This window comes from Pinus tabuliformis, chromosome 3_2 (assembly GCF_031772625.1).
Source record: "Pinus tabuliformis cultivar Carrire ecotype Pingquan chromosome 3_2, CPIR1, whole genome shotgun sequence".
NCBI lineage: Eukaryota > Viridiplantae > Streptophyta > Pinopsida > Pinales > Pinaceae > Pinus > Pinus tabuliformis.
Window position 1 is genome coordinate 494226954 of NC_142302.1, and position 72089 is coordinate 494299042.

The following is a 72089-nucleotide window of genomic DNA, read 5'->3' on the forward strand; positions in this document are numbered from 1 at the left end:
TCTGCGATTTTCTGGACCTCGGTCTTTCATGAAGTCCACAACTCCCCCTACTCTTACTGTGAGTTCATTGACCTATTTTTCTATCCAGTCTCTTGTCTCCTGATGAGAACTCCTCCTGCTAGGTTATCCTATGACATGCAGAAAATATTGCAGCTTTCAAAGAACTACAAAATAGGTGACTGATACCTTTACCAGAATCACACTGTCATTAGGATATATGGCTGTGAGCTCTGTCCCTATAGGCTGCCAAGATATGTACCAATAAGACTGTTTGCCTTGGAGTATTACAGGCAACCCATCAATTCAGATTGAACTCATTTTCATAGTGCCAAGAAAAAGGATCACCTGAAATTCAAAGACCAACTAGGCCCCTTTGTCATGAACAAGAAAGAAGGTTGGAAAGATGTTGATCAAATATTGGGGGAGAAATTCAAGTTGAAAAGGAGTTTTTGGTGGGTCCCTTATGACCCAGATGGCTTTATCAATGCCATAAAAATAAAATATAGGCTGTCAGCCTATGAACATTGCAAAATCCCACAAATTGAACAATTTGGCAACCAAGATGAGTGGGTGGCAGGGACAGCAGTTGAAGAATTCACCCAAGAAGAAATAATGGAGCAAAATGTCAAAGTTTTGGAAAAGTTTCTTGACTTGGATTCTTTTGAGCAGGTAACATTCAAACTGCCACAACAAGTTGGAGAAGGCCCATCAACTGTTGCAGTTTCACAAGCTGCCCAAGAAAGATCTACACTAGAAATAGGTACAACAGAAGGTAAGGAGGTAATGGATGCAGAGCAGGAAACAGTGACAGAACAACCTACCACCTCAAAGGAGCAGAGTCAAGGGCAGGCCCCTCCATAGCAAACTGAAGCACTACAGGTGCCAGCTTTACAGACTCCTCTTAATGAGGAAAGAGGTAAAAAGCGGGATATGGAAGAGACCACACCTCCAAGTGGGTCAATACAGCAACCAGAAGCCAAAAGACAGAAAGTTGATCCTCAAGCCGAGGAAGAAATTACTGAAAAATTCATAGAGAGCCCGAGGAGGGGAAGAGAAACTAGCTAGCAAACACCTACTAGCTCATTCCAGCAAGAGCAATAAAGGCAGAATGGTATGGAGGTCTCTTCCTCAAGGCAGCAAAGCAAGCAACCACCTAGCATTAAAGGAACTTTCATGGAAATCAAGGCTCAAAATGAGTTTTTAAGAGTACAGCTGTGTGATAAATTCCTCAAGACAACACCCTCCAAACAACAGAGATTAATGGCAGCTTATGACTTTAAGGAAGAAAATATGATTCTGAGTCATTTCAAACCTAAGATACCACAGCCACAAACAACTGCATACTATATAAAGACCAACTTAGAGGTCCTCTCCAAGGACACACACCCCATGGACCAAATCGAGCTACACAAGCAAACAGGTGAAATGGTCTATGCCACTCTAGCAGACAAGGCCATGCTGACTCATCAACTGAAGGAATCATTGAAAAATGCAAAACACTCAATTGGATTTGGAGAGAATGTCTTCCTTGGCCAAAGATAACAGAATAAAGACATTGGAGGAAATCATTGTAGAACTAGGGCATGACCCTAAGAAAGATGCCAAAGGCATCCAGGCCCTTATAAAGAAAAAAGAGGAAGATATTGCTGCACTGAGAAAGCAATAAAGGCTACCTGCAACTATGCACCCTCAAACTGTAGAACTTGTACAAGAAAAGGAAGGAGAAGATACCATGGATCTGCTAATGAAGATGAACCAAAGAATAATTCAGATGGAGGAAGAATTGGAGAGAGCATTGCAAGGAAAGCAGGGAGAGTCGACCTCCCAGCCACCTCAAACAGCTCCAACTGTTGCCACTATTCCTCCCACACAAGCAGCAACAACCCCTCCTGTTATCCCAACATCCACAACAACTACATCAACTACAAATGCTACAGCAGTAGCAACAACAACAACACCAGAATCTAGCATGAGTATGGAAGAAATGATGAAAGCCGTCAAAGAGCTATAAGTTCAGGTGACAGAGGTGAAAGAGGCCAAAGAAAAGTTAGCCAAACTGGAGGCAAGCTATGACAAGTCAAAGATGACAGTGGCTGAGAAACAAAGGGAGATAAAAGCCTTAGACAACAAAATAAAGACCTTAGAGAAGGAGCTTACTTTAGACAAAACTCTAGCTGAAATCAAGAAGATTTTGTGGGCCAAAATTGGCCAATCAATTACTAACCAATGGCAATCGATTCAGACCATACATGAACAAATAGAATTGATAGGCCTAGCTCAATTTGAGACTCAAAGGGCTAGAGCATCATTGGGAAATATTCCTGAGCAAGCCAATAGAATGATTCACTTCCTGAACACTCATACCAAAGAGGAGTTGGAAGCATTAGATATCAGTAACAGGACAGATACTATTTTGACAGTAAAAAAGGTGATGACCCTGAGAAATTTTGTACAAACTCTAGAAAGAAAGTGCCAGGAAATGCAAGTAGAAATAAATGACTTCAAGCTAAAAATTGCAGCATTGTAGTGCAGAGGGTTGCCCAGCCTATTGGCCAGTAGTGGCAGACTGTTGACCCATGAACAGTATACTACCAAGATGAATAACTATGTTTCAAATCAGATTACAGCATCCTCAAGTACCTCAGAAGAAACTGGGCCTCCCTCTGGACATAATCTTTATGACAAGTTAGAAAATCTATTCTATATTGAACATGAGATAAACCATCTTTTTGAGGTCCAGCCCAACTTTTATAGATACACTGAAGCCGATGAAACACTCATAAAGATACAAAGACATCAGCTGCCTACAGAGGATTGGTGGCAGGCAATGTTGGAAATTCTACCCAGGTAATTTGATTTCTATTCCTTTTTTTGGTCAGCTACAGATCAGCAACTCTAAATGCATGGGCCATCGGTTAAAGCATGAAAACAACAGACAGAAGAAGTCAAATTGTGACTATAGCTCTTTAATCAAAGACCAAGTATGGATGACAAGGCCAGGACAACAAAGAGGTGACGCAGCAAAACAACAAGACAGCAAACATAGGAACCATAGGTTAAAGACGCAGCTCTAACCATCTCATTCAATCTAGAAAGTCAAATATCTTTGACAAATTGGACAGCTAGCACACCAACAATTATTGCAGCATTTATTTATCTCATTTACTTATTTTGAAGAGTTGGTGAAGAAAGTTATTGCATGAAGACTTATCTACAAGATATTTTGTATATAATTTTTGTATAAATACCTCCCCATAGAATGTATTTGGGGTTGGTGATTTTCTCCTTGGGCTGCGCTGTAAATTTTGAGACTGTTTTAATACAAAAGTTGTTGAAGTTCACTGTTGATGATCGTCTGGATGTGGATTTGATGTTTTGGTACTTGCTACAGGATTCCTGTGTCATTCTATGGATCAATAAGTTATTCTAAATTGTGTTTTATGTCTTCTGTGTTTGAAAATTTCATATATGTTCCATAATCTTGGTAACAGAGAAAAAGAATAGCCCAAGATTTGTTTAAATGCACCCTGTGTTCAATCTCTGCTATTAATTATGTTTTCTTCAGAATTAGTCATAAATATGAATTCTTAGTTGCTCATTTTTGCATTGATTCTTTCACTTTGAATATTACCTAGGAATTATTTATTGCTCCTTGATAATATTCATGCACTTTCCCTCTGCCAGCATAATGAAAGATTATTGATTGCCTTTCATTCCCTAACTTCATTCCATCAACTTCAGATTTGAAAATTGTTCCAAAACTGCCTATCTTGCTCTGTAGCATTACCATTTACCCAAGAAACACTTCCAGTAGTACACCATCATTGACCCCATTGCCCAATGGAATAGACTATATTGGACTTGCATCTCAGCTCTGTCTGAAATCACCATCCAACAAATTTGAAACAAAACCTCGTGCATCATAACTAGCCTAAAATACTTCAAAACAAATCTAAATTACAAAGAGAGATCCCTCTCTAGTTGCAGGTAGGCTAGAACCTGCAGCTAAAAGATTGTTTAGTGGTTACCTCAGCCGTATTCCCTTCAGGAGGCAGGGAACAACCTGAGTGATAACAAGTTGTTTCCGAAAGGGCTAGTAGTGTAGGGTTTTTTTGGTTGGCGCAACTAACTATGCACCTAGGTCAGGACCCCCTAAGCCAACACCTTCAAAAGAGTAGGGTCAAAGGACACCGATGTTAGTGCAATTGGAGATGTAGTTGAGCAAGTGTCTATGAGTTTTCCAATTTGCAAAGACACCAAGCTGATTGTAGACAAAGACATCAAGCTGAAATGACAGGATATCAATGATGAATTCACAAGAACATTTGAGGAATATTTTGAAGACCGCAGGGTCTATGTGAACATTCACAAGTCTGGCTTGTACTGGATTGCATGCAGGTATTCTGCATTTCCTTGTGTGGACATGATACATTGGATTGTCTTGCAAATTGATCTCGAGACAAGGGTTTTAAGAAGTGTCATCGAGACAAAGATTGCTACCTTCAGGGCATAGGACTATCGTTAGATGTACCACTTACCGAATCCATTGATCACAATGGATACACCCTTTAGCATACCCAACAGTAATGCAAACTCCATGGATATCTTGAAGAGCTGAGTGAAGGAGCCAGCCAAGCTCAGGATGACACCCAAACAGATTTACAAGACGAAGATACTGCAGAAGGAATATCAGTACTTGGTCATCTTTGGGTCATCGCGTTGGACCCACTAGATAGTGAAGACAAAGCATGGAACTGGTTCGACATGTTGGCTCATAGGCTGAAGGAATAGGTAATAGGAGCTCGACAGCCGTCCAAATTTCAGCAAGAAGAAATGTACATGTCCGCATACATCTTGGATGCAATATGTCCTCGGAAGAAGTTCTTGGGCTTGAAGTGGCCATGTACATCAGCAGAAACCACTATGAACACTTATTGCAAACTGTTTTCTGAATGAAGCTTCCGCAAAGTTACCACACAGTTGTTAGACCATTTTTTCACCTTGGTGTACAAGATGATATTTGAGTAGGATCCACCTTCCATGTCGAAGGCAGAAATGGAGGCACTGATCAACATAGTAGATTGGTATGCCTCCACTTTTGGCACCTTCATATGGATGTACAACGTGGGGAAGCCTCTGCATGTTTTGCCTAAGTTTTCCATGGACAATCTCATCATGAAAGAAGTGTCGTACAACATCTCAGCAGGACTGTCAGCCAGACTACATCGAACAAGAAGGCACCCTGGCCCACTCTTCTGTTGTGGATCGGGTTGTATGAAATATGGAATCTCAAGCATGTGGATTCCGAGATAGAAGAGCTCAAAAGATTTACTTTTGGCACCAGAAGCTTCAATCCATATGAACCACATTTCTTTGTGAAGGATCACTGTGTGAGAGTGCAATTTCCTTGGATTCATGAGGCATGTCATTAGGCTGAGGAAGACCCATGGAGAAATTGTCACATCTTCTCTAGACCCAATGAACCAGTCAGCATCATTGTGGAATGGTTATCGAAGCAACATGAAGAAGAATCTAGGAGAGAACCAGCAGCAACAACTACAGACTGTAACATACCTACGAGTGACAAAGGAAAGAGAAAGATTGTTGAGAGCATAGAGGCAGGACAAAGATGCAATTTCAGAGTAGACCCACTTTTGGAGAAAGAATGTTTTGAAATAGAGGCAAAGATGCGACAATGTGACAAGAGGAATGCACAAAGGTAGAGAGATAAAAAAAAGGATGGAGGAAACAGTGAAGGAGTTGGAAGAGTTGAAGGAGCAACTCCAGAAAGAACGGGAGCTACGAAGATAGAAGGAAGCGCAACAAGGACATACACAGCAGGGGACATAAAATGTATAGATTGATGAAACTATGCCCATATAGGTAGTAGACTCATCCGAGCAGCTGGCACAAAGAAGATAGGGTGAGCAGTCGCAGGAGCAGGACTTTGCTCGAGAGATTGAATGAGTAATTGAGTAGATGGAGCAACTAGAGTTAGAAAAAGACATAGAACTCATGCCTTACCACTAAGAGGTTGACCCATCAGCTTCACTAGATCCCGAAGCAGAACAAGTCCTGAGTGACCAAGAGGATACTAAGATCCTTGGAGACAATCCGGAACAAGAGATGCATAACATATCATTCGATGAGTCACAACATAGAGTTGTGCAATCATGCAAAATGTTTACTCCGGATGTCCATACATATCCTGCATAGTTTGAGGAATGAGTAATCATATCTGATGTGTGAAAGAATCCAACAGCATTGGCTGATGCTACCAGAGCATATTCCGAAGCCCCTAGCTCGAGTGTTTGCTTTTTGATAGCAAAGAATGAGCGAATAGCTAAGGAATTACAGATGGCCAAGCAGGGAGGAGAATAGGTTACAACATCCACCAAAGCAGAGTTGAAGAAGGCAATATTGGATGAAGTATCATCCCTTGAGATAATCATGTGGATGTTTTGTTCCAGATTTGGTACCATGCATAAGGTAGTTGTCCATCTCAACGATTGGCAAAAGCATTGTGCTAGGAGAGTTGTATCTTGTCAAACTTGCATACTATTTTCGATTGCATGCAAACATGGACAATGAGATACAAGGGAACCCCATTACACTTGCCCAAGATGATGAAGCCCATGGCAGTTGAGTTGAAGGTACGCATCCGAAGTTAGATCCGAAACTATGAGGAACTCTCGTAGCTCATCACTAGTTTGTAGGCTTCCCATGCATGGGTGTTTAGAAGCATGGATGTTTTTGTGCGTGCACATGTGGTCCCATCTATTCAGACACTCACCAAGGAAAAGACAAAGAATCAAGTCTGACGGGATCTGGACTTGTAATTTGATGAGTTGATGTGCATAGCCACCAGCTCAGACTTGGTGATCAGTGCACACACTATGCATCAGTTTGTCACTAGTCCAACTACACTCAAGACAATGATGCACATGTTATCAAACGAGTTGGATAGAGGAGCCAAATTAGTGTACCCGGATGCAACAGAGGCAAGAGTTCATTTCTAGAAAGATGTCACCACAGAGTACACAAACACCATCATGGACTACCAAGCTTGGCATCAGTTCACCAGCATTGACTAGCGTGAGGATGTGGAAGAGTTGGTCTTCCTACAGTTGTTCGAGTCTTAGTGATGTCTTGCATGGCTTTCTCAAGCCTATTTTATCTCACATGGGTACATGTGTGGAATGTATGTAACATCTTGTAAAGTGGAATTCCAAGTGTCGATAGTTGAATGTAACAGTCATAGAGTAGTTGAAGAGTCATGAGGGTAGGTGAACAATCACAAAGGGGAATGTTAAGGGTCACCCCACCCTTTTCTATTTACAGTACCTCATAACTCATTGTAGAGGCTTTTGGTCAACCAAGCTTCCGATAGGAGTATCTTAGAGAAATCCTGGAGATTATTGTAATGAGCCTTGGCTTCTCCACAGTGCAGAGCTAGTACATCTCTTTGGAGGAGTAGGCAAAAATGACTATAATGTTCCATTATCGAGACTAGTGGTTGGTCATGGTTGTACTGTATGATTGGAACTTTCACTTCTTAATATAACAAATCCAACACGTTTCATGCATACGTTTTTATTGTATTTTAGTTAAATTGTTTACTCTAGCAATATATCTATCTATTTGCTTACGCATGTATTTATAGATTCATTTTGTATATGTATGTATGAATCATACTGAAGTGTGTTGTTGGCTTAACCATCACTTTGGATTGTTATTTCACCTTCCTTCCATCTTGTGATGCATCTTTACTTGTGTGTTCCCTTCCAAGTTGTGTGTTTACACAGGTTTCCAAGGGGCGCATCATTCCACCTTCCATGTGTTAGAACCATTCATGCAACTTCCTTGGCTTGATGTGCATGTCACACCCTTGCTACCAACAAGGATATCTTGCTTACCTCTTCCCACAACTGCGGTCAAGGCGATACCATACGACCCATTGTTGGGACTCCTACACCAAACGGTCTGAGGGCTAGTTGGGACTTCTTACTGGGGAGATCCCCTGACATGTTGGTAGGTCCAACACCGTCAACACATATATTAAAGGAACATTAATATCTTTAAGTCACAAAGCATATATTTTCTCAATAATTCTATTGAAAATAAATTTGAAAAAAATGATGTTGAAGTTACAATTAGAAGTCACATGGTATAAAAAGTTAATTTGGAAGTAGAGAATGAAGTGATCTTAATTCTAAAATATGGAGGATATATCTTGATGATGATGACTTATTACAATTTTTATGGAGGATTTGCGTGCCACTCAATGATGAAATTCAATTTTTCATCTTAAGAGAAGTTAACATAGTAGTTTATATGGTGAATCCAATAGTAAAGAAGATGATTGAAGATCTGAAAGCATTATTCTTTTGGAATGGAATGAAGAGGGGTATAGTTATTTATGTAGCTAGACATCTTGAGCATTAATTATTGAAAGCTAGCATTGACATCCAACAAGATTTTTGCAACCACCTACAATATTAGAATCAAAATGGAGATGATTTCGATGGATTTTTATACTAGGATGAAAAGGCCAGAACTGCCCAGAACCAGGGCCTAGATTCATGAATATTGTGCTTATCCCCAATATTAATAAAAACAAAAAAACCCTGAGTCAAAGGGTAAATATCCAGGTCATCAGTCAAGAGAGGTTTCTATGTACCAAAAATACACTTTTGGAGATTGGTCAATCGCAACCAAAACCCATTAAATCTATAGACCAAAACCTGATATGAAAAAAAAATCCACAACTGAAGGAAACCTCTTTCAAAGCAACATCAAGGGTTGGAGCTTCTTGGATAACCAAAAGAATAGATCCAAATTTCAGCATGGCATTGTATGAAACCATGGCTTGAGCTTCAATTTCTTCAATAGATATTGATTTCTTCTCCAAACCACTAAATTTCACCATAGATTTGTGATCTACAAAATCCTTATTCATCTCTCATCTCCTTTCCTCCTTTGAATTTTTTTAGGAACCCACTAATTCAAACTAAACTTTCATTTTCAATACTCCATAATAAGAAATTTGTAAGTGAATTTCAATATTATTATTTTTTTGTGGGCTGAACACCCACAAGGGTTTTGAACCACTAACCTTTTCGCATGGAGTGCATTAACATAGCACATATTCTTCATCAACCCAAATCCCTGTGGGAAGTTGCACTAATTATTATTATTATTAATTATAAAAAGAATTAATATATGGGTTAAACATATATACATGTAACAATATTCTTAACCATGGAGGTTCACCCCACTTTATCATGGATATTCTTAACCTATAAATATGATTTCTTACAATACCATGGGTCAATCTCATTGCTTTTAAATACCACGTGGCCAAAATCCATAACTTTTTTAGTTAATCAATTTAATTAAAAGGGTAGACAAGGCATAACTATTTTTAAAATAAATCTCAATCTTTGATGTGTGACTATTGTTAAGAAAATTTTAGAATAGTTTGTGGAGGTTAAATCCTTACCATCCACTTAATAATTATTGATAATTAAAGTAAAATTCTGAAAACTCTATTCTAAAATAAACGTGTCTATCAATGTATTTTTATTTTTTATTTTAAAAATTAAAATATATTTCATTATAAAAAGTTACAATTTTAATATAGGAAAATTTTAAAATACATTTGATACTTTAATATATAATTTTTAAAATTAAATGATAATCAATTTTATATATTGTAAGAAACGAAGAGGACATGAAAGTCAAGGAGTTGAATTTAGAACACAACACCATTAATGAAATATTTGTTTATTTACTGACATATTTTAATACTCTAGGCATGAAGTAGAAATGAAAGTCAATGAGTTGAATTTAGTGCATAACTAAATAATTAATAGAGAAAAATATGACAATAAATAAAAGTGAAAAATATAATAGGAAAAATGAAAAAACTTGGCATATAAAAAAATAAAACAAATTTATTGAGTTTATTTTAGGTGCTTGAGGTGGTTGGGAGGAATGATTGGAATTTTCGTTGCCCAAGTTTAATTCTTGTTTTCAAACAACATAATGGACTTTGATGTAATGGATTTTTTTTTTGTTTTCCTTTGGAAAAATATCAACATGGTGTTATATTTGAATCATAATGAAAATGGTATATATTAGAGAATTATTGATAAAGAACTTAGATATGCCATAACATTATATTAAAGTATAATATTTGACTTTTATAATACAAATCACATGTATCTCTTATTGATAATGATTATATTCTCATAGAGATAGTCATGGTGCTTTTGTATAACATGCTATACACTTTTATTAGAGGATGCATGCAAAGTCATTTCAAAAGTATAGAGATGAATATCTTAGAGACATTAACATATTGATATAGTAATATATGTATGGGTCCAATTTGAACTCAATATAAGTTCTTAGTGTGGGACTTTAAATTACAATAAATAGTCTAGTGTTTGAAAATCTACAACTATCTTTTAAGAACACAGAAAAGAAACAAAGAGACATAGGAAATCGCATGTTCAATCATCCAATTGAAAATAAAATTACCCATTAATCTCTTACAATAATATATAGATTATAATATCTAGTCTATGTATATGTTCTCATTTATGACTAAATATCAAACTCCTACCTCTCTACCTTACTCCTACACTTTGATGAGTGTTCTCCAATTATCTTGGCTAACCCCTACAACTTATATCTTTAATTATCTATACATGTTTATTGGGACACTCTACTCTTGTCCATTCCCACTAGTTACCATGTTGTTCTTCCATGATGGTTATGGAAATTACTCCTCTTCTTTTTTGTTTTGTATTCTCATTAATTTATTTTATTTTATTATACCTCCATTCACAACTATACACTCGTCTATATCGATGGTGTATCATATTTTATCAATTCTCTCTTCATTAATAAGCATTTATCATTAGTATAAGTTCCATTAATAATCACTTTGCCGACCATCGTATTTTCAATGTTCCTCTCATCAACATACCTCATGTAAAAAATTAATCTATTGGTGACCTTCATTTCAATGATCTTCTCACAATCACTTTACCATCCATGAATATTTTTCCAACAATCTCTTACTTGCCCATTCCTTTTTTTATGATTTATTTTTCATTAACCAACCTATAAAATGTTCCTTTTCAATGAACTTCACAATGACAACCTCTTTTTGAGTGATCCTATTGGCGGTCACCTAATTCCCCTTCGTTGATGAATCTTACTATATAATTCTTCTACATTAATTTATCCTTGCTAAAATAATATTAAAGCACACACTCATATAGACACTTCATCCTTAACACCTTCTTCTTCAACTTTTCCTATGCTTCTCCAAATTTTGAAATTCAATTTGATAAATCCAAGTATTTTCTCTACCAAATATTCCCTCCACTAGAATAATAATTTCTTATACTCTCCATTCCTTACTTCATCACCTTACACTTTGGAAATTCCCTAAGACTACTTTCATAGCATCCACATTTCCTGATTTATCCTTGCTTTTCCATCTCCATATTTAGCAATATTTCCCTTATATAATATGTTTTATTATCTATAGTTTATATAGCCCATTCATCTAGTGATTCAATCTTGTTTGCATCATTTCCAAACCTCCTCTTTACTTTACGAGTACCTATTTTTTTCACATCTCATTTTTTGTACTTACATTTCAAATAATGTTCCTTCCTCAAATGTACTAGAACTTAATATCCAACCTAAAACAACATATATATTTGATGCACATAAACTATCTCCTTGTATTTAAGAATATTTTCCTTCAACCTTTTACGAACATGTTTATTAACATGTTTTATTTGTAAGCATAATCACTTCTTCTCATCTCAATCAAAAAATGGAATAGATATTACCACTTTGAGATTCAATGCATAAGAAATTTTCAACTAAAGAAAAATGGTTGATTTGTTCTCTGAGTTGTTATATGTAAAGTATTCTTGCGCTAATGTCTTATTCCATTCATTTTCCTTACATTTAAGTAAAGACGTCATGATGTTTCTTAAACTTTCATTTACCACTTATGTTTTTTATAAATTCATTGTAGATTCAAACTGTTAATTGTAATTTACTAAAACAATAGACTTGAATCTACTCTAATCATCAGCAGAAATAATTTAAACGATTGTGAAATCATGAAGCATACAAGAGAAAGAATTTGATCCACACATTACACAATGATTCCTAGTGAAATCCACAACTAAAAACCCCTGCTATCTATATATTACATTAGTTAGGAAATATGAGAATATTACAATGCTTTGCTCAAGCCCGAGCAACCTCTGCACTATCTATATATGTCTCACAACTTCCTAGACAAGCCTAGGCCAATACTTAACCAAATTTTGGCTTGCCTAGAGCCCTATTTCCTTGCATTGTTTCCTTGGGAATAAGCCCCTATTAATTAGGGAAATTCCTCTGAATATGAATTTTGCAATCCTCATAGACCTTCCTTTGACTACATGCACCACCTGTACAATTCAAATGATTATACAACTGATAATGCACTGCCCTTGAACTCCAATATCAACTGCGTAACTCTCAGATTTGACATCCATGAGTTATTTATGAGTGAATCGTTAGTTAATTGGTTGAACACATGAAGAAGCACCCCACTGTCTGGCCTCCTACTAGTTCCTCGATCGGTTGGAACTATTTAAATTGACTTTAACTTAGTTAAGCTGAATTAATTGATTACAACTCAAAATTAAACTCAACTAGGGCTCATATAAAGTGGGATACACTCTGCATGACTCAATTTAGACCTACAACTAGAGTTAACTAAGACAACTAAGTCAAATTAACTTAGTTAACTTGTACAAGTTGTCTTGTGATGTGGAATTACAATTTTATTCCTAATTTAATTCAAGGACAAAATTAAATAAGGATTTTCTTGTTGCATTTTCAACACTCCCTCTCAACAAGAATTGGATTATCAAATACCCCAATCCTGCTTGTATAGAACTCAAATTTTCCTCTTGATAGTACTTTAGTCGAGATGTTTGCATCTTGTTCCTCTGTAGGAATGCACTCCAGCCACATGATTCTCCTCTACACACAATGATCAGGAGCTCAAAATTTGTCAAATATTCAATGTGTCAAAATTTTGATAAGCTTAGCTTAGATCAAAGAGCTTGTCATTATGAATCCAATGGTGTGAATGGCACTCAAATCTGAGCTCGTATGCATAAGTTGGAGCAAGTCAAAGTTCATGTTTGACTTGTCTACATGGCAAGATTGGATGACGTTGCAAAACCCTTCAACGAATGGGAAAGCGCCAAGTGGTAGGTTTCCATTGGCCCCTACATATCGCATATCAGAGGAGTTAAGAATCGACCCCTGGTTCAAGCATGGTTGTGATGCGACTTATCACATATCGCAATTGTAGAAAGTCTTGAATTACAATATCATCGGATCTCCACCGATGTGAAATATGATAGGATATACCAGATGTGATGTGACTTTATATTCTATTTTATAAATCTGGAGGTTCTGCTGCTATCGCAGTGTATGTACTTTTATATCTGCCAAGAGAAAGTACCAATTGTGATAGGACTGCCAGATGCGATATGTTATATGTTGTGTTTCATACTCCCTGCATATTCGTGTATCGCAGTGTGCATGTTGTTTGGGCTAGGGGTTATCCATTGATTGTGATAATCAATAAGTCACAAAAACGATATGTTTTAGAGTTGTAGTTTATGACTCGTCGGGTCTGCCACATTGCCATATCACATGTCACAATGCCTTAATTCATGTGTATAAGAATCATCCCTGGGAAAGCTGATTGCGATATCCAATAGAGTTGCAGAACCATAGCATTTTCCACTGGACCACCACTCTGAATGTTGCCAGTTTTAACCCCATACAGAAATTACATGCATACAAATTCTAAAACACATAAAATAAACTATGTGAGAGCATAACACATAAAACACATATACATAGGGATTTTCCCCTAGATCCCATAACCAGGACTACCAACTTGATTTTTTTTATTATGTTCCTTTCAATTTTACAATACATATATATGCATGGCGAAGCATCCAATACTGTTACACAGTAATTTGTCACTGTCTCCCTGTCAGTTACCCTACTGTGTCAAGAATTCACAATAATCAAGTTCATGCCTTCTGAACTGGCCCAAAACCCACTTTTCCATAGTTTTCCTCATCAGCGTGTCTGTTTCTAAAATATCCGCGCTGACCGGCGGCTCTTAGTGTATTCAGTGCGCTGCCAGCGCGGAAGCACATCACTTTTCCGCGCTGGTCGCATTTTATGAGCCAGCGCGTCTCTCTTTTGTATTGGGTCGCGCTGACATGACTTTCCCAGTTATTGAGGCGCGACGTCAGCGCGTCAGTTACCTTATAATCCGCGCTGATCCTGTTTGGGCGAATTTGTTCCAACAGCCAGCCTTATAGATCACTCCAGGTTTGGTTGTTGGCTTTGTGAGTATCAACTCCCTTCTATGGCATGTCTGTTCGACCCTTTGCAACCACTTCCCTCAAGGATAAGCTCATCCTTCCACCCTTTTAGGAGGCTCCTTCTCCTATATAAACTTCCACCATTACCATGAGCAGCTAGTTTGGAATAGCTTGGATTGTGTAGAGCTTATAGTGCTCAGATTGCTGCTACTATAGGTATTTGGTGTGCTAAGTGTGGAAGTGATTGATAGCTTAGGGAAGGTTGTTTTGTGTTGCTTGTGTGAGAGAGAGTTTCTTGTCTTGGGAGAATCATTTCCAAAGGTGAATGCTTGAGACGCTTGCTGACTGGCCCCTCCTGAGAAGGATACCGACGTCAGAACATTTGGTTGTACTCTTCTCTATTTTGATTAATAATAGATGATTGCTATTATTGTTCCATTCTCATTTGCCTATGCAATGGTTAAATGTGAATTACATCTTTTCTGACTGATGTATGGTTGCTTTTACTAGATTTCACGCTTGTGTTTGTTTCCTCTTCGTGTGTACAGGTGTCAATTCGCGGGGATCGCGGAGGACTGTGACCAGCCAAAGCGAAGGAGCGAAGGCAGCATCCCTTCATCAAACGACAGCGCTGGAATCCAAGTAGGTGCTCTTTACCTCTTGTTTAATTGTAATTAGGAACATGCATAGCAGCATTGTTTGATTGTTGCTAGACCCTTGCTTGGCTAGTAGGGATCGCCTCTATCCGTAGAGGGGATTTACCTCTCCAACAATTTGGCGACTCCGCTGGGGATCAGCCATTTTGTCTCTTGAGTCCACTTTTTGTGTTTGAATTTGATTTTTCTCTCTTTTCGAGTTTTGGGGATTGTTTTCTCTGCTTATAAACTTTCTGGGTGCACCTGGGAAGTGTCTTAATTGTCAAAAGGTTCTTACATTTGGTTTGGGAAGTTTTGCTTTGGCTTCATTGGTTTTTTACCCTCAGCGCGCTTTACTTCAAAACAGACGCGCTGACGTCGCGCCCCTTTTCCTGTGTTGTCCTTGTCATCGCGCCTGTACAATCAATAGTCGCGCTGACCTCGTTTTTAGAGACAGCGCGCTTTATCCGTGTGCTTCCGCGCTGACGGCGCGCACCTGCTTCTTTGTCCTCCCTGTCATCGCGTCTGTGTGATTTATAGTCGCGCTGACCTCGTTTTTCTGAGACAGCGCGCTTTATCCGTGTATTTCCGCGCTGACGTCGCAAAGTTGCTACGGGACCCCTCCCGTCAGCGCCGAGTTGCTGAAGGCCACCCGCGCTGATCCTGTAAAACTTGATTTTGTCCAGATCAGCCTCCTGAACTTGTTGCTTTAGCTTTCCCCTCTTCTCTCCACTTGGTTTGTGACTTGTTTTTCATTATCTGAACTCTAAGCTGCTTGCTTGCGAAGTCTTGTTCCGCAGGGTTTCGTTTTTGCTCATTTTTCGGGTTTGCATATACCTTCCTTTTCACTTTCGCTGCTTGGATTGTTTTTCCGCCACCACTTTTACAACTGCTGGATTGTGTTGGATCTCTATTCGACTGGTTGAGAATCTTATCCTCCGGCTGTTTGCTTCTCTCCATTGATTTCCCACTCTAGCCCTAGGGCATCTAGTGGCTGTGTGTGTGTCAAGCCTTCCGTAGGGATTTTGTTTTCTTGTTTGACCAGCCAACTTCAGATTTGTTGTTGCACTTGTTCAGTGATTGTTGAAGTGTTTTTGGTTATGTTTCCGAGTGGTTTTCGCTTCCCCCTTGCTTGAATCCTTGCTTGCCGTGCCGAGCTTAGATCACATAGCTCGTGCGGAATTTGGTTTTCCTTTCGATTTGGAAATCTTGGTTGGGTGTTTTGGGAACTTTGTGTGCTTTCACTAAGTGATTGGCTTGGTGTTCTCGTTCCTCCAAATTCATTTAGATGCTTTGTGTCACTGAAAGAAAGTCAAACTAGTAGCTTTGCTTTTAAGAATTAAGAAGGGAAAGAATGTTTCATTGATTTGCATTTTCAAGAGAAAAGTTTCCTTTCCTTGCTTTTAGCTGCATTAGGTTGTTTGATTGTTTGTATTCGTTTTGTTTGGTTGAAAATTCTTTACCTTCTCATAGCTAGAATTCATCGAACAAAATGGAATTCTTTGGCATATAGTTTGCATCTAGGTAATTGTGAGAGAACATACGATAGGACCTCAAATCGAAACTTAATTTCAAGATCAACTATAAAATGAACCGAATGAATCTAAAAACGCATTGGAACTAAACGCAAACATCTAGAGGTCTAGGTTAGAGACGTGTTCCGGCGTCTTTAAACATAGTCACTGTTGTTTCACATTATGGTTGGGTGATTCCTCCTTCTGTGACTCGATAGTGGTCTAACACGGACTGCGCTCCCACGTACCGTCGCGTATATAGGGAGACCCCACTAGGCTTTTATCCTTTATCCATAGGAAGCCAAGTCTGCCGCCTTGTGAACCGTAACGCACCGAACACATCATTCGGGAAGATTGACTGCAGTACGGAAAGTCCTTGGCTCTCATACGATTGCTGGGGTGTATAAGCAGTTTTACGGGTTGCTTGGTAAACCTTCTACCTAGAGTCTCCAGAGCAGTCACTTTTGATCCTTTTCAGACTCCCTAAATGAAAAGGTGCCTGTGAGCGTCTTGTCACTTCGTGCTCATTAAACATTCGAAGGAGACTGGAGTCATCTTTTCGTCCTTTTCTCGACTCTCGAAACATGAAAAGGTCAAGTTTGGTTCTTGTGTCTTAAAATTAATTCGGCCACCATAACATCACCCGATTAGATCTTGTGTGCGATAGTTTTGAGTAGGATTTTTATCGTTAGTTTCCTTTAGGTTTTCTAAGGGGTCTGGTCATCCTGGCTGACCCATCAACTCCTGGTCCAAGTGATCAAGGTTCTCCATCTTCTGTTGCTCCAGAGGTATCAGTTGTAAGCGATACTCTTCCCATTGTTCCGAGTATCCAGCCTATCAACGTATGTGCCCCAGGTGACAAGGATTACATAGAAGATTGGAAACCCATCTGGGAGCCTGATTATACCCCTCGTACTCCTCTCGGTATGTCGTCTCGAATGTCTACTTCCCCCATGGATGAGACAGCTTCCAGCACCGGTGAGATGCCCGTAGTGACAGACATTGAGACTCCGATCCCGGCTTCCTCTCCACTCCCTCCACGATATTCATCAGTGAGGGACAGGATAGCCGCTAGAACTACTTCAACGACTATATGGGATCCTAGTCTTATCGCCACCACCGGGCCCTTTGTTTCGCGACCTCTTAGTACACCTCTTACTTCCGGGCTTGACACGCCTGTTACCTCAGTTCCCACTAGACCCACCGTTTGTGTAGCACATTCGACTCCGGTCGTCAGTGCTGTACCGGCGTCCTCATCTGCTAACCCTGAAGCTGGCCCCTTTTCTGGTGGCATTCCAGGAGCAGGGCCATATGATGCTCATGGGCAACCCATTACGGACCCAGATTACGAAGGTCCCCTCTTTTATTATGATGAGAACGGTGAGTACCTCGAGAGCATTTCGGTCCTTCCTCATCGTCCTTTCGAAGAGAACCAGGAACCATTGGATATCACATATGATCCTGCTACTCACATTTTTCATGGGGCCCGAGATCCTTCCGGACAACCCCAAGGACCACCCAATCAAGGCCAGCCACTCTATGTGCAAACCCCTCAGGGGCAACCACTTTATGGCCCGCCTTACCCAGGACAATCTGGGGGCCCACAGGGACAACCCTACCAGGGACAACCCTCGGGCATTGGAGGTCCGTCGTATTCATATCAAGGTCAACCTACTGGCTATCCAGGGCAACCTGGTACCCAGCAGGGTTACCCAACTGGACAACCCGGGCAGCCTTATATTCAACAAGGCCAATCCGGCTTCCAGCAAGGGTACCCATCTGGACAAACTGGGTCAGTTTATAATCCTCAAAATCAACCAGCAGTCCAGCAGGGATATCCTCATGGGCAAGGGGGGCAACCCTACTTACAGCAGGGCCAACCTACTCCCCAGACTGGTCATCTTTCTGGGCAGGGTGGGCAACCCTATGGTCAGCAGGGTCAACCCACTGCTCAATCTACGAATCCTTCTGGGCAAGGAGGGCAGCCTGCTACACAGCAAGCCCAGCCCTCTGCTCAGCCTATGCACCAAGGAGGGCAGCCTGCTACACAGCAAGCCCAGCCCTCTGCTCAGTCTGTGCATCCTGGGGGGCAGACGGGCCAGCCTTCTATGCAGCAAGGTCGACCCGCTGTCCGCCCTATTCATTTATCTGGACAAACTGGCCGACCTCAGGGTCGACCAGCTGTTCAGCCGGCTCAATCATCTGTTCCGCAAGGACAACCCTTGGTGGCACATGGACAACCTGGTGCCCAGCAAGTCTATCCTACTGGCCAACCAGGTCCATCTCGAATCCAACCGAGTCAACCTTCGGGACAGATGGTTCAACCCCAGCCGGTTCAAGGACATCACCTTGGGCCTCAAACTCAAACAGGTTATCAACCTTCTTACCAAACGCAACCTGCTTATCAGGCTCCGTATGGGGCCCAGCAACCATATGGCTACCAGCAACCCCAGGGGCAAAATCAATTTGCTCCTTACCAAAATTATCAGCAACCACAGGTCACTCCTTACCAAAATTATCAATATGGTGCACCTGTGGGGCAAGCTACTAATACTTGGGGAGCTGGGGGGCAGACACAGGGACAACCGTCCGCATATGGCCAGAATCCGTACGGACAGAATCCCTATGGACAAAGCCCCTATGCGCCAGGCCCTTTTGGGCCAGGTCCATCGGGACAAAGTTCCTACGCGCCAGGCCCTTTTGGGCCAGGTCCGTCCGGACAAAGTTCGTGGGGGCAACCACCATCTGGGTGGAACCCTAATGTCTCCTCGAATCCGCAGCCACAAATGTCCTTTAACCCGCAGCTACCATTCTTAGCAACGTTGGAACTGCCTGATGTGTCCAAGTTAACAAATGATCCTATTTTGCATAATCCGTATTGGCCACCGGTTCCAACCAAAATACCAGGTGACTGTCCAAAGTTTGACGGCAAAGCCGGTGAAGACCCTCAGGCCCATGTAATGACTTATCACCTTTGGTGCTCATCGAACTCATGGCTTGATGATTCTATCCGGCTACGCCTCTTTCAGAGGACTCTCACTGGTTCAGCTGCTAAGTGGTACATCGAACTCAATCGCGGCATGTTCCAAGATTTCAACTCATTGGCTATGGCCTTTTTGACTCACTTTCAGTTACCCATTCGGTACGAGACTGGGACTCACCTTCTCACGTCTCTCAAACAGGATACGGCTACGCACATCTCTGATCATATACATGAATGGAGAAGGCGTCGCCGCTTGATTAAATTTTGGATCCCTGATCAACTCCTGACCGACTGGTTCACGACTTCCTTTGTCCCTAAGATTGCAAAAGATATCGCAATGGGAGCGTGTGTAACTGAAGAGCAAGCGATTGCGCGAGCTCAGTACCTCGACTTAGTATATTCTCAGTCAGGTACTTTGTATGAGTATTTGCCAGATGCCCCGAGGCATGGACAACCCAAAGCTCCACCAAAGCCTTCTGTTGATGGAGTCATTGGTTCTGTGAATGCACCATCAAAGAAGTCGGCCGCGAACCCTGGGAAGCAGAAGCAGAATACCTCTAGCGAAAATGCTCCTCAGGGCCAATCAATGTCTGGGAGTACCTCCGAGGTAAAGGTCGTTCAGTCCACCGCGGCGGACAAATCCTCGAAAGGGAAAAAGAAAGGGAAAGCTAAAGATAAATCTAGACAGCCTAAGCAGGACCTTCCTAAGCCTTCTTCCGAGGAAGGAGCTAAACGGAAACCTAAGTATCCTTGTCTCATCTGTGAGGAGGATCACTACACCAAGGATTGCCCCAGGCGCTCCGAGGTTAGTCGACTTTTGAAAGGTGCTCCAGGGCCTCCTGCTGTGCTAAAAGAGCCTTTCCCTTCCCAGCAGACTCATCAGGTGGCAGATCCTTCTCAATCCTCTTCCTCGTTCGGTTCTCAAGTGTTCATGGCGGGAACGATCCCCATCCATGTTTCAACTCGAGTGAAAGATTATCCATCTCCAGCCGGGAAAGAGCCGGAGGTTCCCTCCAGCGCTCCTCCATCCAGTTCTGGTCCCCTTCACATTGAACGGCCCAGCCCTGAGACGATCCCCCGACCCCCTCCCAAAGGTGTACTCAGGAAGTCATCTTATAACCCCAATGCTCGTGCTGCCCAGCACTATAGCATTGTCGAGGACTTAGCTCAGGCCCCGTCTGCTATGTCCGCATTAGAAGTCCTCCAGAGCTGCCCCTCCCAGAGGAAGTCCTTGCTATCAGCGATTGGTGGCATAGACCTGGCAGATTCGGATTTAATTTCTTTTGATCTCGAGGGTTTCACACAGAGACTGCCTCATCAAGTGGCTTTCCTTATACAGGTCCTCATCAATGGCAAAACGATCCATCGTACAGTCATTGATGAAGGTGCCTCAACCTGCATCATGTCAGTTGCTTGCTGGAAGGCTATCGGTTCTCCTGCTCTGAGCCAGTCTCCTACGACCCTAGAGGCTTTCGATGGAAGAGAATCTCGTCCATATGGTATCCTCACGCGATTGCCTATCTCTTTAGAAGGGAAAACCGTAGAAGTAGAGGTTGAAGTTGTCGACGCTAATCTCACTTACAACCTCCTCCTTGGACGAAGCTGGACGTATGCCATGCAAGCCGTGGCTTCCTCCTTGTTCCGTGTCGTTCGCTTCCCCCATCAAGGAAGAATCGTCACGGTGGACCAGCTGTCCTTTTTTGCTTCCTCTTCTGAAGGAAATGTGCCATTCGTAGAGCATACCTCCAAATCGTTAGTGAGTGTGGGTGCTGGATTATTCAAAGATCCCTCCTTGATGGGAGTCTTTCCCCTCCCACCTCCGAATCTCGCCCCTGTTAACATGATTTCAGTGCGTTCTGATCCATGGGTTCTTCCTCCCTTGAATCAGGAAGACTCTTGGGGTGATATGATGCCGTTGAGTCCTGCCGAGCTCAACTACATCGAGATTGTCGCTGCATCGGCTCCCCCTCCTGAACCTGCTTTTCCAAGCAGCGTTCCCGATTCATATGATCACTTCCCTTGGTTGGGAGATGAGGCCACTTTGGATCCCTTGAAGGAATCATTCCCCTCCGATGAGGCTATCATAGAGACTATGTCTCTCGAGGAGCTCCCTTGGTTAGATCACCACCATCGCTCTTCGTTTCTCCCTCCGCATTCGGAAATGGTCGCATGTCTCGCGCGGTTTGCTTCATGTGTCCCGTCTCCGCCTCTCCAAACACCTATTCAGCTATATCAAGTGTCTTCGGAAGGCAATATGGGTAACATCACGCAAACCCAGGCTATCGACATCTCTGTCAAACCAGGGATTATCGAGAATATTTTCATTGGAGTCACATGCACTCCTGAGGAAGTTCAACTTTATACCGTTTTATTTCGTGAATTCCGCGATGTCTTCGCATGGTCTTATGAGGAAATGCCTGGCATCGACCCTAGTATTGTGGTGCACGAAATACCTACTTACCCTGGCGCTAAGCCTGTTCGTCAGCGTTTACGTCCAGTGCACCCTCGAAAGGCTGCCGCTATCAAGGCCGAAGTTGAAAAGCTCCTTCAAGCTGGTTTCATCTATGCCATTCCCCTCACGGAATGGGTATCCAATATAGTCCCTGTGAATAAAAAGCAGGGTACTATCCGGGTCTGTGTTGACTACCGCGATATTAATCGTGCCTGTCCAAAAGATAACTTTCCTACGCCTTTTATTGATCAGCTCATTGATGACTGCGCAGGAAGCGAGATTTATTCGTTTATGGACGGCTTCTCTGGTTATAACCAGATCAACATAGCCCCTGCAGACCAGCATAAGACAGCTTTCATTTGTCCTTGGGGCACCTTCGCTTATAAGAAGCTACCTTTCGGTCTCAAAAATGCCGGTGCCACTTTCCAGCGTGCGATGTCGTATGCTTTTCATGATATCCGACACATCGTACAGCCTTACCTGGATGACCTCCCAGCTCATTCAGCTAAACGTCAAGACCATCCATCTCATTTACGCGAAATTTTTCTCCGCTGTCGACACTACCGTATTCGACTCAATCCGCATAAGTGTGTCTTCTGCGTAGAATCTGGCCGACTGCTCGGGTTCATCGTCTCCCGGGAAGGCATCCGTTTGGATCCCCTCAAAGTCGAGGCCATTTTGAATCTTCCTCCCCCTGCCTCTTTGCAGCAATTGCAGAGCTTGCAGGGTAAAGCTAATTTTCTCAGACGATTCATCCCGAATTATGCCGAAGTGGCTAAAGGCTTCACACGGTTGTTAAAGCGAGACACGCCCTTTCATTGGGACGCCATCGCCCAGGAATCTTTCGAGCGCCTCAAAGACCTTCTTGTCTCAGCTCCGCTCTTAAGACCTCCGAATTACCACCGTGACTACACTCTCTATCTAGCTGCCGCTGACACCACCATCGGCATGGTTCTAGTGCAGGATGATGATGCCGGCACTGAGCATGTTATCTATTATCTTAGCCGCAACCTTTTGGATACGGAAACTCGCTACGCATATGTCGAGAAGTTGGCTTTGGCAGCTGTCTGCGCCGTCCAACGATTCCGCCATTATATCCTGTTGCGCACAACGACCGTGATCTCTGATTGCAACCCCATGACCTACATTTTGTCACGTCAGCTGCTGGGGGGCAAATACTCGAAGTGGATTGTCATCCTCCAAGAGTTCGACTTGGAATTCACTGCAGCCAAGTCTAAGAAATCTCTGGTCTTTGCTGAACTGCTCTGTTCCTTACCATCTCACTCCGCACCATCTCGCTCAGAGGAGCATATTCCAGATGAAACACTGTTTCTCATCAGCACCCTCGACCCGTGGTACGGGGACATTATCGTATATTTACAGACGTCTTCCTTCCGTCCGAATGTATCGAAAGATGCTCGACGGCGAATTCGTCACCAAGCTCAACCCTATCGCATTTTGGGTGATACCCTGTACCGCCTCGGCGTTGACTCTGTTCTCCGCCGTTGCTTGACTCTCGAGGAGGCTGAGCGAGTGTTGAATGACTGCCACTCCGGCGCTTGTGGCGGCCATATGTCCGGATATGCTACCGCCCAGAAGATCCTCCGTGCTGGTTATTTCTGGCCTTCCATCTTCAAGGATTGCATCCTTGCTGTACGAGCATGTCATGAATGCCAGGTTTACCACCGGAAGATGCGTGCACCTGTTGCACCACTGCACCCTGTTGTCACCGTAGGTCCATTTGCCAAATGGGGCATCGATTACACGTCCTGTAACCCTCGTTCGGCCGGGGGGCATGGGTACATCATCGTTGCCGTGGACTATTTCACCAAGTGGGCCGAAGCGATGCCTACATTGAACGAAGATGGTTACACAGCGGCGCAGTTTTTATTCAATCATGTCATTACTCGTTTCGAAGTCCCGCAGGCTATCGTCACGGATCACGGAAAGCATTTCCGTAATCACATGATGACGGAACTAACATCCCAACTAGGCTTGCGTCAGGATAGTTCGACACCGTACTATCCACAATCTAATGGTCAAGTCGAGGCCGTGAACAAAGTTTTGATCACTATGCTTCAATGCACCGTCAATACGCACAAGTCTAATTGGCATCTGATGCTGTTCCCAGCCTTGTGGGCCTACCGGACTTCCGTGAAGGACGCCACCAGCTTCACTCCTTTTCAATTGGTTTATGGGCTGGAGGCTACCCTTCCCGTCGAGTGTGAGATTCCTTCATTGAAATTAGCTGTCGAGTTGCTTCCCAACACCACTCTGGTGGAGGAACGGCTTCTGTACCTAGAACGGTTAGACGAGACTCGTCGTTTAGCTTCTCTGGCTATCGAAGCGCAAAAGAAGAGAGTCAAAGCTCACTTTGACCAGAATATTCATCCTCGTTCCTTCGTTGAGGGAGATCTAGTACTGCTCTACGATCAAGCTAAAGATAAGCTGGGGGCAGGAAAACTCGAGTCCATGTGGCTAGGTCCCTATATCGTGAAAAGAGTTTTACAAAAGGGCGCATATGAGTTGATTGATTACGAAGGAAATCCTCTTGACAAGCCCCGCAACGGGCTTTATCTGAAGAAATATTACGCATGACTTCGTGCACTCAATTTGTACATACGCGTGTTTAGTGTGTTTTGTGTGCATGATTTCGTGCTTTGCTTTGGTGTGAAGGCGTGTCTGCCTCTTATTGTGTTTTCTTCTTCTTGTGCAGATGTCTAGTGCACCTTATGTTGGTTTCGCTGATGGCGCCTGCCGTAGCACCTGCAATTTGTCTTCTGCGGCATGGGTGATCTACGATCCTCACGGAGAGTTGCTAGATCTTCAAGGAGTCTGTCTCGGTCATACCACTAATAATGTTGCTGAATACAGTGCCGTAATTGAACTACTAGCCGAAGCAGTTGATCTCGGCATTCGAGCAATGATAGTAAACCTGGACTCCCAACTGGTCGTTCATCAACTTAACGGGCGATATTCCGTCAGAGACCAACGTATCCTAAGGTTGTACCTACGTGTCCGATTGTTAGAAAGGAATTTTGATTATATCACATATCAACATATTCCGAGACGATTAAACACGTTGACTGATGCATTGGCGAATCATGTATTAGACAGACATTTGCGAAATAGATAACATCATACAAGAAGACATAGAAAGCATAATAGAGTAAAGCATATGTAAATATTTTCTCAAGCATAGTTTGCATGCGTGCTGTGTGTGCTTTTAAGCTTGCATTAAAAACATTAAAATACATGGGTCATGTGTTGTGCAATTCATACATAAGATCACATTTGTACTGAACATTTGCATAACATAAGCAAAACATCATCATATGTAAACGAGATCCATCCAAAAATCGGTATGTATATATATATATATATATCGTGTGGCGCACTGAGGCGCTCAAAAATAAGTGTATGTGTCAAAAATAAAAGAGTCAACATCGAGACATATGTCTCGCAAGACATCAAAAATAAACCTAGGTGACTACTATGCTGGGTTGTGCTCTCTGTAGCACACAGCCGCTCGTGCCACCCGCCTCAACAAGCGGTGCACCCTGGGTACCACCCCCACTGTATGGATCTGGTGCTCTATGGGAACCTCCTCGACTCCCTGATAGTCCGGCACACCCTCCAGCAACCCCTCAAGGTTGCGAGCTATGGTCTCTGAAGTATCAACTCCTGGAGGGACCAAGGCAAGGACATTAGCTCCTTGCCCCTCTCTCCGTGCCTCTGGGGCTAAGCCGACGGGTCTGACAGGTCCCACATCTGCACACGGCGACATTTGTTAAGACATATACATTAAAATAAAAAAACATTAAAAAACTCAGAAAAATCAAAGTGTCATACCTCCATCATCCCAGTGGTCTCCCGGCGGCAGTGGCATGTCAGGATCGTTGCGGAAGTCCATACCCGCGTACGGCCAGTCCTCAACGAAAACAACCTGCTGCTCCAACCACTCTCGAAAAATCACTCCCCAAGTAGCTGGCCGGCCACCACCCCCGCGTGGCATAATGCGAGCCCACCGAGAAGCCCTCGTCTCCCGAGGACTTCTAGGGGGATCCACGGCCATAGTCTGCAGCCGCATGGCTGGCACCCGCTCCAGAATGAGTGGGAGTAGGAGCGACCCATAGCCAAACTGTTTCGACTCTCCGCGTCGACAGTTGCTGAGTTGCCTCTTCATGCTATTGGTCACCGCAGTGGCCCAGTCAAACACAGTAGGCTGTAGGCAATCAAGAGCTAGCAGCAGGTGGGTCTTCGAGGTCTCATGGTTGGCCAAGCTTCCTGCTGCCCGGGTCACCATAAAAAGAATGGTGCGAAGGACTATGTCTCTCACCGTGGGAATTGACACCTTCCCACTCCACGTTTTCTCTGCCTCTGGACATGCTCGAGCCATGAGTTGGTCGAGAGTCTCGCCGTTGGGTCGCTGCCCCTCCAGAATGGGCCTCGCGCCCCGGCGCGACAAACCAGTCAAGAAATATATGTCCATGTAGTCAAACTCAATGTCTTTACCGCGGATGGTAAATTTGCTGTCTATTGGGTTCCATGACCGGATCAGGAACTCAAGTAAGTCATGATGAGCTCTCAAACGTGGAGTCAGGAAGAATTTTAAAAATCCACATGCCCGCATGGCATCTCGGCAATCCGCTCTTGCAAAAGCGGCTATGTCCTCAACATCGTGAGCCCTCTCTTGCCACTAGAAGGCCATTGCGTCCTGCATGAACATTAAAAGCAATTAGAATGCTGGCTAATGAAAATTTCACGTCCAAATTATAAAAAATAAAATTTAACTGCGCCAGCGCGGCTGTTTCTAAAACAGTCGCGCTGACAATGGCGGCCCCTTTGTATTTTCTTCAGGTCAGCGCGGAAGAACACGGGTTTTCCGCGCTGGCCCGAAATTTGGTACGTGTAATTTTCATCGGTCAGCGCGGTCCCGAGCGGGAAACCCGCGCTGACCGAGAGCGCACCAATGGCTCAAAAAATCGCCCAATTGGGCCAATCCCACCGTCAAAATACTGACAAAAAGACTCAAAAAAGGGCGCGTGGCAAGAGGAACCTACCTGGAGCAAGCCGTTCGCCAAATGGTGTCCGCACGAGGAAGAATTGGCTCCGTCAACTTCACAGCTCCACAACGTTCTCAATGGCTCAATTTGGTAACAATGGTGAAAATGACTATTTACCTTTCTATTTATAGCAAAAATGGCTTAATTGGCTATAATTTTTACGAATATGGGTTTTTGGTCATACTTTTACCATGGATCTAGCACTTCTGTAATATTTTATACATGTTTTAATATGTTTTTAACATGTCGAACGGATTTATGCGGGTATTTTTATTGTGCAGGCCCTTCGAAACGGCGAAAATCATAATGATCCTAGAATCGCTTGGTCGCAAACAATGTCGTCTTTGAGCTCTTTTCCAACACAAAACAAGAAAAGATGGCCGAGCCTCCTTTCAGCTCGTTAAAGGGAATGAGAGGCGGTCATTTTAAGCTCTTTTTCCAACTGTATAACTTAAAAAGATTGCCGGGTGTTTGACGTTTCGCACTCGTTATCGGCTCTAAAACGACGTGTTTTCAACCGCTTTTTTAATTTTTCAGGTCGAAAGCACTATTAACGAAAAGTACTCCTCGATCGTAATGGTCGGGCGGTTCTTTCGGGCATTGTTTTATACTTTTTCGGGCTCGAGAGACACAACTGTACGAAAAAGGACCCCCCTAGAGTCTCCTTTTCTGCTGTCTTTTCAGACTCTCTAAACAAGAAAAGACGTCGAGTTTTTCCTTTGTCAGGCTCATTAAACACTTGATGACATCGGACATTGTCAAAATGACACTCTTCAAGCATATGCTATCCCCGTCAAGCTTTTCATCCAAAAATAACTGGGGTACCTGCCAGCAATGGTGGGGAAAACGGAACTGCAATCGTTGCGTCGGCAGTATGTCGCTCTTGAACATGGCACTCCTCTGCTTCGTGTCTGGGTAGGACCATCTCATCTTGTTTTTTCACTGGCCTCCGTGGGTTTGGGTTATCCTGTTTGACCTCTCATCTGCTCATTGCCATCGTCACCATACCCTTTGCTCATTTGATGTCAAATACTGCCAACTCCGTTATAGTGCCGCCGATGTGTTCAAGAGAAGTTGACCTCTGCAATAATACAACCTCATCTGCTATCTCACACAAATCATATTACCTTTGTCTCGTGTCGATGATGTGGGAAACATTATGGCCCACCTTCGATCAATGTCACTTCCTATCGACTTCAGCTCATTATCCGGGAAGGTGACTTAGAGACTCCCTTCAGGTGCCTTAGAGCCTGCATGCCCTAATGGCAGGTTCTTCGTGTTCGACGCGAGGTTTTCATCATTGGCCTCCGATCGAATGATTCCGTGGGTGTTCGACACCAGCTCATTGATTCACACGCCGCGGATTGTACCTATAGTACCTTGAGGGCCATTGTCATTATTGGTGGTACCTCTCGCGTCTGTTAACAGTTTTCATCATTGACTGGTAATCAGACGATGTTCATGCGTGTTCGACTCCAGCTCATGTATTCACACGTTTGAACTTGTACTTTGTTCGGGTCGGGACGGAGCGCAAGACCCTGGATCCCTGTCTGTTATGGTCCAGGTTGCGATTTTGTGGATGATCATTACATGACTCATTGATGGATGGCTGCGCCCATACCTGAGTCTTCATGGATGGCTGCGACCATACCTTATCATTATTCTGGTCTCTTTAGCTGGGTGGCTGCGTCCACTCCACGGACCTTTTCGCATGTCTTTTGGATGGCTGCGCCCATGCCTAGACTGCATGTACTTGATTATCAGAGATATTCGGTCCTTCCTGGTGGTGTTCCGGTTCGGCAAAGTGTTGTAAAGCATTTCACCCCTCCCACTCTCTCGGTCTTCATGCTTTAGGGGGCATCTGTTACACAGTAATTTGTCACTGTCTCCCTGTCAGTTACCCTACTGTGTCAAGAATTCACAATAATCAAGTTCATGCCTTCTGAACTGGCCCAAAACCCACTTTTCCATAGTTTTCCTCATCAGCGCGTCTGTTTCTAAAATATCCGCGCTGACCGGCGGCTCTTAGTGTATTCAGTGCGCTGCCAGCGCGGAAGCACATCACTTTTCCGTGCTGGTCGCATTTTATGAGCCAGCGCGTCTCTCTTTTGTATTGGTTCGCACTGACATGACTTTCCCAGTTATTGAGGTGCGACGTCAGCGCGTCAGTTACCTTATAATCCGCGCTGATCCTGTTTGGGCGAATTTGTTCCAAAAGCCAGCCTTCTAGATCACTCCAGGTTTGGTTGTTGGCTTTGTGAGTATCGACTCCCTTCTATGGCATGTCTGTTCGACCCTTTGCAACCACTTCCCTCAAGGATAAGCTCATCCTTCCACCCTTTTAGGAGGCTCCTTCTCCTATATAAACTTCCACCATTACCATGAGCAGCTAGTTTGGAATAGCTTGGATTGTGTAGAGCTTATAGTGCTGAGATTGCTGCTACTATAGGTATTTGGTGTGCTAAGTGTGGAAGTGATTGATAGCTTAGGGAAGGTTGTTTTGTGTTGCTTGTGTGAGAGAGAGTTTCTTGTCTTGGGAGAATCATTTCCAAAGGTGAATGCTTGAGACGCTTGCTGACTGGCCCCTCCTGAGAAGGATACCGACGTCAGAACATTTGGTTGTACTCTTCTCTATTTTGATTAATAATAGATGACTGCTATTATTGTTCCATTCTCATTTGTCTATGCAATGGTTAAATGTGAATTACATCTTTTCTGACTGATGTATGGTTGCTTTTACTAGATTTCACGCTTGTGTTTGTTTCCTCTTCGTGTGTACAGGTGTCAATTCGCGGGGATCGCGGAGGACTGTGACCAGCCAAAGCGAAGGAGCGAAGGCAGCATCCCTTCATCAAACGACAGTGCTGGAATCCAAGTAGGTGCTCTTTACCTCTTGTTTAATTGTAATTAGGAACATGCATAGCAGCATTGTTTGATTGTTGCTAGACCCTTGCTGGGCTAGTAGGGATCGCCTCTATCCGTAGAGGGGATTTACCTCTCCAACAAATACCATGGACTGAAAACCATCGCGTCCAAAACCATGTGCAAAAATCGTGCACAAAACCATAGGTAGGTCCACCCAATCTAATATAGGGTCCCAAAAAAAATTCCGTTGGGCGCTACCTTGGTCCCCGTAGAGGGGGACTACCCACCCTCCTCAAACCCCCTAGATAGGAGGGGCTTTTTCCCCCCCATGACCTCCCCACTATGCAATCAGAGCAATGAAGGGGGGGCTCCACGCCCCCTCTAACCCCCTGGTTAACTAGGGGAGCTAGTCGTGGAAAAAATATAATACAACCCAACATTCTCCCACTTGTTGTTTTCTTTCCACAGGGGGACACAAGAGAGCTTAGTCATTTATCCAGCCTTGCAACACCCATTGTTTCTCTACACCAAGGGAACTTCTCAGAACTCATAGGTTTTGTCAATGCATCTAAAGTATTCTTCAAAGTGTCCACCTTTACCAGCAACACCTTTTTGTCTTCTATCATATGCATCATAAAGTGATACTGAACATCAATGTGATTTGTCTTTGAATGATAAGCATGGTTCTTTACCAAGAAAATTTCACTTTGGCTGTCACAGTCTATCCTTATAGCTCCCTTAACTAACCCCATACTTGAACACAATCTATGCAACCAAACTACTTCCTTGCTTGCATGAGTGGCTGCCATGTATTCTTCCTCTGTAGTTGATAATGCTACTACAAATTGTTTCTTACTCATCCAACTGATTGCACCTCCAAATAGGTTAAACACATACCCACTTGTAGATCTTCTCTAATATATAGCTCCAGCCCAGTCTACATGAACAAAGCCATGGATATCCAAAACTCTGTCCAATCCTAGTCTTCCTTGGTAGCACAAACCATAATCACTAGTGCCACGCAAATACCTGAAAACCTGCTTCACTGTTGTCCAATGCTCCTTCCCTGGTTTTGACATAAACCTGCTCAATACTCCCACTACATGTGCAATGGTTGGTCTAGAATAGACCATCACATACATCAGCCTACCAACTGCACTTGCATATGGAACACGGGACATGTCTTCTTCCTCTTCTTTTGTCTTAGGACACTGTTAAACAGATAACTTTACACCTATAGGAATAGGAACCTTCATCAGTTTACTATCCTGCATATTAAACCTTTGCAATATTTTATCGATGAACCTCCTCTAGTTTAACTAGAGCTTCCTCTTTGCCCAGTCTCTTTTAATTTGCATGCCCAAAATATAGTTTGCAACACCAATATCTTTCATGTCGAATTTGGAAGACAATTGGGTCTTCAAATCCTGGATAATTTCTTTGTCATTTCCAACTAGCAACATTTCATCCACATATAAGACCAGATAAATAGCACAGCCACCAATTAATTTAAAATACATAGAGTGATCTGCTTTGCTTCTGGTGAAGCCAAGTCCCCATATAAATCGTGGAAAATTTTAGGGGCTAATGTTCGCCCAGTGGGCTAATTTTCCATGATTTTTCCACAAAAACGATTCACCAATTCCCAATTTTATGAAAGAGGATTCACCCAAATTTTAGAATATAAAAATATTTTACCTTAAAAATTTCCAACATTATATAGAGACTATATATAAAATCGTTATAAATTTGAATAATTTTACAAATATATCAATAAACATTTGATAGTTTGCTTATTAGGGATCAGTGAGATTCGCCAATGTTTTTAAACTTCAAGAATATTTTCCATCCTTAAAATTTTCCTTGGTATAAATATATCAAATCTCTGATACCACATCCTTGGTGACTGTTTTAGCCCATACAGATACTTCTTTAACTTGCATACCAGTTCTTTCTTACCCTTCACCACAATGCCTTCAAGTTGATTCATGTAGATCTCCTCTTCCAAATCCCTGTGAATAAATGTTTTCTTCACATCCATCTGTTCTACCTCAAAATGAAAAGTAGCAGCAACAGATAAAATTAATCTAATAGAAGCTAACTTGGAAACAGGAGAAAAAATATCACCAAAATCAATTCCCAACACCTGGAAATAACCTTTTTCTACCAACTGAGCTTTGTATTTCTTTACATTTCCTTCTGCATTGGTCTTCTTCTTGAACACCCATTTGCTGCCAATGGGTTTACTTCTAGTCGGAAACTCCACCAGTTCCCAAGCCTCATTTTTGTGCAAAGATGCCATTTCATCAACCATGGCCTCTTTCCAGAGTTTTCCATCCTCTGAATCTACTGCTTCCTTCACAGTTATGGAATCATCATCAGTAATAGATAAAGCAAAATTTGGAAAGAAAGCATATGGACTATACCTTTCTGGCTACCTTCTTTCTCGAACTAATCTTCTCACAACTGGAGTTTGTGGCTCTTCATCTTCTGATTCCTCTTCTACTGTAGAGTTTGATTCTTCGTCCTTTAGCTCAAACTCTATCTTCTTGATTTCCTTTGATGGGACTTCATGTTTTATAAAATTTTCCACCTCTCTGAACACAACATCTTGGTTGTACACAACCTTCCTTGTTACTGGGTTCCAAAGCTTATAACCCTTTAAACCATCCTTATACCCAATAAAGATGCACATTTCATATTTACTGTCCAACTTTGTTCTTTTCTCCTTTGGAACATGTACATATGCATCACAACCGAATACCCTCATATGTGAAAGAGAGGGTTTCTTACTAGTCCGTACCTCTTATGGAGTCTTATCATCCAACGCTAATGAAGTTGATTTGTTGATCAGGTAACATGTTGTCTCTAAGGCCTCTACCCATAATTCCTATCCTAACCTGGCACCACTAAGCATGCTTCTTGCCCTTTCCATCAATGTCTTGTTCATTCTTTCTGCAACTCCATTTTTCTCAGGTGTGTATGGAGTAGTCTTCTGTCGTGCTATACCACACTTCTTATAGGATTCCTCAAATTCCTTGTTGCAAAACTCTCCAACGTTATCTATCCTCGACACCTTTATCTACTTCTCTGTCTAGTTTTCCACGACAGCCTTAAATTATTTAAACCTATCAAAGACTTCAAATTTATTCTTGGAGAAATATATCCATGTATTTCTTTAGAATTCATCTATAAACGATACATAGTACATAGACTTACCTAGTGATGGAACCTTCACAGGTCCAAAGACATCATTATGCACAAGCTCTAATATTTGTTTCACCCTCTTACAACCAAAGTGGAAACTCACCTGATTTTTCTTCCCATATACAAAATTTTGAAAGAAATCAAAATCCAGAGAGCTATTAGTCATACCTTCTACCATATCTTTACCATGAAATATTCGAAGGCCCTTCTCTCCAATATGTGCAAGCCTTTGATGCCATAGCATGGTGTTTTCTCTAGAGCCCACTAGATTTTCTACTCCACTTTTAGGAACCACAAAACTGTTGCACCCATCAATAACAGTGCTACCTTGCAGCTTGTATAGAGTTCCAATCCAAACTCCCTGCATCAATACCAGTGCTCCTCGAACCATCTTGCAGGTATCTTTCTCGAACACTGTTTTTACACCTGCATCATCTAAATTGATTACAAAAATCAGATTTCTAGCCAATGCAAGAATATGCAAAACACCCGGAAGTGTTCTAACCCTTCCACCTTGTAACTTCAACTTTACTTTTCTGCGACCAACGATTCTAGACTTCTTATCATCTCCTAAGAAGACAACACCAGTGTCATATTTCTCATACTCGTACAACCACTCTCTATGGGGAGTGAAGTGAATGGATGCACCTAAGTCATTCAACCATGCCTCATGATCTACATGTGTACTTGAAGAAGCCAAGTATACATCCCCACCTTCATTTGAGGTGGTTTTCACCTCTGCAGAAGGAGCATCATCAGATCCCTTTCCTTTGTCAGGAGCTTTAGATTTACAGTCCCTTTTTTGTTTTTCTCGGTAAAAACTAATTCTATTAAGAGGAATTATGGTACAGTATGAAGATACATCCAAGAGAAGCAGGAAAATGAGCAGTCGGAAAGGATAGACTATCCACCTCGGCCCCCAAGAGAAACCAAGAAGAGAGTAGTGCCGAACAAGAAGAAACAAGAAGAACAGAATAACTGAAGCAGAACACTGGATTCTACCCAACTTGGGTAGAATCAACTATTCGGCATTTTGTTCCTTTCTTTTTTCCAACTTTGACCCAATCAAGCTGACTATGTTGAGCTGGAATTATTTGCAAACTGATCTGGGTAGATGGAGAGGTCTCCTTGTCTGAATCCGTGGAAGAGGACTCATAAGTTCTTTTCTGTGAGTTTGGAGGGACATAAGAATCCTTAGGACCAGTCAAGGGCGGATCCTATTCCAGCGATGCTTCCAATCCTTCCGCATCCCCTTCCTCTTCATCTGAGCTGGAGTCAAAATCATCTATGGGAGGAGGATCATGAGGTTTCCAGCTTTTGGATTTCGGCTTAGGATTGGCTTTCTTCTTTTGGGCAGGCATTGAGGGATAAGAGCTCTGAAGGTGCCCTGTGTGATGATAGTTTCGGCATCGAAAGGCTGTGTTCTCGTAATCCAGGGACTGAGTCCAATGGAAGTCTCCAATTTTGAGATTAATCTGATCAGGTAGACCTTTGCTCATGTTTATTTCTGCACAGATTCTGGCGAAGGTGTATAAGCCTTTTTCCCCTCTAGAGGTGTCTGTGGCTAGAAAGCGGCCTAGAGAATCACCGATTCCTTGGAATACAGCAAAGTGCCAAAGATGCACCGGGAGATTAGGAAGTATAACCCAGATGGGGAGCTTGGTGATGATTGTTGTAGAGGGATCAAAATCCAGGAACCAAGGGGTGATAAATAAGCTTGCTGAACCCCAAAACCATGGGCCTTCAGTTAATTCTTTTTGGTAGTCTTCACTGTGAGCAAAGACTACAATGAAGAAACCCTTTGAGCAGAGAAGAACCTTGCAGTTATTGGTCGAGTTAGATTGAATCCATTGGTAGAGATCTATTTTGCGTGGCCATAGCCCATTGAACCTGCAAATAATGGCATGATATGTATACTTTTGGATTTGCTCATCCAGCGAAGGATGCATTATTTCAATGGAGGGGGCTTCCTCCAGTTTTTCCACCAAAAAAGGTTTGGGAGCCTAAGCTGGTGGATCTATTTTCTTGGGCCTCTAAGCATGGATGACATATTTGTATGAAGAAGATGCAGTTGAAGAAGACTATCCAACAGCTCCCCCTCTCAAACAAAGGGTAAAAATGATGGAGGCATTTCTCTTAATGTTGTAAAAAGAAAGGGGATAAAGATCCTCAAGTTGTTTACCTTCATGGAGGAGTCCTTGCGAAGCAAAGGGAATCCCCAGCCTAAATTCTAGGATTTGCTTGAGGTCTTGCACTAGATCCGAAGAGCTTACCCATTGTAGCAGAGTTTTTCCAAAAAGGAGCATGATCTGGATCTAGAATGAGGCAGAGTGATCAGACTTCTGCTTTCCTCTGCAGATCTGAGACGAGAGGAAGCTAGTGCTTTGGAGGGTGACCTTTTCTTGAACAAGCCATAGGGGCTTGTGATAAGATGAGGTGAGAGTCCAATGGTTATTGGGTTTGTCATTTCTTTCCGCCCATGAGACATCCCAGTTGCTCCTTCCAGGAAAATCCAAGAATCTGAGAGAGTTCTAAATATGAGATACAGAGTATCGACTATTCTGGGGAGGCAGAGCATGACTTTTGTTAACCCTGGCGGGATTTTCTTCTTCTTCTGAGCGGATCCGGTGCGAATCACTGGATGATCTTTGGCATCTGCTTCCTACGACCAACCCAACCTCAGCCTCTCCTGTGGCGCACGATTTCCCATGTTGTTGATTCTTTACAGGGTAAGCAATACCGAAGCTTTTGTCATTCAAAAGCGAAAGGCAGAACTTATCGGTAGTTGCAGGCTCTTCATATGATTTTTCCTGGACCTCTGCGACTGCAATTTTGCTTTTGCCGGGGGTATCCATGGATAGGCGGCGCCATTGGTGGGAGCGGGGGTTCGGCTTCCGTCGCCTCATTCCCAAAACCCTAGCACCAGAAACCCTAATCGATTCACTTCGTCCCTCCATTGCCATCGTTCCAACTTCAACAAAGTCCAAATTTACAGTCCCTTTTGTAGTGCCCTTCTTTCCGCATTTCCACCACACCACCTTTACATGTTTTCCCAGAGATTTAGATCTCCCTCTAGATTTAGATCTCCCACTCGATGACTTATTTTTGTTTCTGTTCTAGGATCGTCCTCGTACAGACAAGGCATCACCATTCCGGCTCTCCATATTTTTCCATCTCATCTCCTCCTTCAGAAAGGATGAGACTCTTTCATCAAACTGTAAAGCAGTTTCATTGCTACCTATTGCAATAATCAGACTATCCCATGAATCTCGTAGAGAACACAAAAAACTGATGCACTTATCTTCATCTGAAATTTTAATATCAACAGATAATAACTAACTTACCATAGTATTAAATTTGTTTAGATGTTCTATCACCGAGTATTCATCTTTCATCCTCTAGTTATACAACTTTTTTCATAGGAACGATTTATTCAACAGAGACTTAGATTGGTACAAAGTCATAACTTGTCCCACAAAGCCTTTTCCGTAGCCTCCCCTGATACATTCAGTAATACTAAATCTGAGACACAAAATTGTATTGTGCTCTTTGCCTTTCGATCTAACTTCTTCCATTATTCATTAGACACTCCCATTGGTTTAGTACCCGGATCTACCATGATCCGCTGATCTTTATCCACCAACAGATCCTCCATCTTAAGTTTCCACAACTCAAAAATCTGACCATTAAATTTCTCAATCTCTATCTTTCCACTGCTCGCTATCTTCTTTCACCACCAGAATCGATCCTGCATATCTCCCACTGAACAGGATCTACCACAGGCTTGAGCGAAACCCCTTAGCAATAAAGGCATCCCCTTGAAGCCAAAATAACTCCAATACCAGATGTCGACTTTAACCCCGTACAGGAATTACCTATATACAAATTCTAAAACATAGAAAATAAACAATGTGAGAGCATAACACATAAAACACATATACACAGAGATTTTCCCTTGGATACCAAAACCGGGACTACCAACTTTATTCTTTTTAATATGTTCCTTTTAATGTTACAATACATATATATACATGTTGGCATTATGATACATATGTTGTACTTGATGGCAACCCACTCATCTCAGATGATAAATTATAGTGCAGAAAAGTTCACGCACTTATATGCAGAGAAAAGTTTATTCCATGTAGAGAAAAGTTCACGCACTTTTATGCAGAGAAAAGTTTATTTTATGTAGAGAAAAATTCACGCACTTTTATGCAGAGAAAAGTTTATTTCATGTAGAGAAAATTTCACACACTTTTATGCAGAGAAAATTTTATTTCATGTAGAGAAAAAGTTCACGCACTTTCATGCAAGGAAAAGCGCGTATATGTTGGAGAACTTACCTTTGGTCCATGGTAGTTAGTCCTTGGTATTTTAACCTATGGTTTTGGACCATGGTACCTCGTTAGAAGTGTTGATCCCAAGTATTGGGTTGTTCATGCAAGGAAAAGCGCGTATATGTTGGAGAACTTACCTTTGGTCCATGGTAGTTAGTCCTTGGTATTTGAACCTATGGTTTTGGACCATGGTAGCTTGTCAGAAGTGTTGATCCCAAGTATTGGGTTGTTCATGCAAGGAAAAGTGCGTATATGTTGGAGAAATTACCTTTGGTCCATGGTAGTTAGTCCTTGGTATTTGAACCTATGGTTTTGGACCATGGTACCTCGTCAGAAGTGTTGATCTCACGCACTTTCATGGTTGGTTCATGGTATTAGTCCGACAGTTTTTGATCCTATGGTTTTGGCCCATGGTATTGCATCCAAAAGTGTTAATCTCACGCACTTTCATGGTTGGTTCATGGTATTAGTCCAACATTTTTTTGATCCTATGGTTTTGGACCGTGGTATTGAGAAAGGACTAAGGCTATAAAAGAGGAAGGAGATCATTTGGCAAGGCATCATCTGAATTATTGAATATCTCATAAAGTGCTAGATCTGGAATATTGTGATTGGGTTATGGTGCAGATCTGGATCTGAGCTAAAGAGGGATCTCACCGGTTGATGGAGAACAAGATCTAAGGATAGATCGGGATCAAATGGTTTGAAATGAACTATATCTATATAGTTGATTATGCTTATTCTAGATCTGTATACTGACGCTTGTAATGATCTGAACTGGGTATAACTTAAGTTTGAAATCACTGCAAGTCATGATTGAATATTTATATATCTGTACGCGGGTTGGCTTTGGTGAAAGCACGTATGTACGCAGGTTTGGTTCATTGTAGTAGCGTATACCATTTGAGCTATGATGTTTAAAGTTACAGGTGGTTCAGGTTGTTGATGTGTTCTGATGACTGTTTAATGGTGTCAGTATTCTACATATTCAGTTTGATTGATTGTGTTGATGGATGAGATCTAGTAATGGATCTAATGGACTAGATTGGGTTGCTAACACTCATATTATCCTTGTATATGTATTGATCTGGTGATTGGGTGATTCAAAAGATTGATTGATTATGTGCTTCAATGATATTTATGGGTCCAGTATGAAAATTGGATGAAACGTGGCCTTTCATATTATGATTTTGTGCTTCAGTGTATTCAGTCTGAAAATTGATGAAACGTGGTACCTGGAGGAAGAAAGAGAAGGTTGTAGCCTTCGGTAGGTCCGCACCTACGTACTAGTACATCAGCTAGTACAAGAGCCAAGGGGGTGGTAGCTCCCTTCTAGTAGCAGCTGGAAAACAAGTAAAGGTTGGAGCATCTCAGCAGGTAGCAGCCTACGCAAAGGGGGTTGTAGCTCCCTTCCAGGAGAGTCTGGAGAACGAGAGAAGGTTGTAGCCTTCTGCAGGTAGAAGCCTGTGTACTGGTATAAGTCTGCACCAGTACAAAACTATTGTAAAAGGTATTTCTTATTAAAGAAGATTGAGACGACTTGCAGCAGGTGGTTTTCACCCACATTAGGTTTCCAACTTACATCATGGTGTTCATGTGTGCTTCTTGTGTGTGATGATCTGTTCTATTTTACTGCTCTGGTTTACTGCTCATATGGTTAATAATGTTCTGATGCACTCATTAGAGATCAACTAACTGAATCATATGTTTAATGGATATATACTTGTTGCATCACATATGAATCTTAATATGGAAAGAGAAAAAGTTATATTGATCTGATAATACTGATTCACCCCCCCCCCCCCCCTCTCAGTATTATTTCCAACAATTGGTATCAGAGCCAGGTTCTTTGGTAGAAGCTTGATCGCTTGAAGGAGATCCGTGGAACAATGGGAAAGAAGCTTAAGAAGAAAGCTCATAAGAAGAAGAAGACATCTCAGAAGAACTATGACAGTGGGAGAATCGATTGGGGATTAGGTATAAGAAGCTCTTCAAATTCAGATTCAGATTCGGAACCATTTCAGAATGAAGATGAACTATCAGGTATGAATTTGCTATCCTCTGATGTTCCAGCTATCTATCCATTTGGAGAAGATGGAAGTGATAACGAAACAACTGAATGTGCTCTTATGGGTGAGGAAGAAGGATATCAAATAGAAGCTGAATTTAACAGGCTGACAAACAAAATTAGTGAACAAGAAAGACTTCTGAACATAAAGAGTGGTGCCCTCAAAGAAGCTGTTACTAGACAAAAGGCTCAACGAGAGTTATTCAAGGAGAAATATCAAAAGTTGCAGGTTGAAGCAACATCTCTAAGAAATGAAGTCAATGAAAAGAACACAACCATCAAGAAACTCAGAGATAGATCCAGTTACTATGAAATTCTTGAAGCCACGATCCGCTCTCTAAAGGAAGATCTTGAAGAATCAAAGAAGCAGAATAAAGATCTAGTCCAAGATATTGAAAAACAGGGAAACGAAGTTATCAACTTAAAATCTCAGCTAGAATGTGCCTTCAGAATTCGTCAAATGCAACAGGATCTGAATGAAGAACAAGAAAAGGAGATTCTCAAGCTAAAGCATCAGTTGGAAGAAGAAAGGAAAGATGAAGAAGACATGAAGAAGCAATATCTAGAAAAAGAAGAACAACTTCAGGTTGAGGTAAATATCTTGAAAAGTAAATTAGAAGAAAAGGATAAGCTCTTACGTTTTCAAGATAGTACTAAAGTCTTGGATGATATTATTAATAGTCAAAGATCTCCTGCTATCAAAACTGGTCTTGGCTTTCATGAATCTGTTGAAGGTGAATCTAGTTCACAAGGTGAGGCAAGGAACCCTAAAGAGAAATCTAAAATGATCAACAAGGAGATAAGAGAGATGAAAGGTCAATCTCATCATCAACCAAGAAAAGAAATTCTTCAAAGAAAATATTTTACTCCTCCTATGAATAATGTTGAATGTTATGTATGTCATAACCTTGGACATGTTGCAGCTAGATGTAGAAGAAGAAGGGTTCAAGATCATCAAACAAACAGATCATCTCAGTCAAGGTACTTTAATGGATATTGCTTTGCTTGCAATATGTTTGGTCACAAAGCTGCTGATTGCTACAAAAGGAATATGAAACATGTAAGATGTTATGCATGTAACAAGCTTGGACATATAGCAAAGGAATGCAGGAACAAAGCACGGAAATCACACCAAAAGGAGAAAACATCATCACACTTGAAGATATGGAAGAAAAAGGAAGTTCAGTCAAAAAGTGGCGGCACAACACATTATACAGACATAACAGAGGGAGCCAGAAGTGTAAAACTTCAATCTCCTATGCAAGCTTGATAAAGGGAAGTTGCATATATACGCGAATTTGTTACTGCACAGTCGCGTATATGATTGTTTGAAGAAAGGCAGTAGGGACAGATTCAAGGAAAGGATCAGTTTTTGATAATGGTTGCATTTTGCTAATGATGTGTGGATATGATGGTTAGAAGTATTTTGGTTCTAACTTGATATTGCTGATGTCTTGATACTTCTTATTAATATGCATGATCAGATCTGACAGATGGCACAGGTTTAGGGGGAGCATATGCTCTTAATGCATTGTTGGCATTATGGTTAATAGTCCTTGGTGATGATGCTTATATGGATAAATGATTCATCTTGCTATGATATGGTTATGAGTTGTTCAGATGATTCTTGGGGTTACATAGTTGATATTTAGATCAGATTTGTGGTTGATCCTCTAATGGTGCTTACATGGTGATCTTCATAAGGATAAGGAGAAGTACATAGGTTGAATTCGCATCTTCTTTAATTAATGATGAGTCACTCATATGCTGTTGTCATCATATGCATAAAGATCATATATTACAGTTATGATGCAAGATTCCTATTGTTCTTGGCACATATATGGATGAGGATTGTTGGCTGGATACATGGATGATTATTCAAAGTTGCATTGTTGGAGACATGATGATGATGAGTTCTTACCTATATGACGATAGGTTGTTTCGTACATATGTTGATTGATATTCCCAATTGATGATACTTGGTCTATGCAGATCTGGATGGCTATGGTGTTTTACACACATGATAGAATGTGAATGATTCTGTATATACAGAATTCTGTTCAAAAGGATGAGTTGATACGGACATACCTTGATGATTCATGCACTAATACAAGTTGTTGGTCTAGTTGCTGATGACAGATGCTATGGAGCAAATCATACAATGTTGTTGCTGATGTTTATCATGATCTTATTTAGGTGTCTGGTCTTTGTTATAAATGTCATGTATATCATTCGATGTAAAGGTCATATCAAGACTCATGATGTAATAGTGTGTCTCTATTTATTGTAGTCATTTGATGAGATCTCTTCAGGTCATGTAACGGCCTATGTTGGTTTCCCCACTATGCCTGGGATGAATGATGTAATGTACTTGGTTGTCATTTTCTAGTATATCCCCACTTGGTTGGGAGATGGATGTATGTGTTATGCAGTAATTTGTCACTGTCTCCCTGTCAGTCTCCCTACTGTGTCATGAATTCAAAATAACCATGCTCATGCTCTCTAAACTGGCCAAATGACCCACTTTGCCAAAGTTTTACTATCATCGCGACTTTTGTCAAAATAACCGCGCTGATGGGCGCACCATAATAGACCGAATGCGCTGCCAGCGCGGAAGAACACGTGTTTCCCGCGCTGATCGAATTTCATGAGCCAGCGCATTTGTTATTCATATCTGATCACGCTGACATGACCTTCTTTGTTATTCAGCTGCGATGTCAGCGCTCCAGTGCAGTTATGGACCCGCGCTCATCCAGTTTGGGCGAGTTTGTTCTAACAGCCGGCCTTCCAGATGACTCCAGACCTAGTTTTTGGTGTTGTAAATGTCGCCCTCCCTTCTCTGGCATGTTTGTTTCGTCATTTGAGCCACCTTCCTTGGAGATAAGCTCATCCTCCCACCATTCATGGAGACTCTTTCTCCTATTTAAGTCTCCACCATTGCCATGAGCAGCTAGTTTTGGATAGTTTTTGGATAGTGTGGAATTCATAGTGCTTAGAGTGCTGCTGCTAGTAGGTAGTTGGTGTGACAAGTGTGGATTTGCTAGACGAAGCTTAAGGAAGGTTGTGAGTATTTCTTGTGTGAGAGAGAGCTTTTAGTTTGGGAGATCTACCTCCAAGGGTGAATGCTTAAGAGACTTGCTGGCTGGACCCTCTTGAGAAGGACTCAACGTCAGAACTTTGGTTGTACCTTTCTCTGTTATTGATTAATAATAGATGAATATTGTTATGGTTCCATTCTCATTTGTATTTGTAATGGTTAATGTGAATTACATCCTTTCTGACTGATGTATAATTGCACTTATTAGATTTCACGCTTGTGTTTGTATTTCTCTTCATGTGTGCAGGTATCTATCTACGGGGATTGTGAGAGATCGTGACCGGCCAAAGCGAAGGAGCGAGAACGACATCTCTTCATCAAACAACAGTGTTGGAATCCAAGTAGGTGTTCATTGCCTATCTTTTATTTGCAATTAGGAACTTGCATAGTAGCATTGATTTATTGTTGCTAGACCCATGCTGGGCTAGTAGGGATCGCCTCTATCCGTAGAGGGGATTTACTTCTCCAACAATTTGGTGACTCCACTGGGGAACAGGCCTTTGTCTCTTTTTGTTCATTCTTGTTCTTGAGTTTGATTGTTACTTTCTTTTCAAAATTAGGGGTTAGTCCTCTGCTTTTAACCTTCCTGGTTCAATCTGGGAGGTGCTTTAATTGTTTAAAGAGTTCTTGCCTTGGTTTGGGAGTTTGTGGCTTGATTCTGCCTGTTTTTTTAGCCTCAGCGCGGTTTATATCAAAACAGTCGCGCTAACAGCGCATAGCTATTTCTTTGCCTCCGTGGTCATCGCGCTTGTACGTAAAACAGTCACGACGGTTCTGAAATCGAACCAGCGCGCTTAAGTCGTGTGCTTCCGCACTGACAGCGCTTTGTTGCTACGCGTGACTTCTGGTCAGCGCATTGTTGCTGAGTGTTACCCGTGCTGATCCTGTAGAATTGAATTTGTTTCAATTTTGCCTCCTGAGCCTGTTGGTTTGACTATCTCCTACTCTTTCTACCTGGTTTATGACTTGATTTTTATTGTTTGAATTGTGAAGCACTTGCTTGCGAAGTCTTGTCGGACGAATCTTGTTTTGTGTCCTGTGACCTAGTGCCATCATCCCGTTTTCACTGGGTTGACCTTGTTTTATCACTCGTTCACAAAGATTCGTTGCTACTTGCCTTTGCTATTGCGAAAACCTTCCTCTTTTTGCTTTCTTTGCTTGGTTGTTTAGGTGATTGTCGTTGAACCAGTCCTCGGATTGTTTCACTACCCAGACACAGATCACAGTTTCTTGGGTTCAATCGGCTCTTTTCACGCTTGTTGTGTTTTTCATTGAGTGATTTTATTTCTCTTTACTCGGTGTTGCTATCTCTCAAAATTCATTTTAAGTGCACAGTGCCATTGAAAAAGAAATCAAACTAATGTCTTTTGCATTCAATAGTTAATGAAAAGAAGAGCATTTCATTGATTTGTGTTCTCAAAAGAAAAATTTCATTTCTTTGCCATTAGCTGCATTAGATTGTTTGATTGATTGAGTTCATTTTGTTTGGTTGAAAACTCTTAACCCTCTCATAGTTAGAATTCATCGAACGAAATGATATTCTTTGGCATGTAGTTTGCATCTAGGTAATTGTGAGAGATCACACGGTAAGGCCTGAAACCGAAACTTAATTCAAGATCAACCATAAAATAAACTAAATAAACCTAAAAACGCATTGGAACTTAACGCAAACATCTAGAGGTCTAGGCTAGAGACGTGTTCCGGCGTCTTTAAACATAGTCACTATTGTTTCACATTACGGTTGGGTGATTCCTCCTTCTGTGACTCGATAGTGGTCTAACACAGACTTTGCTCCCACGTACCGTCGCGTATATAGGGAGACCCCACTAGGCTTTTATCCTTGATCCATAGGAAGCCGAGTCTGCCGCCTTGCGAACCGTAACACACCGAACACAACATTCGGGAAGATTGACTGCAGTACGGAAAGTCCTTGGTTCTCATACGATTGCCAAGGTGTATAAGCAGTTTTACGGATTGCTTGGTAAACCCTTTGCCTAGAATCTCCAGAGCAGTCACTTTTGATCCTTTTCAGACTCCCTAAAAGAAAAGGTGCCAGTGAGCATCTTGTCACTTCGTGCTCATTAAACATTCGAAGGAGACTAGAGTCATCTTTTCGTCCTTTCTCGACTCTTGAAACATGAAAAGGTCAAGTTTAGTTCCTGTGTCTTAAAAGTTTATTTGGCCACGATTAACGTTACCTGGTTAGATCTTGTGTGCGTTAGCTTGAGTAGGCTTCTTTTTGTTTGCCATGGCAACTTTTCCGGGTTCACCAACCCAAGTTCCCCTCCTGACGGGAATCCTGGTCATTTCCCTCCTCTCGGGAATGTTGGTTCTCCTTATATGGCAACGTTATCCCTTCTAGGGTTAACTGTCGGGTTGCTTGTTTGGTTTTTTTCAACCTCTTTGGTCCCTGTCGTGTTGGCTGCTAGTCCATCAGTCCCTCCACCTGAACAACATCATGTTGATCCTAAGGTGGATCTCTCCCCTTCGACGCCTACTTCTACATCTTCCTCTTGTACTTCGCCTGGTGAAAGTCTCGATTCGAATAACCAGGTGGCTAAGAAGAAGAAGAAGAAGACCAAGAAGAAGAAGTCTCCCAAGGGAGAGGCTAAAAGTGCAGCTACTCCTCCAAGTCCACCTGAAGTCGGGCCCCCTTCCGCTCCTCCACGGAAGGTCAAGTTTCCTTGTCGATTATGCAAGGAGGACCATCTTCTTCGCGATTGTCCTGGCATTCCCAGGGTACTAGAAGTATGGTCTCACGATCCGGCCCACCCCTCATCGTCCTCTGAAGCTCACGGCGATGCTACCTTATCAGTTGGGAATGGTAAGGGAAAAGGGAAGATTCGAATCCCCTGTAGACTTTGTGAAGGCAATCATCCCCTTCACCTTTGTCCACTAATGAATAAAGCCTCTATTGTCTTGGAAAGTCTTACTGCTCCTTCACCCCAACTCCCTGTTGGATATCAACGTCTTTCTGCAGCTGCAGATCATCCGCCTCCCGACAATGAGATTGGTTCACATTCTTCTCTTGTCCAAGCCCCTCTTCCCGAACCCGGCTGTGTCCAGCCTGTTCCAGACCAACCATTGGTCGGAAAGAGTGTTGACTCGAGTCCGCCACTCGCTCACTCTGTTTCGGAAGAGAATCACGCCCATGTTCTTCTCGTCTCTTCAGATTCTCCGGAGTCCCGAAATGACTCTCCTAACCCAACTGCTCCCAAAGGTTCTCCTTCGGTTCCTTTAGCACATGGGGGCAATCATACGATTCCTCCACCAAGTAGTCTGGTCACTTCCTTTGATTGGAATCGCCTGATCGCCGGTCGCCTTCCATCCCATATGCCTTTCCAGATCACAGTACATGCCTGTGCTATGGCAGTACCTGGCACTGTTTTGGATGAAGGGGCGTCTGTCAGTCTTATGCCGTACACTACTTGGCAAGCCTTAGGTTCCCCGCAGCTTGGGCCAGTCACTCAGAATCTGTTGGCCTTCGACGGAGGAGCCTATCCATCTCTAGGAGTTCTCCCGAAGTTCCCTATTACTTTGGGAGGCAAAACTGTCTATATAGACGTCTTGGTTACCCAAGGTGTTTTAGACTTTAGTCTTCTCCTTGGTCGCGACTATGTTTACGCCATGGGGGCCCTCGTTTCTTCGCTTTTCCGTGTGGTTTTCTTTCCACACGATGGAAGAATTGTGACTATCGATCAATTTTCATTCGTTAGTCCCCCAATGCCTCCTGCGCAGTTGTCGTCCCCTCCTAGTTTTTATTGACCAGTTGTATCTGCCCCACCATAGATCAACTACGTGGCTACCTACCCCGTGCCTGTATCCAGTGATGACACCGTCGTGCATAGTGTCCTGGGGGTATTAGGTCCTGACTTCGAAGATGTGGTCCTTTCACCGGGAGTAACACTCTTGGAAGCACCGACTTCCTGTTCATTATGAGGCAGTTTGGTCGGAGCATAGTTCACTTTCCTATGTCAAGCTCCCTAAAAAATGAAATTGGGTTTGGTTGGAGCATAGTTCCTTTTCGGTGTCAAGCTCCTTAAAAAATGAAACTAGGTTTGCTGGAGCATAGTTCACTTTCCTCTGTCAAGCTCCCTAAAAAATGAAACTAGGCTTGGTCGGAGCATAGTTCACTTTCCTATGTCAAGCTCCCTAAAAAATGAAATTGGGTCTGGTCGGAGAACGGTTCCTTGTCTTGTGTCAAGCTCGTTAAAAAATGAAACAAAGTGTCCCGAGCATAGTTCCTAATCTTGTGTCAAGCTCATTAAAAAATGAAACAAGGGTTATGAGGATAGTTCTTTTACTGTGTCAACCTCATTAAAAAATGAAACACCTCCTTTTCCAAATCGAGTCTTCTGATTAAGATCTCGTAAAATACAAGTCGAGTCTTTCATCGATCTCGAGAGTGAACCTTCATTCCATCCACTTTGTTGAATGCAATGAAGCTTGGGGGGCATGTACCTCGATTTGCGTTATTATGCTGGGGGCATGCGAACTTATAACAAGCATAGTTTTTCGTTTCAAGCTTGTGTAAATATGAAACCGAATCCAAGCAGAGTTCTCCTTGGTTCAAGCTTGTGTAAAAATGAACCCATACCCAATTTACATCTCATGATTCCCATTTTTATCCACTGAATTCTGCTAGATGAGCCTTGGTTGTTTCATTCCATTGCTACCATCTCTTTGGCCGATCATATGCTCTCACTTGGTTGTTTATCCTTTCCTGAGGAACCGCAATGATGAGTGGTTTTATTAGCCAGCCTCTTGACCATTACATGTTTTGAGTAGTTCCACCATTGCTGGAACCAGTTGCTACCTTTTATACCACTCGTTCCTCTAGGACGAGTCTCCTTTAAGCGCTTTTCTGACTCGTAAAAGATGAAAAGGTTGCTGAGTATTTTCCCTTTTTGACTCGTTAAAGAGAATAAAAATGGAGGTCTGCTTTCAGCTCTTTTCCGACCGTTTAAAGATGAAAAGATAGCCGAGTCTCCCTCTCAACTCGTTAAAAAGAATAAGAGGCGGTCTCTTTTAAAGCTCTTTTTTCGACCGTTTAAACTAAAAAGATTGCCGGGTGTTTGTCGTTTCGAACTCGTTATTGGCTCCAAAACGACGTACTTCTGACTGCTTTTTTACTTTTTCGGGTCAAAGTCACTATTCACGAAATGTAATCCTCGATCATACTGGTCGGGCGGTTCTTTCGAGCATTGTTTTATACTTTTTCAGGCTCGAGAGACACAACTTTATGAAAAAGGACCCCCCTGGAGTTTTCTTTTCCGCTGTCTTTTCAGACTCTCTAAACAGGAAAAGACGCCGATTTCTTCCTTTGTCAGGCTCGTTAAAACTTAATGACATCGGACATTGTCAAAATGACGCTTCCAAGCATATGCTATCCCCGTCAAGCTTGTCATCCAAAAATAATCGGGGTACTTGCCAGAAGTGGTGGGGAAAATGAAACTGTAATAATGGTCGTGCCGGTAGTATGTCGCTCTTGAACATGGCACTCGTCTGCATTCGTGTCTGGGTGGGAATTTCTCATCTTGTTTTACACTAGCCTCCGTGGGTTTAGGTTATCCTATTTGACCTCTCATCTGCTCATTGCCTTGTCACCATGACCTCTGCTCATTTGATGTCAGATACTGCCAAATCCGCTGTCGTGCCGCCGATATGTTCAAGAGAAGTTGGCCTCTGCAAGCTTACCACCTCCCTCTGATGTCTCACACAAAATATTTTATCTCTGTCTCGTGTCGATGATGTGGGAAACATCATGGCCCACCTTCGATCAAGGTTACTTCCTGTCGACTTCAGCTCATTATCCAGGAAAGTGACCTAGAGACTCCCTTCAGGTGCCTTAGAGCCTGCATGCCTCAATGGCAGGTTCTTCATGTTTGACGTGAGGTTTTCATCATTGGCCTCCGATCGGATGATTCTGCGGGTGTTCGACACCAGATCATTGATTCACATGTCGCGGATTGTACCTATAAGTACCTTGAGGACCATTGTCATTATTGGTGGTACCTCTCGCGTCTGTTAACAGTTTTCATTATTGGCTGGTAATTAGACGATGTTCATGCATGTTCGACTTCAGCTCATGTATTCACATGCTTGGACTTGTACTTTGTTCGGGTTGGGATGGAGCGCAAGACCCTGGTCTTTGTCTGTTACAAACCAGGCTGCGATTTTGTGGATTATTATTACATGACTCATTGATGGATGGCTGCGCCCATACCTGAGTCTTTGGGATGGCTGCGACCATACCTTCTTATCATCATGGTCTCTTCAGCTGGGTGGCTGCATCCATACCACAGACCTTCTTCGTATGTCTTTTGGATGGCTGCGCCCATGCCTAGACTACATGTAATCGAGATATCAGTTGTACATACATGCAGGTTCTTCCTGGTGGTGCTCCAGTTCAGCAGTTTTGTAAAGAATTTCACCCCTCCCACTCTCTTGGGCTTCATGCTTTAGGGGGCATCTGTTACGTAGTAATTTGTCACTGTATCCCTGTCAGTCTCCCTACTGTGTCATGAATTCAAAATAACCATGCTCATGCTCTCTAAACTGGCCAAATGACCCACTTTGCCAAAGTTTTACTATCATCGCGACTTTTGTCAAAATAACCGCGCTGATGGGCACTCCATAACAGACCGAATGCGCTGCCAGCGCGGAAGAACACGTGTTTCCTGCGCTGATCGAATTTCATGAGCCAGCGCGTTTGTTATTCATATCTGTTCGCGCTGACATGACCTTCTTTGTTATTCAGCTGCGATGCTAGCGCTCCAGTGCAGTTATGGACCCGCGCTGATCCAGTTTGGGCGAGTTTGTTCTAACAGCCGGCCTTCCAGATGACTCCAGACCTGGTTGTTGGTCTTGTAAATGTCGCCCTCCCTTCTCTGGCATGTTTGTTTCTTCATTTGAGCCACCTTCCTTGGAGATAAGCTCATCCTCCCACCATTCATGGAGACTCTTTCTCCTATTTAAGTCTCCACCATTGCCATGAGCAGCTAGTTTTGGATAGTTTTTGGATAGTGTGGAATTCATAGTGCTTAGAGTGCTGCTGCTAGTAGGTAGTTGGTGTGACTAGTGTGGATTTGCTAGAGGAAGCTTAAGGAAGGTTGTGAGTATTTCTTGTGTGAGAGAGAGCTTTTAGTTTGGGAGATCTACCTCCAAGGGTGAATTCTTAAGAGACTTGCTGGCTGGACCCTCTTGAGAAGGACTCAGCGTTAGAACTTTGGTTGTACCTTTCTCTGTTATTGATTAATAATAGATGACTACTGTTATGGTTCCATTCTCATTTGTCTTTGTAATGGTTAATGTGAATTACATCCTTTCTGACTGATGTATAATTGCATTTATTAGATTTCACGCTTGTGTTTGTATTTCTCTTCGTGTGTGTAGGTATCTATCTACGGGGATCGTGAGAGAACGTGACCGGCCAAAGCGAAGGAGCGAGAACGACATCTCTTCATCAAACAACAGCGTTGGAATCCAAGTAGGTGTTCATTGCCTATCTTTTATTTGCAATTAGGAACTTGCATAGTAGCATTGATTAATTGTTGCTAGACCCATGTTGGGCTAGTAGGGATCGCCTCTATCCGTAGAGGGGATTTAGGTGTCTGGTCTTTGTTATAAATGTCATGTATATCATTCGATGTAAAGGTCATATCAAGACTCATGATGTAATAGTGTGTCTCTATTTATTGTAGTCATTTGATGAGATCTCTTTAGGTCATGTAACGGCCTATGTTGGTTTCCCCACTATGCCTGGGATGAATGATGTAATGTACTTGGTTGTCATTTTCTAGTATATCCCCACTTGGTTGGGAGATGGATGTATGTATGAGTATTTGGTGCTAGGAAGGTCACGTATGATGTATAGAGTCATGTTCTTGTAGAACACCTTTTTGCAGACTTTACTTACAGACAGGGGGAGCATATCATGCATTGCTGGCATTATGGAGGAAGTACAGAAGGAGATCATGGATGCTGGTCTGAATATTGCTGCAATACGTCTCTATCTCTTTCATGATGTATAAGTCTTGGTTCTTCTTGAAGAACATCTTTTGTAGATCTTTCCTACAGTCAGGGGGAGCATGAACAACACAATACAGAAAGAGCAGAGTTTTCAGTATGTAGCATGAACAGATTGATACACCTTGGCATATAAAAAGGGGGAGCTCATTCAGAGATTTCAGCAGGTACTCAGGGGGAGTATGGACAATGGAATGTTTATTTAGGAAAGAGAATTTCTTGGTTAACCCTTTGCCCTTGATGTCAAAGGGGAGAGTGACTGGTTGTTGTTGCCATCAAGTCCAAAGGGGGAGACTGTTGGCATTATGATACATATGTTGTACTTGATGGCAACCCACTCATCTCAGATGATAAATTATAGTGCAGAAAAGTTCACCCACTTATATGCAGAGAAAAGTTTATTCCATGTAGATAAAAGTTCACGCACTTTTATGAAGAGAAAATTTTATTTCATGTAGAGAAAAGTTCACGCACTTTTATGCAAAGAAAAGTTTATTTCATGTAGAGAAAAGTTCATGCACTTTTATGCAGAGAAAATTTTATTTCATGTAGAGAAAAAGTTCATGCACTTTCATGCAAGGAAAAGCGCGTATATGTTGGAGAAATTACCTTTGGTCCATGGTAGTTAGTCCTTGGTATTTGAACCTATGGTTTTGGACCATGGTACCTCGTCAGAAGTGTTGATCCCAAGTATTGGGTTGTTCATGCAAGGAAAAGCGCGTATATGTTGGAAAACTTACCTTTGGTCCATGGTAGTTAGTCCTTGGTATTTGAACCTATGGTTTTGGACCATGGTACCTCGTCAGAAGTGTTGATCCCAAGTATTGGGTTGTTCATGCAAGGAAAAGCACGTATATGTTGGAGAACTTACCTTTGGTCCATGGTAGTTAGTCCTTGGTATTTGAACCTATGGTTTTGGACCATGGTACCTCGTCAGAAGTGTTGATCTCACACACTTTCATGGTTGGTTCATGGTATTAGTCCGACAGTTTTTTATCCTATTGTTTTGGCCCGTGGTATTGCATCCAAAAGTGTTGATCTCACGCACTTTCATGGTTGGTTCATGGTAGTAGTCCAACAGTTTTTTGATCCTATGGTTTTGGACCGTGGTATTGAGAAAGGACTAAGGCTATAAAATAGGAAGGAGATCATTTGGCAAGGCATCATCTGAATTATTGAATATCTCATAAAGTGCTAGATCTGGAATACTGTGATTGGGTTATGGTGCAGATCTGGATCTGAGCTAAAGAGGGATCTCACCTGTTGATGGAGAACAAGATCTAAGGATAGATTGGGATCAAATGGTTTGAAATGAACTATCTCTATATAGTTGATTATGCTTATTCTAGATCTGTATACTGACGCTTGTAATGATCTGAACTGGGTATAACTTAAGTTTGAAATCGCTGCAAGTCATGATTGAATATTTATAGATCTGTACACGAGTTGGCTTTGGTGAAAGCACGTATGTACGCAGGTTTGGTTCATTGTAGTAGCATATACCATTTGAGCTATGATGTTTAAAGTTACAGGTGGTTCAGGTTGTTGATGTGTTCTGATTACTGTTTAATGGTGTCAGTATTCTACATATTCAGTTTGATTGATTGTGTTGATGGATGAGATCTAGTAATGGATCTAATGGACTAGATCGGGTTGCTAACACTCATATTATCCTTGTATATGTATTTATCTGGTGATTGGGTGATTCAGAAGATTGATTGATTATGTGCTTCAATGATATTTATGGGTCCAGTATGAGAATTGGATGAAACAGTGGCCTTTCAGATTATGATGTTGTGCTTCAGTGTATTCGGTTTGAAAATTGATGAAACGTGGTACCTGGAGGAAGAAAGAGAAGGTTGTAGCCTTCGGTAGGTCCGCACCTACGTACTAGTACATCAGCTAGTACAAGAGCCAAGGGGGTGGTAGCTCCCTTCTAGTAGCAGCTGGAAAACAAGTAAAGGTTGGAGCATCTCAGCAGGTAGTAGCTTGCGCAAAGGGGGTTGTAGCTCCCTTACAGGAGAGTCTGGAGAACGAGAGAAGGTTGTAGCCTTCTGCAGGTAGAAGCCTGTGTACTGGTATAAGTCTGCACCAGTACAGAACTATTGTAAAAGGTATTTCTTATTAAAGAAGATTGAGACGACTTGCAGCAGGTGGTTTTCACCCACATTGGGTTTCCACCTTACATCATGGTGTTCATGTGTGCTTCTTGTGTGTGATGATCTATTCTATTTTACTACTCTAGTTTACTGCTCATATGGTTAATAATGTTCTGATGCACTCATTAGAGATCAACTAACTGAATCATATGTTTAATGGATATATACTTGTTGCATCACATATGAATCTTAATATGGAAAGAGAAAAAGTTATATTGATCTGATAATACTGATTCACCCTCCCCTCTCAGTATTATTTCCAACAATACATTCTGAAGCATCCAATACCATGGACTAAAAACCATCGGGTCCAAAACCATGTTCGAAAACCATGCACAAAACCATAGGTAGGTCCGCCCAACCTAATATAGGTTCCAAAAAAAAATTCTCCAAGGTGCTGCCCTGAACCCCGTAGAGGGGGGCTACCTGCCCCCCTCAAACCCCCTGTGACCCCCCCACTATGAAATCAACATAACAAAGTGGGCGCTCCACCCCCCCTCTAACCCCTTGGTTAACTAGGGAAGATAGTCATGGAAATAATATAACACAACCCAAGAAATGTGACCACTCACCCCTTAACCATGAGATAGGCTGGAAATATGGCGGGACCGTCAATTTTGGTGGAACTTCCAGTTTTAACTGTGGATAATGAATTTAATTGACAGTAAGCCAGATTTGGAGGAGAGAATTGTGGAAAGACTGATGTAAGTCATAACTAAGACAATTTTCGACCAAATGGGATGTAAAAAGAGGCTATATAGCCTTTTTTCACATTCTAAACTGATTGGAATAGGTTTCAGGATCAAAGGAGCACTCCTGGATAGGATTTTTGCAAAGTGAAGCCTATGGGTGCTCTAGTCAACCAGATTGTTGATTCATTTTATGGAGGATTTCCAAGATGGAGATGACCTCACAGGGGTCTTCTAGCCTCCATATATTTTCTGCAGCTGCCATTACAATAGTGTTGTAGCTTTATTTCTTCTTTGATCTATATGTGTATAGAGAAAGAGACTTGTTTAAGTACTTCAAGTGTATTTTTGTACTTGTTTATGCTCTTGGAAGTTGGAGTATCAGGTCTTTATTTGAGAGCCCTTAACTTGTTGATTGTTTCATGACTAACTGGAGGTTGTCATATGTTTATAGTGACAGTTCTTTGCAGAAGAATGTTTCCTTGAAGGGGAAACTAGCCACTGTTTTTGTCGACACATTTATGTACTCTTTAACATTGAAGAATTTTGAGCATAATGAGAAGGGGTCATGCCTTTAGAGCAGATCCAAGGAGATGTAGCCCAAGAGGGGTGAACTCCTTTATCAATGGCTGGTGTATTACTGTTTGATGCATGCTTCCATTCAATGTTTTAGTTTCAAGTTTTAATTTTTATTCATGAAACTAACTTAAGTAAAAACACATAAAATTCATGCTTTTACTTGCTATTTTGGAGTCAAACCTCAAGCACATTTTTATGTTTTGATGAGGGGAATTATCACAGCATTACTAATCTTCCCCAATTCAGATCACACAATCTCATAGATGGTGACACCAGATGTCACTATGCTTGGACCGATCATGAAAAATTGGATTCGCAGAGAGTTTGATACAACTCTGGTTGTCATAGGAAATCACTGTAGGATCCATCTGCTAACCAAATAACCCAACAAGGATCTTCCTCATCCAGATATCCTCACAATTTTCTTGAATAGTAGCCATGTACTCTACTTCTGCCAAATTGAGTGCAAGTGATCTATGCTTCCTGTTGTACCAAGAAAATGTTGTTGGCCCAATACTAAAGATTCCCCCTGATGTGCTCTTCCTGTCGGATGAAATCCCTACCCAATCTTCATCTATGAAGCTTTTCTTCTTCACTCCCTCTGTCTATTTGTACCAACGACCAAACTGAGTGGTGCTTCTATGGTATCTCAACACATGTTTAGTTTCCTTCCAATACAGTTTGGTTGGCGTAACCATTTCTTAATTAAGTTGGTTAGCTAAAAAACATATGTTTGGTCGCGTGTTCACCAAATACATAAGTGAACCCACAAGCTCCCTATAAATAGTAGCCTCCACTACCTCACCTGAAGTAGAATCTTCCTTCCTCAAATTCCCTCCTAGAGGAGTCTCCATGGGTTTGTTGCTCTCCATGTGGAACTTCTTTAGTATCTCATTGGCATACTTTCCCTGAGAGACAAATAGTTCCTCATATCCTTGTCATACTTCCATACCAAGGAAATAATGCATGAGCCCTAGGTCCATCTCGAATTCTCTTACAAGATCCTCTTTGCAAGATTTTACTAGCTTCTCATCACCTGCTAGAATTAAATCATCGACATATAATACTATAATAAACAATCTACCTTCAACTATAATATGGTAAAGGTTTTCATCTGCTTCAGTTTTGGTGAAGCCCAACCTGGTGAAATAGCTGACAATCCTGGTGTACCAAGCATGAGGTGCTTGTTTCAATCCATACAACAATCGCTTGAGTATGTACACATGAAACTCTTCGTCGAAGGTCTCAAACCCTTTCAGCTACTCAATGTACACCTCTTCCTTAATCACTCCGTGGAGGAATGATGTCTTCACATCCATCTGATGTATCTTCCATCCCATCTATGTTAAAAGTTCTAGAATATATATGATTGAAGAGTACCTTTCTACTGGAGAAAAGGTATCCTTGTAATCAAACCATCCAAATGAGAGAACCCTCTAGCCATAAATCTGGCCTTGCGTTTCTCCACACCCCCATATGCTACTTGCTTTACCTTGTAAATCCATTTGGAACTCACCACTGAATTTTCTATTGGTCTTGGGACCACTTCCCAAACACTATTTTTGATAATGGATTCATTACCATGGCATCAACCCATATTGGTTGTTGCACTGCTTCCTCAAATGAGGATGGCTCAATATATACACTCTCACTCATCAGATCCATATAACTAGTGTACCAATCTACTGACCTCCTATGACTACGCTGTGATTTGGGTGCTCCCACATTCTCTCTAGCATCATGCATCAATCTATCAGCTTCTCTGGTGTGCTTCCTTCCATCTCTGGAAGTCTCTACATGAGTGGTTGCTTCCAATATCGGCTCCTATGCATGTGGCTGCTCCACATCATCCTGAGGTTCTTCCTGTTGAGCTAAATGTTCCTCATCTGCATGTAGCTGAATATTCCTCGCAAGGGAACATCTCATGACCTTCTCTTCATCAAACTCCACATCTCTATGAACCACTTTCATCCTATTTGATGGAAGGTACACCTGATAGTTGTGAGGTGTATCAGTGTACCCCAAAAATATGCCCAACTCAACTGTTGGTTCTAGCTTTTTCCTTGCATCCTTGGTAACATGATAGTAAACTAATGAACCAAAGATCCTGAAGTGTGCCACATCTGGTTTCTTTCCTAAGAAATCTTCTTCTCGTCTACTCATCTCGAGAATATGATGAAGACTCATGTTCTGCACATATACAACTGTGTTTCATGATTCATAACACAAGTGCAATGGTAGGCCATGATCATGTAACATTGATCGTGCAACTCCCACAATACTTTTGTTCTTCCTTTTAGCCACCCCATTCTGTTCTAGGTTATGGGGTGCTATTCAATCCCATCAGTTTCCTTCTGATGCACAAAATTTATTGAATTCATTCAACAAATATTCTCCATTGCTATTGCTTTTGAGAGCCTTCACTTTCCTGCCAATGTCTTTCTCAATAGGTTATTTAAATTCACAAAATTTAGAGAATGTCTAATCTTTCTTATACATGAATAAAATCTAGCACTTATGTGATAAATCATTTATAAATATTACATAATATCTATGATTGGTCGTGGAGGCTGTCGAGAACGGTACACCCACATCTGAGTGAACTATTTCAAGGATCACTTGCATTCGACTATCCTTATCATGAAAGGTGGCTTTGGCGTACTTCCGCAAAGTACTCCCTTTGCATGCATTTCTCTTCTCTAGTTTACCCTTTCAAAGTCCTATAGAAATATTTTTCATGATCTTCAAAGCTCCATGGTGCAAGTGGCCCAATATTCTATGCCATAATTCACTAATGTCTCAGCTTTCCACCTTCTCTATTTTTGTGCTCAAAGTAGCATAATATTCTACTTCCAATTTGTAGAGGTTCTTCAGTTGAACTTCAATATGCTTCACTTGTCCTGAAGCTATGTGACAAAATAAATCCTTTCCTTTTCAAAATACCACATCATATCCATGGTCCTCCAACATAGAAACTAAACCCAAATTCTTCTTCAAACCCGGAACATACATGACATCTTTTAATGTGGGAGGAGAACCAAACTCCCTCTGAAAAGTAATAGTACTAATGTCAGTCATGCTAAACCTTCCATCATCTCCCATTTCAATGTGCATCTAGAGGTCCTTCTCCCCAGGGTCACTAAAAAATTATTTATTTCCAGTCACATGGAATGAGGCTTCACTATCCAGATACCACACACTACCCATCACTGATATCACCATGCAAGCAATGACGATGAAATCCAACTCGAATTATGAGGCAAGAGATTCACCTACCACTCCTCCTAAGGGATTCTTTCCATCCTTGTTATGCAAACACTTCATGGCATAGTTTCCTAGCTCATGACAGTGAAAACATTTAATCTTCGACAAGTCCTTCTTCTTGCCACTCTAACTGGAATCTCCTTTGGATTGAAATTTATTTCCTTTCCCTTTGTTCTCCTTTCCATATAATGCACAATTCTCCTCATCATCATGCTTGGATGAGGTTACCTCTCTAGTGCTCCTCCTTATCTCTTCCTGCACCAAGTTGGACCATAAATGCTCCCACTTTGGTAGATTCTCCCTCCCATTTACTGAATCCTAGTAACTGTGCCAGCTCTTGGGAAGTCCTAGAAGTGTTAGGCTGACCAAATCATCTTCAACAACTATAAAACCAACACTCCCAAGGTCATCCTAAAATTTGGTGAACCTTCTCAAGTATTGTGGTATTGTGTCTCCCTTCTCCATCTTGATCTTCTGAGGCTTATCCTTCAGTGCCATCTTCCTTTAGTCACTTTTTTTCTTAAACAAGTCGACCAAGGCTTGCCAAATTTCAGATGGTGTACCCTTCCTGTGGATGTACGAGACAATATGATCTCGATCTACTTCTAGTATGATCCTTCTCGTCTTTACAACACATTTCCTCTACTCTACCAGATCTTGATCATCTGTTGTTGTAGGCTTATGAATATATTTGTCTATGAATTCCTTTAGCCCATTGTCTTCCAACGCTACCTCCATCCTGTCCTTCCGAGCAATATAGTTCAAATTACCCTCAAGGGCATATTAGAGTCTAAATCTATAAAACGACATCCTGCTAGCTCTGAAGAATGATACTACTAATTCAGTTTCACTTGCAAAAGAAAAACTCGTATTCTCCTCTTCTAGAGTGATTTCTCCTCTGACACCATGTAGAAATTACTTGTAGATTCAAACTGCTAATTATAATTTACTAAAACAATAGACTTGAATCTATTCTACTCATTAGTGGAAACAATTTAAACGATAGTGAAATCATAAAGCATACAAGAGAAAGAATTCAATCAACACATTACACAATGATTTCCTGGGGAAATCCATAGCTAAAAACCCTTCCGGTCTATATATTGCATTAGTCAGAAAATATGAGAAGATTACAATTCTTTGCTCAAGCCTGAGCAACCTTTGCACTATCTCTATTTGTCTCACAAATTCCTAGACAATCCTAGGCCAATACGTAACCAAATTTTGGCTTACCCAAGTTCCTATTTCCTTGATTTGTTTCCTTGGGAATTAGCCCCGTATTAATTAGGGAAATTCCTCAATATGAATTGCGCAAACTTCATAGGCCTTCCTCGAATTGCATGCACTACCTGTACAATTCAGATGATTATACAATTGATAGTACACTTCCCTTGAACTCCAATCTCTACTGGGTAACTCTCAGATCTGACATGCATGAGTTATTTATGAGTGAATCATTACTTAATTGGTTGAGCACATGAAGCAACAACCCACTTTCTAACCTCATACTAGTTCCTCCATCAGTTAGAACTAGTTTAACTGAATTTAACTAAGTTAAATTGAATTAATTAATTACAACTCAAAATAAACTCAACCAGGGCTTTATAAAGTAGGATACACTCTACATGACTCAGGTTAGTCCTTGAACTCGAAATAATTGGGCCAACTAATTCAAATTAACTTAGTTAACTCGTACAAGTTATCTTGTGATGGGGAATTACAATTTTATTCCTAATTTAATTCAAGGACAAAATTAAATTGGGATTTTCTTGTTGCATTTTCAACATGTTTCTTCTTATTTGTACAAATCAAAATATGAATTATACTACAATTGCAACACCACCTTCTTCTATAACATTTTTTAAAAATTGGTCAAAATTTGGTGCCCATGTTTAATGTGATTGTCTTAGATAGTCCATGCAAGAGCATACTACTATATCATCTATCCAATTGAAAGTTATAAAAAAATATATTTCAAAAACATGACAACCACTATAGGCACTATATTGATTCCACCTCGTGTTCTTGAAAAACCTAAAATAAAGTACACCAAAGTTTCCTCCCATGGTTCATTTGAAATAAGTATGATGTATACAATAATACATTTTGACTCACTCCCTTATTTCCTTGACAAATTTTACAGCTCTCCATAGATCTACTCACTTCCTTATTTTATACTTAGCCAATAATACATTTGTTTTAGGAAAATCTATCTTTCCTTACCCAAGTGTCTAACTAATCCACCATTATCTAAATCCTATCAAATTGTCACTTAAGAAAACTTTTGTAATGTATAATTCCTATCCCTTTAACAAATATCCATCCATGATATAGGAGCATTCCTAGTTTACCAACCTTCTTTCATAACCAAGATAAATTTTCACTAACTTTTTTATTTTGTTCAATTTTCCCACTGGTGTTCTAAGTTCATTATTATTCATAGTTTAGATTTTATTTATTTTCAATGAATCCTACAACCCAAACTATTTTGATTTTGGAGGACCTGTGTATGTGTGTTTGTGTGTTTCATGATATCTCAAAGGATGTGTGTGTATGTGTGTGTGTGTTTCATGATATCTCAAAGCCACAAGGTTAAATATTTAATTAAAGTAGATATTAATATCTAGAACTCTAATGAGAAAAGTGAATTTAATATGAGGCATAATGAGCATTGATATATGCAACATGAAATCAAAGATAATAAGGGTTTTGGACGTTAATACTTGATGTCCATTGACTAAAAATAAGTCAACATAAGGTAATTTTTTAAAGGGTGGATGCACTAGGGCACAACACTGAAGATTGTGACTTCATACTCATCAGGTGGAAAAGTAAACAAATAAAAGTGGTACGTTTAGGGATGATACCCAAAATTGCATTTGAAGTAAATATGGAAAAGAAGTTCCCAATAACATGTGTCCATGAAAAGTTATTTTTATACAAGGTGTGCTATTAGGTCCGCACAGGTAAATCAGTATGCCAATTAGAAAGTATTCCAATTATAAACAAGAATAAAATAGGAGTCGTACTTCATCTAGAAACATAGTATCTGAGCTATGGTTTGGAAGAGGATAAGGGGAAATCTTGTAACTTGCACTCTTTTTGAAATGTCTTCTAAGTCATGGTATGGCTAGAGAAGTAGGTGGAGAAAAACTCACTCTTAGAAGCCTATGCACAATCACAAGGTCTTCAATTCACCAACCTATGTCATTTCACTTGCATTCATAGGATATTAAAGAATCCCTATAATCTCACTAGATATTGTTAAAAACCTCCAAAAATAATTTTGTTGAACCCGCATCCCAATACATATTCTAATAAAAATGACCCATATTTTTATCGAATACCCCTTTTTATAGCCCCCAACACCTATAAACACTCCCTATCACAAATCCCTCCCCCCAATATATACAATATATTGACTTTATTTTTCACAATTTTAAAATAGCCCCCCTTATGAATGAATGTGATAATATATTGGTCAACAAGGTGAAGCCCACATATACGAAATACCAAAAATACTCATCTCTACCTTACAATTCAAACCCTGTATCTATGTCAAGTGACTAAGATGAAAACAGTATAATCTACTTTCTACATTCAATGTGACCGTAGTAATTAAATGTCATTAATCAACACAATTAAATGAGATTTGGATGGGGTGCGCAAAGGAAGGAGATTCTATTAACAAGAATAAAACATTACATCTATGAGATCAATACCTTTGCTATGGAAAGTTATCTCCAAATCATTTCTCTTTATGGTTCATTCCCATGAAGGATATTTCTCTAGTCCACAAGGCTTTAATGACTTCAATAATCCTGATCTCCTCAATCTTCATAAGAAAATTGGGCCAAAGGAAGAAAGGGTCCAAATTGGGAAACCCTTTCAATGATTAAAAATTATATCTAAGATTTATCTCTCACACAATCATAAGTATGTTACAATGGTCAAAGAGTATTTAACGAAGTGTGAAGATGCCCTCAGATAACCTTAGGCTTCCTCCTATGGATTTTTTTGAAGTAATTGCTAACATTATATATTTATTTTCATGAAACATTCATCACATATACACTCTCTAGGTCATTAAATTTGACAAGATCAACCTTGGAGTGCATGATGATCAAAATATGACCCCATCTACAATTGTACCACTTAATGTTGCACAATATTAGTGCTTTTAGCTATACTATTGAGATATTAAAAAACAAAGTGAACTTTGAAATGGGAACTGATACTGTTACCCGTTACATAGAGATAGCAAAAAATTGACCCGATTTTGAAAAGGGGCGATGCAGAACACACGTATTTTTTTTAGAGCATAGTTTTTGGCACTTTAAATAACCAATGCGATTACGAGTTTCGTAGGGGTAGTAAAAACGTGACCCAATTTTCAAAAGTGGTTAAGTAGAATACGCTTCTTTTTGTTGGGAGCATATTTTTGACATTTTAAATTTTCTTATGTATCAAATATAAATATTTGTTTTTAAATATTAGTGATTTTCATGTTGATTTTGAAACATGTAGATGCAACATACCTTTTTTTAGAGGACTTATTTTTCACACTTTAAAATTTATTATGTCCATTTTTTTTAAATTATGATTACTTAACGAATTTTCAAGTTGTTTTATTTTTCTTTTTTTAAATGTTGATTAGTTAGAAAAAACAATATAAAAATATATATAAAAAAAGACAAATAAAAAAATGTTAAAAAAAAATCTCATAAACCATAAAAAAATTTGGAAAAAAAAAACAAAATTATATATATATATATATATATATATATATATATATATATATATATATATATCTATATATATATAAAGTTAAGTAAAAATAGAAAAATTAAAAAAACATTAACAAAAATTAGGAAAAAAAAAATAAAAAACAAACTAGATTAAACAAAAATTAAAAATTTAAAAAATTAAAAATAAAAACTAGTAAAATTAATATTAAAACATTTTTAAAAGACCAAAAAAATAAAAATAAACTCAAATTAATATATATATATATATATATATATATAGACACACACGTGGGTTTTCAAATTAAAAACAAAAAAAATAATTAAAAAACATTTTAAACTTATAAAAAAAATGTGTTTTTGATTTTAAATAATAATAATAATAATTTTTTATTAAACTTACATTGTTTATTCAAAAACAAATAAATATTTTTTTTTTTTTTTTTAATTTTGTCTTTTTATTGAAAAAAAAATTATTAAAAAAATTTCAATTAAAAAAAAAAATTAATTAAAAATAAATAAAAAAGAATTAAAAAAAAAAAAAGAATTTCTTAACGCCCACAACCGTGCTACCACCGGGTGGCGGGCGGGCCCTTGGGCGATTCCAAGAATCGCCCAATGGCCCCCCCACTGCCTGGTGGTGGCGCCGCCGTGGGTGGAGGGGCAATCACCCAACGGCCCGCCCACCGCCTGGTGGTGGCATGGCCGTGGGCGGAGTGGTTGCACGTAGCCTTCCCCCCATGGTCGCGCCACCATCAGGCGGTGGGCGGGTCGTTAGGTGATGCGCGGGCGGGCTGTGGAGTGATTCCAAGAATCGCCTAACGGCCTGCCCATCGCCTGGTGGTGGTGCGACCGTGGGCATTAAGATTTTTTTTTTTAAATAAAACAAAATTTAAAAAAGAAATTGAAATTTTTTTAATAATATTTTTTTTTAAAAGAAAAAAAGAATAACAAAACAAAACAAAATTTTGTTTAAAAATAAATAAATTTTATTTTTTTTTTTTATTTTTTTGTTTTTAAATAAAAAATTAAAATCTAAGAATAATAATATATATATATATATATATATATATATATATATATATATATATATATATATATATATATATATATATATATAAGTTTAAAATGTTTTTAATTTTTTTTTGGTTTTTATTTTGAAAAGACATATTTTTAAAATTTTCATATTTTTTTTTTTTTTTTTTGTTAATTTTCTATTTTTATTTAATCTAGTTTGCTTCTAAATTTATTTATTTATTTTCCTAGTTTTTGTTAATTTTTTTTAATTTTTCTATTTTTACTTAACTATATATATATATATATATATATATATATATTTTTATTTTTTTTTCTTTTTTATATTTGTTTTTTAAAGTAATCAACACTTTAATCTTAATTTCACTAGTTTGTAATTTTATTTTATTTTTTGTTAATTTTCCATTTTTTTAATATCTAGTTTGTTTTTAATTTTCAAATTTTTTTTTAGTTTTTTGTTAATGCTTTTCTAATTTTTCTATTTCTACCTGCTTAATTTTATAGGTTTTTTTAATGGTTTTTTTTTTCCTATTTTTTTTATGAATTACATATTTGTTTTTTTTTCCTTTTTTTAAATATGTTTTTTTACTATTTATTTGTTTATAATTTGTAAAAAAAAAAATAGTTTTTTAATTCTTATCTTTTATAGGTTAATTTTGTTTTTTTTGTTTTTACATTTTTATGATTGATTTTATTTATTTTTATTTTTATTTTTTTTATGTTTGATTTTTTTTGTTTTTTACTTTTATTTTATGTTTTGTTTTTAGTATATATTTTAATTTATGTTTTGTTACTTTATTTTACTTTTTTTTTTTTGTGCTTTTTCATTGTTTTGTTTTTGTTTTTTTTCAAGTTTTCATTATTTTTTTGAAATTTTAATGTTTTTAGGGGTCATGATAAAATGTTTTACGCCATTATTTCGAAATGTTGAAATTTTACCTTTGAAATTTTTTTTGTTATCCCAGCATCAACACTTTTCGTTTTGAGGGTGTTTTTTTCACAAAATTTACCATTGAGAAAAAAATGTTATGTGAACATCAACACTTCGTTTTGAAGGTGTTTTTTGGACAATTTTTGCACAAAAAATTAGTTTTCACCGCCATTTTTAAAACATGTTGAAAATTTACCCTAGAAAAAAAGGTGTTATTATAGCATCAACACTTCATTTTTAGCATTGTTTTTTATGGTTTTATGGAGTTTTTTTTTGCCAGAGTTCTCGTTTCAAAGTTTACATTGTTAAAAGCATTGTTCTCTAGGACGGTTTAAATGCAGGATTTTCCCAAAGTTATATATCATTCTAATGTCTGTGTAAAAATTAAATGTAATATCCCGTTTTGATCCCCTGATAAGTTGTAATTAATTATGCTTTGAATTGTTTTATTTTTGGCATGAATATTACGTTAACATGCCAAGTTGAATTGAGGGATGACATGTGTGTGTGTGTGTGTTTTGCTGGGGTAGGGGGTATTGGGTGCAAGGTTATCTATAATTCTTGGAGGACAAAAGTGTATTCTTATGTGTGGAGTCTCAAAGTAACTATGAATAATGTGGCTAAAGTGCATTCCCTATTGCAATAATTAAGGCTTGGAAAAGCTATCAATGTCTCCAAGATAACTATGATCAAAGACTTAGATTTAACAATCAAATCCATGCTATTCAATCTTACTTTGCATGACTACCAACTAGAATATGTTATGGAGAAAATTCAACAAGAGAAGGTCACTTCAATATTCTTCTCCTCTATTATGTCATAAGGCATGAATATCAAGAGGTGAATGGACTCATAAATTATGCAGTAAAAAGGAAAATGAGGGCTATATTAATCAACCTTAAGAAGTATAGTTAGCTAATTCCATAACCCCCATTGTGAAATCAACACATCACATGAACACAAGTGAACACATGGCACAACAAGTGGACATTCATTACAACATCAGTAGGAGTTGGTTAATAAGGCCTCTCCCTCATCCTCACATGCTCACAATATGTGCCATCCTTGGTTATGGTTTCTCCATCGTTGGTTGATGGGATGAAATTTGGATAATACATATGACCAATGAATTTGAGAGGAATCATGCATTATCCTTAAGTAAATATGCACAATCTTCATGCCCAAGTGTCTTCAATTTTGAGGTTTCTCTATATATTCTCTAGATCTCCTTTATCTTCAACAATCCTCTATCAATTCTGATGAGAGTTTCATTGTTCCTCTATACCGAGTGGGTAGGAAGGACCTCTTCCATCATTTTGGCTCCCTTGAGTCTTTCTCAAGGTGTTAGTTGCTAGTTGTAGGTCCCTATTGCACGATCTCCCTATGATAAAAGGAAAAAATGGGTGGTGTAATTCCTTTGTTCCAAACTCACAGTTATAGCACATAGGAAAATCCTCTCCAATTAGATATTAACATTTCTGTGGGATTTATTATTGGTGTAGTACTTACCATAATTTTGGTGCTCCTCTTTACAATGAAGACAATGCTTTAGCTTGGAAAACATGTGAAACTAAAAGGAACCAAGGGGAAATGAATCAACGTTAAAACGTGGACTACTCTAAGCTCTAAAATATGACACAATATTTTGAAAGCCACAAAGATAGGATTGTTGGCTTGGGATCCATACTAGAAGATATATTTATAAATTTAACGCAAAGGTAATCAACTTTTGTCCCCAACAAAAAAATTCATGATGAATGAAGTTGTCATAAGCACTCTCATAAAAAAGCTACTCACCTCATTATTCTTGAGAAGGAGGTACAATAACATCATCTTCACATGTCCCATATAATAATCTAATGCCCATCTTCTCTTATATCATGGGGACTTCCTCTTAGTGTATTGGTGGAGAAAATAATCGACGAGGAAAACAAGTAGTAGAAATAGAAGCAAATATTGGCATTTCAACAATATGTTGAAGACCTATTCTTGGAATAACTAAGAACAAGGCTCCTAATAAGTGGCTTTATCCTCTTTTGAATTTTGAATGTACTACATATTTATTTTTCCTTGTGAACTTTTTGTAGAGTCCATGATTCAAAAAATTTAGCTTTTTTTTGCATTCAAAGCTATCTTTACTACCACTCTTAATTCACTTCATAAAAATAAACTTATATGTTTCAACCTGGTAGGAATCCTTCTCTAATGAACTTTTGCAATGAACCAAACTATAGTCTTGTTTTTAATATATGTAATTCCCATTTTTCTATTAAAAATTTGTCAAGTTGAATTGGATAAATAAAACAATGCCTTTGTGTTATATTTTTATTAATGGATATGCAAAACAAATGATTGGGGCATGATAACCTAAAAGGAGCATGATACCACAAGTGGAGAATAGTGAGGAGTAAGAGAAGGGATTCAATATTCCTAATAGTCCCTAGCCACTTTTGCTAAGTTACTTTTATGATGTTGTTGACGGTGCTGGACCCACCAACATGTCACGGGATCTCCCCGGTAAGAAGTCCCAATTAGAACTCAGACCGTTTGGTGTAGGAGTCCCAACATTGGGTCATATGGTAATGCCTTGATCGCAATTTTGCACAGAGGCAAGTAAGATAAATCTGTTGGTAGCAAGGGTGTGATAGATGCAGGGAGGCAAGGAATATGTATGAGAGGTTCTAACACACGTGGGTTGAGATGGGTGCACCCCTTGGAAACCTGTGATAGAATGCAGTTAAGAAGGGAACACATGAGAAAAGATGCATCACAACATGGAAGGCAAGTTAGCTAGCAATCCAAAGTTATGGTTAAACCAACAACACATTTCAGAAATATTAATACATACATACACAGATAGTTATACATGCATGCATAAGTAAACAGATACATATATCATTTAGAGTAAACTAGGTAGCATAGAATACAATAAAACATATGCATGAAATGTGTTGGCTCTTATTATATTAAGAAGTGTAAGTTCCAGTCATACAATACATCCATGTCCAACCACCAGTTCTGATAGCGGAACGTTACAGCCACAACCACCTGCTCCTCCAAAGAGATGTACTAGCTCTACACAGTGGAAAAGCCAAGACTCATTACAATACTGTCCAAGCTCTCTCCAAGATAGTATTATCAGAAGCTTGGCTAACCAAAAGCCTATACAATGAGTTATGAGGGACTATTTATAGAAAAGGGTGGGGTGGACCTTGACATTCCCCTTTGTGACAATTCAACTACCCTCATGACTCTTCATCTACTCTATGATTGTTACATCCAACAATCGACACTCGACTTACACTTGACAAGACATTACATTACAATGCACATGTACCCATGTGAGAGAAATGGCTTGACCAATCCATGCTAGACATCACTATGACTTAGACAACCATGGAAGTCCAACTCCTCAACATCCTCGCACTGATCAACAGTAACATACTGATGCTAAGATCGACAGTTCGCAATGGTGTCTGTGTGCTCCAAGGTGACATCTTTCTAGAACCTGACTCTTGCCTCCATAGCATTCGGGTACACTGCACGGGCTACTCTATCCAACTCGTCTATAAGCATGCTCATCATTGTCTTCAATGCATCTAGACCAGCAACATATTTGTGCATGATGTTTACACTGATGGGAAATTCTGGGCTAGTGGCAATGTGCATCAACTCATCGAAGTACGAGTCAAGATCTAGTCGGGCTTGTGCCTTTGTCTTCACCTGGGTGAGAGTCCAAATAAATGGGGTCGCATTTGCGTGGACCACAACATCCATACTCTTGAATACATGTGCATGGGAAGCCTGTATACTAGTGATGATCTGCAGGAGCTCTTCATAATTCTGGATCTGAATCGGGATACATGCCTTCAGCTTGACTACACTAGCCTTCATCATCTTAGGCAAGTGAAGTGGGGCTCCCTTGTATCTCATATTCCATGTTTGCATGTAATCAATGGTAGCATGCATGTTCATCAAGGTACGTGCTCTTCTAGCACATCATTTTTGCCATCCGTTGAGATGGATGACTGCCTTCTGTATGGTACCAAACTTGGAGTACAACACTCGCATAACTGTGTCAAGGGACAACACTTCATCTAGTATTGCCTTCTTTAGTTCAGCTTGGGTGGACACTATCACCAAATCTCCTCCTATCTTGGACGTCTATAGTTCCTTAGCCATTCGCTCATTTTTAACTATCAGAAAGTGAACACTTGAGCTAGTGGCTTCGACATACACTCTAGTTGCATCGGCCAAGGTTGTTGGATGTTTGCGTACGTCAAACATGATCACTCATTGATCAACTTGTGCAAGAGATGTATGATCATCTGGAGTTGACACTCTATGATACTGTACAACTCTATGTTGAGACTTGTCGAATAAGATGTTGAGCATCTCTCCTTCTGGCAGATCTCTAGGCATCTCATTGCCTCCTCTGTCGCTTGACACTTGCTCATCATCTGGATACGGGGAAGTAGGTAAGTTGACCTCTTGGTGGTGAGGCATAAGGTCAATTTCCTATTCCGATTCCCGTTGCTCCATATCCATATCCAACTGTTGAAGTTCTTGCTCTATCTCATGAGCGAAGTCTTACTCCTATGATTGTTCACCCTGTCTACCTAATGCTAGCTGTTCTGACAAATCCACTACCTGTACAGGCATTGTTTCATCTGTTTTCACATGTTTTTCCCCCTATTGTACCTATTGTTGTTGCACTTCCTTCTCCTATTTGTGCAGCTCTTGTTCCTTCTGGAGTTGCTCTTTCAATTCATGCAACTCCTTCTCTATTTCCTCCATTCTTCTCTTCTCCCTCTTCCTTTGCGCAATTCGTTTGTCACTTTGTTGCCTCTTCGCTTCTATAGCCAAAGCTTATTTCTCTACCAGTGGATCTACTCGGAACTTGGAGATTTTCTCTTCCTCCATGTGATTGAAAATCTTCCTCTTGCCCTTATCGTGCACTGGTATGCTTGCCTCTGCTGCTACTGCTGTTGGTGTTGGTTCTCTTCAAGATGCTGCTTCATGTTGCTTTGCTAACCACTCCACGATGAAGCTAACTTTTTCATTGGGTCTGGAGAAACTGTAGCAATATCTCTATGGGTCCTCCTCAGCCCAATGAAATGTCTTGTGGATCCAGTTCAATTGTATTCTCATGCAGTGATCTTTCACAATACGATGTGGGTCATATGGATTGTAACTTCGGAGGTTGAATGGATACTTCTTCATCTGTTCCGCTTCGACATCCACTTGATTGAAACTCTGGATCTCATATAACCCAATCCGCAATGGAATAAAGGACCAAGGGGCCTTCTTCTTCTAGTGCAGTCTAGTTGTCAATCCTACCGAGATGTGATATGCTACTTCCTTCATGATGAGTATGTCCAGATCAGACTTCGATAGAAGATGCAGAGACTTCTCCACACTGAACATTTGTATTAAGGTGTCAGAAAGTGAGACATACCAATCAAAAATGTCTATCAGTGCCTCCATTGCTTCCCTCGACATGTAGGGTGGATCCTATTCAAATATCATCTTGTAAAATGGGGTGACAAAAGGATTGGACAACTGTGTGATAACTCCTCTGAAGTTGCATTTGGACAACAACTTACAATATGTGTTTACAGCAGTCTCTACCGGTGACCATGCCCACTCCAAGCTTGGGAACTCCTATCAGGCACAAATTGCATCTAAGATGTATTCATACATGTAGATCTTTGCTTGCATACCTTCGGGTGACTATCGAACCATCATTACCTATTCCTTCAGCTGATGAGCCAACATGTTGGACCAATTACATGGTTTTCCCTCTCTGGCCAATTGGTCCAGAACGATCACCCAACTTTGTGGAAAGGTTTTCATGCTTTCATGGCCATACAGTCGACATGAAAATATGACCAAGTATTGATACGCCTTCTGCAGTATCTTCATCTTGTAGATCTGGTTGGGTGTCATCCTGAATCTGGCTGACTCCTTTACCTAGTTCTTAAGAATGTCTTTGGAGTTGGCACTACTGTTGGGTAAGCTTAATGGAGTCTCCATGATAGTCACAGGCTCCGACATCTGATACATCTCATCATAATGATATGCCCAGAAGGTTTCAATCTTCGTCCCACTAACACTGCTCAAATTCATCATCTCGAGATAAGTGTACAAGACGATCCAGTGTATCATGTCCATGCATCAGAACACAGGATACTTGCATGAAATCCGGTACAAACCAGACTTGTGAATGTTCACATACACATGGTGGTCTTCGAGGTATTCCCTAAAAGTGCCTGCAAATGCTTCATTGACCTCTTGCCATTTCAACTTGATTTCCTTGTTTAGAAACAACTTTGTATCTTCATAGATTGGTAGACATGTGGACACCTGTTCAAATAATAATCCAGTTGCACTTCCTTTGGTGTCCTTTGATCCTGCTCTCTTGGAGGACATTGATATTGTACTACTGAGAGGTGAATGAAAAATTGAAAGATATAGAGACAAAGTGACATGCATGGCAAGAAATATGTTAGCCAAAACCAAAGAAAATTCAGGGAATGACATAACACATACTCGGGGATTGAAAGACAAAGATTGTGTAATTTATTTTGGGAGGCCAGGTGACTAGCTACCAAAACTGTGCAAAAGGAAGTTTGGGTTGTCTAGGAGGCAATACTGGCTGCTGGATTTGTGCAATACACAATCCAGGCTAACTGTTGACTACTAACTGCTAGAATTGCGCAATGCACAGTTGCACTTGGCAATGACTGTAGGCTCAGGGACTGCATTACGCAATTTTTTGGGCTAGCAATCATTTTCCCTCAGAAATGTGAAAAGTAGTCCTGGAGGACAATGCCTGGGTAGAAATGCACATTTCTAGAGAGGAAGATAGAGTCTTCCTTCCCCGGATTGCACAATGCTATCTCGGTGAGGTAGAGTCCAGGCCAAGGTTTGACAGACTCACCGACAGGAAACTGAAAGAAAACTTGAAAGTGAATGCATGTGATGTTGAGTGAAAGTAGAAGTGATTTATCGTTCATGGAAACATTGAATGAAAGATTTAGAAAACAGAACAACATGCATGTGGGTGAAGTGAGTTGCCTAATTGGCGACTGTTCGTGCAAAATAGTTTCATGCATGCGACAATAGTGAGATAGCAACGAAAACTGAAATGGTGCTAGTACAAGCTAGTATGCATGTAAACGACAACAAGCATTCAAAGAAATCAAGAAAAAAACACTCACATAAGAATAAAACACAAAAAGCGACATAAATGCTAAAAAAGACAAGTTGAGACCACTTACCAGTGAATAGTTGAGTCGGGTGTGTCGAAGAGTCCTGGATGTGTTTTGTGATGTCAAAGCTCCAATATTGATGAGAAAGAATGAGCTCTGATACATTGATTAAATAAGTTTCAAGCTCATGATGCGCATGCCACAAATCTAGGAAAAAGTGACACTTGCAGGAAAGGTTCTAAAATGATTTTGCATGTAACCTTTTGCTGCTAAAAATAGCTCCTTGAACCATGGGATGCTTTTTGCATGTTGCCTTTTTCTATTCCAGGAAAAATCAAGTGATGCATGCAAGTCAAGTTTCCTTGGCCCTAGGTGGAACTGGTCAACCCAACTGCTCATGCATGAGGCTTCTCAACTGCTGGGAGAAAATGCACATTTCTGGATGGGATTTGGGATAGCTTCCCAGAAGATTTGTGTAATGTCTAGGCAGAAAAACTGATTATTGCCTAGGATTGCACAATTCCTGGGCTGAGCAGCCTTATTGGGAAGGATTGCGCAATTTTCTGGGTGAAGCCTCACTGGAAGGATTGCGCAATTATGGAGCCTAGTAGGCTGCCAGATAGAATTGCATAACTTCTTGAGGGAAGGATGGTTGCCCTCTAGAATTACACAATTTCTTGGTGGAGTTGTTCAGCATGCAGCTGGCCAAGTCTGAATGAATAACTTATGAGGGGAATGCATCAAGATTTGATAGATAGGCTGTCTTTATGCAAT